The 72,089-nt window shown below is 27.4% G+C and overlaps 1 protein-coding gene across 4 annotated transcripts; it reads left to right on the top strand.

The window, feature by feature from the left end:
- The first annotated feature begins 9,580 nt into the window (after window positions 1-9,580).
- Window positions 9,581-47,966, top strand: LOC122498659 (zinc finger protein 768). Of its 4 annotated transcripts, none has more exons than XM_043606504.1 (4): window positions 9,581-9,714; window positions 39,915-40,084; window positions 40,752-41,843; window positions 44,747-47,966. In XM_043606504.1, exons 2-4 carry the CDS (start codon window positions 39,997-39,999, stop codon window positions 45,751-45,753), a joined length of 2,187 nt encoding a protein of 728 aa, XP_043462439.1. In that variant the 5' UTR covers window positions 9,581-9,714; window positions 39,915-39,996; the 3' UTR covers window positions 45,754-47,966. The 4 variants fall into 4 exon arrangements, with proteins under 4 accessions (XP_043462439.1, XP_043462441.1, XP_043462438.1 ...); XM_043606506.1 differs by having other exon boundaries at window positions 40,752-41,759; XM_043606503.1 differs by lacking the exon at window positions 39,915-40,084 and having other exon boundaries at window positions 9,582-9,714.
- Window positions 47,967-72,089: the final 24,123 nt, after the last annotated feature.

Genomic DNA, 72,089 nt, shown 5'->3' on the forward strand with positions numbered 1-72,089 from the left:
ATATTTTTTAAAATTAACTATTTTTTGATTGTCAATAACTTTTCATTCGATTACTCTAAAATATCTGTTAATAGGTCAAAAGAAGCGTCTAAAAGGTCTGTTTAAGAGTGAAAAAATCTTTTTTTATTTTATCCTGTTTTGTAAATAAAATGATTAAAAAACTTTTTTTGAAAGAAATTAAAATCTCGAAAAAAATGTAATTTTGATGTTGAAAGTAAAATGATACATTTTAAAATCCTATATGTTTTAGTATTACTATTATATGTATAAGATAAAAATAAATAAATCGAATTTTTTATATTATAAATACAAAAAATTCATATTTTTCAAAATTCACGATTTTATGATTGCCAATAACTTTTTATACGTTTATTCTAAAATATATGTTAATAGGTCAAAATAAGTATCTAAATGGACTGTTTCAAAGGAAATAAAACTTCTTTGATTTTATCCTGCTTTTTTTTAAAAAGTAAAGGCAAAAAATTTTTTGAATAAAATGAAAAAGTCAAGAAATGGAATGAGACTTAGTCGATTCAATTTAAAATTAGCTAATATTATACGTATTTCTTTAAGAGCAAAAATTAAAGCTAATTTGTTTGAATTTCCTCAATAATAAAGCTGAAAATATTCATATTTTTCAAAGTTTGAAATTTTTTAAACGTTAATAACTTTAGGTAAATTTACGCTAAAATGTTTGCTAACTGTTGAAAGGAAGCGTCTACAAAGAGTGTTCAATATAAAAAAATTGTTTTATTTTCCCCTATTACTTTTCAAAATATTGACAAAAATCTTTTTCGGAAAAACATTAAAATCTAAAAATAAATTGTCAACATTGGTGAAAATTGATAAAAACTATAAAAAATCCGTTTATATTATTCCAGGCTATGAAAGCTGGATGTGAAAGAGAATTTAATTGAATTCTACAAATTGTAAATGAAAAAATTCATATTTTTCAAAATTCTAGATTTTTTTTGAAATGCTGATAACTTCTGATTGACTGACAATTGAATGCTTGCAGATAGAGGAAAAAAATTTATGAAGAAGTACACTTTTATATAGAGAAACATATTTTTGATATAAACTTGCTTTTTAGAAAATACGAACCAAAAACTTTTTTTTGAAAAAAATTAAAATTACGAAAAGAAGTATAATGAACATAAAAAATTTACGAAATGAAATTAAAATGTTTTATTCTTATATATTTCTATAGAAGATATAATTTAAAAAAAATAATCAAATCACTGAAATACTATAAACAGAAAAAATTGATATTCTTTTAAATTTGATATTTTGTAGAATGAGAATAACTTCTGTTAGGTTTACGCTAAAATGTTTATCAATCACTGAAAATATAAATTTATAAATGTCTAAAAACACACTTTAGAAGGTGAAAAAAACAATTATTGATTTTAGCTTTTTATGTAAATAAGACAAAATTTTTTTTTTGAAAAAAATTAAAATAGAAAGAAAAATAAATTCAGAAATGTTTAAACTTTATGAAAGTAAACAAAATTTTTTTATTATTATGGATTTCTCTGAAAGCTACAATATAAAGAATAATTCATCAAATTTTATAAATACAACAAAAAAAAAATTTATATTTTTTAAAAATTCTCGATTTTTTTAATAAAACTCCCGGATAGTCTACAGTGCAGTGTTTACTTTATTGGTAAAAAAAATATCATCGGAAAATGTTGTTTCGAATAAACAAATAATTAAAATACATTTCTTTTTTTAGGAATATTGATAGAAAATCTTTTTTAAAAAAGTAAAAAGATAAAATGAATAAAAAGTAACCAGTTATATTTCGAGAAAATAAAAAAAAAATTTCCTTTGCAGAAAAGTGATTATTTTATCTTTTTTTTCCTCTTGAAAATTCTATATACACGAAGATATATCTAATATATTTATATTTAAGTGTCCTATATATGGAGCTCGATCTTGAAAACTAGAAACATTTTCAGTCGCTCTAATGCATTTCCGTTCACCATCATACTGAGAAATTTACCTCCCATCCATTTTCATATATACCTATCCATCCTCATGCTATTCCTCACTTTCTTCCTTATCCCCCGTAATCCACTATGATCGAACTAAATTCACTTTATTTTACTTCAACTCACTCTACTCCTCCTGTATCAACATTTCTCCATGGTACCTTTAAATTTTATCTTTTCTTTTTTATTATTCCTCCCACTTTGGCAAATAATTATTCTCTCAAGTCTCGAATCGTTAAAAAAATAATGTATTAATTTTAGAAAAATAAAGAAAAATTTCAATTTCAATAATTCAGTTACAAATTCTAAAAAATAATTTTGTCATAAATTTGAAATTTGAAATTATTATCGAAATTATAGAATAAGGAGTTAAAAATATATGCAATTTCGATTTAATTGAATTTTTTTTTTGTAAAACTGGAAATAATTGTGAATTTTTTTTGGTTAAAAATAGAGTCTAACAATAGATAAACGACAATCCATTATTTCGACATCATTGGTTCCATCTACTGAGAAGAGAGTCGAGACCGTGTCTTGAAATGACGGTCCGGGAAACAAGCGAACCGCAATGCATTCGTAGTTTAGATATAAATACGCCACAGAGGGCAAGGAACCACAACTTCTTATTAGCTACTTCTTAAGCTGTTAACTTAAGAACACATCATGATCTTTCGTGTCATTTAAATTGCTCTTTTTTCAAATTTTCAACAATTAAAATTTTTCTTAATTTCAAAAATTGTCGATAATTCAGAAATTAAAATAATTTTCCATCAAAATACAGTAAAAATACCAGTGGCACTTATTTTCGATTATTAGTAAATGAACCGTAAAAAAGTATTCAAAAAATCTTTTTTAATTTTCCTACAAGTTGAATAAATTTGGACAGAATTTCACCATGAGTAAAATAATTTCATTATCGATCGTCGGTAATTTAGAAATCAATTAAAAAAATTTTGCAATTCAAGAAAACGAAGAGTAGAGGCACTTTATTTATCCACTAAATAAACGAATGCTGAAAGAATTTTCAAAAAATCTTACTTTACAATTCAGTAAAATTAGTGTAAAAATAATTTTCCATCAAATGCAATAAAACTACCAGTGGCACTTACCTTGGATTATTAGTAAATGAACCGTTTTTTTATTTTCCTACAAGACGACTGAATTTGGTCCGAATTTCGCTTAAAGTAAAATGATTTCATTATCGATCGTCGGTAATTTAGAAATCAATTTAAAAAATTTTACAATTCAAGAAAATAAAGAGTAGAGGCACTTAATGTTTTCACCAAACGAAATGAATGCTGAAAAATTTTTAGAAAAACCTTGTTGCAAAATTTAGTAAAATTAGTTTAAAAATAATTTTCCATCAAATGTAATAAAAATACAAGTTGCACTTACTTTAGATAACGCGTAAATGAACAGTAAAAAATATTCAAGAAAGATGTTTTAATTTTCCTACAAGAAGACCGAATTTTTGACCGATTTTTACCTACAGTAAAATAATTTCATTATCGATCGTCGGTAATTTAGAAATCTATTCAAAAAATTTTACAATTTAGGAAAACGATGAGTAGCGGCACTATTTGTTCCGACTAAATGAACGAATGCTTAAAATTTTTTAGAAAAACCTTCTTCTGAAATTCAGTAAAATAAGCGTAATTGATTTTTCACGAAGGAAAAGTAGAACTAGAGGAAAAATTGTAAAACAAAACTCTGTTTCTTTAAGAATTATTTATTAATTTCAGTAAAAATAAATCAGTCAGTGAAAAATGTATATACATATTCACAAGAAATAGGAGAAAAAAAATGCGAGTTGCATTTTTAACAAATTTCGCCGAGTTTAATTAAAGCATTAATTAAAAGGTAAAAATTTATACTTTTTATCTCTCAAAGAACTGTTGGTACGGTCAATATTTTTACTTTTGTCGAATTCTCCGTACGATCGTCGATATAACAAAAACGAATAAATTTAGACCAACGTACGTATCAGGATCATGAGGATCTGTACAAGGACGAGAGGAAGAGGAGTACGACGTGAATAGGATTCGGGGGAGAATAGGCAGGAGCCAGAGGTGGAAGGGTTTCCAATGAGCGGCCATTTATCTTCTGGAAAATTCACCGACGTTTTTCTCCAGCACACGGTATCGATTTTAGGTTTGGACGATAATGCAGGGCTGCAAGCGTCCACTTTTACGGCACTAAAATCTGCTTACGTTTTACAAAAAAAAAGAAAAAAGAAGAAAAAGGAAAGAATTGAGACATCTAAATTCATCAAATTGACGATAAACCTTAGAAGTATCAATGAAAGTAAAATAAGAGGAAATATTTTAATTCTGTGTTACAATTTAGCAATATGGACAAATTTATTTATCCACCATATCTATCAATTATAATTACCAATTTTTTTAATGGTGAGAAAAGTTTCTTTCATTTCCCTACTTTCTTCAATTAACATTAATGATAAAAATGATGTAACTTTTTTCTCCTTAAAAAAAATTTATAATTAAAATACATTATTCTCTAAATGGTCACAGAGTTGCCTGATGCTAGAGAGGTTTTTCAAAATAGAACAAGAAATGCCATCCTCTTCGAAATGTAGTAATTGGAAAGTTCGGATTCATTGGTCGAAAAATCCAGTTCACTTAAATGCAAATAAATTCGGAGAATTTTAATTGAAACTCGAGAGAAAATACCATTTAACGAATTGAACGATTGTCTTTGTTATAGAGCTCGCAAATTTTTTATCTAATTCATAAGATATAAATTGTAAAATGTACCAAAAGATTTAAAAATTAGATAATAAAATTATGAGAAATTGAAAAAAAAGTTCAGGAAAAATTGATTCTAATTTGAAATAAATTTTGTTGTTATATAAAATTCGTAAATGACATTTGTAATTACAAATAATGTTAAAATTGATCTTGATATGCTTCTGTATACTTAACGAATTAGAATTTATGAAATGCCTTCATTTGCAATAATATCTCTTAAACTGCTATCGCCAGTGAACGGTTGCACTTAAAGACAGGAAGTGTGACTGAAATCTGCCGTTAGATTTGCATCTTGAGCATCATCCGTGCCGCTAGATTAAGCTTCTACTGCGTCCTTATCTGGTTACGCTTTTTGCATTACTCTGCAATAAATACCTTGCAAAACATTTAACATTCGAGTTCAAGCGTTACAGTACGTGTCTGATCAAAGGGTTTAATGATTTCTTGGAAATGACCCCTTTTTCAAAGGTGGAAAATATCTAACATCAAAATTTAAAAAAACAACACTTCTTTCAAATAGAATTAAAAAATAAAAACCTCTTTTTAAATTTTACAGTATTTTTTGAAAAATACGATCGAAAGTATTATTCTGAAAAAAATTGAAATCTACAGAAAATTTGTCTGGGAGGTTAAAAACTAATGAAAACAACTTTTATATTTTTATTATTACCTTTTACTATAAAGGAAATAAGTTAAATGTATATTAATCAAAATTTTTTAATAGTAAACTTGAAAAAATTCATATTTTTAAAAATTCCCGATTATTTAAACGTCAATAACTTTTGATAGACTTAAGCTAGAATGACCGACAATAGATCAAAAGAAGCGTACCACAGGATTGTTTAAAATAGAGGAAAACATTTTCAATTCCATCCTATTTCTTAAAAAATAATGAAAGAAACTTTTTTTTCGAAAAAATTAAAATCTCAAAAAAATGTAATTTTGACGTTAAACATAAATGGAATCAATTCAGAATACTTCACATATTACCTATTACTATAAATCTTCAAAATAAAATTAAAATAATTGAAATTTTTTTAAAATAAACACAAAAAATTAAAAATTTTCAAAACTAATAATTTTTTTGAATTTCAATAACTTTTGTTAACTTTACTCTAGAATGTTCGTCAATAGATCAAAATAAGCGTCTTAAAGAACTGTCTGAAAGGGAAGAAAAGTTTTTTGATTTTATCAATTTTTTAAAAAATGATAATAAAAAAACTAATTTAAAAAAAAATTAAAATTTCAAAAAAAAGTAATTTTAATGTTAAAAGTGAATGGAATCATTTTAAAATCCTATATTTTTAAATATTACTATAAAATATGTAAGGTGAAATTAAATTAAACTAATTTTTTAAACGATAACTTAAAAAAATTTTATATATTACAAAAATTATAATTTTTTGAATTTCAATAACTTTTGTTAAGTTGAATCTAAAATGTTCGTCAATAGATCAAACTAAGCGACTTAAAGAACTATTTAAAAGGAAAGAAAACTTTTTTGATTTTACCAGTTTTTAAAAAAAATATGATAAAAAAACAAATTTGAAAAAAAATTGAAATTTCAAAAAAAGGTAATTTTAATGTTAAAAGTAAATGGAATCATTTTAAAATCCTATATTTTTAAATATTACTATAAAATATATAAGGTGAGATTAAATTAAACTAATTTTTTAAACGATAAATTCAAAAAATTTTATATATTACAAAATTTATATTTTTTTGAATTTCAATAACTTTTGTGAAATTCACTTTAGAATGTTCATCAATAGATTAAAATAAGCGTCTTAAAGGACTGTTTATAAGGAAGAAAAACTTTTTCGATTTTACCAGTTTTTAAAAAAAATATGATAAAAAAACAAATTTGAAAAAAGTTTAAAATCTCAAAAAAATGTAATTTTAATGTTAAAAGTAAATGGAATCATTTTAAAATCCTATATTTTTAAAAATTACTATAAAATATATAAGGTGAGATTAAATTAAACTAATTTTTTAAACGATAAATTCAAAAAATTTTATATATTACAAAAATTATATTTTTTTGAATTTCAATAACTTTTGTTAAATTTACTCTAGAATGTTCATCAATAGATTAAAATAAGCGTCTTAAAGGACTGTTTATAAGGAAGAAAAACTTTTTTGATTTTACCAGTTTTTAGAAAGAAGATGATAAAAAAACTTTTTTGACAAAAAATTAAAATCTCAAAAAAATGTAATTTTGATGTTAAAAATAGATGGAATTATTTTAAAATTCTATATTTTCTAGTATTACTATAAAATATATAAGTTAAGATTAAGCTAAACGAATTTTTTAAATGATAAACTCAAAAAAATTCGTATTTTTAAAAAAATGCGATCATTTGAATACTAATTACTTTTTATAGATTTTTGATAAAATGTTCATCAATAGATCAAAAGAAGCGTTTTAGAGAACTGTTTAATATGAAGAAAAACTTTTTTAATTCCATTCTGCTTTTCTTAGAAAAAATAGTAAGCAAACTATTTTCAAAAAAATTCAATTCTCAAAAAAATGTAATTTTGACTTTAAAAATGAATAGAATCAATTCAGAATACTATATTATTACTTAATCAGTATAAATTTTCGAGATTAAATTAAAATAATTGAAATGTTTAAATACTAAACCCCAAAAATCAAAATTTTTCAAAATTCTTAATTTTTTTGAATTTTAATAACTTTTGCTAAGTTTACTCTAGAATGTTCGTCAATAGATCAAAATAAGCGTCTTAAAGGACTGTTTAAAAGGGAAGAAAACTTTTTTGATTTTATCAATTTTAAAAAAAAAGACGATAAAAAAACTTTTTCAAAAAAAATTTAATTTTTTAAAAAAATGCAATTTTGATATTAAAAATAGAAGGAATAATTAAAAAATCTTATATTTTTGAGTACTACTTTAAAATTTATAAGTTAACATTAAATTAAGAGAATTTTTTGCATTATAAATAGAAAAAAATTCATATTTTTCAAAATTCGTTATTTTTTAAATGTCAATATCTTTTGTTAGATTTATGCTAGAATGTTCGTGAATGAATCAAAAGAAGCGTCAAAAATTATGGTTGGAAAAAGAAAAATACTTTTTTGATTTTATCCTGTTTTGCAAAAAGGATGGTCAAAAAACTGTAGTGAAAGAAATTGAAATTTAAAAAAAAAATTTAATCTTTTTTAAATTAGTAAATTTTTATTGAGTAGTAGTAATCTATTGAACGGATAAAAATAGATAGGAAGACATTTTGTATATAAATTTTCTAGATTGTCTTAATCCTGCAAGACGTTGGTCACAACATATCTAATTTATAATACAGACACGTGTTTATAGGCACCTAAGTATATAGACAGTGCCTTGACTTCGCATGAAATTCGATTATCTAAATTCTTCTATCGCACATAAACATACAAAACATGTATGTTTGTATGAAAATCAAAGTTTGTTCAAATATAAAAAAAAATTTATTTTCAGATAAGTTTTAAGCACTCTGATTAACTGTTATATAATGACTATAAATTGAAACTAGTCAAAACGGTGAAAATCTATATTTGAATTGAAAAAATGTTTAATAGTGAAACTTGTAAAGTTTTGACTATAACAATTTTTTTTCTGTTTTTTATTTGAAAATTAGAAACACATGGGAATCATTAAACAATGGTGGGAGGTGCGCAATGATTTTTGGCGGGAAACGCAGAGTGCGTCGTTCTAATCAACCTAACAAGTCTAGACCAACCTGACCTGAGTCAACAAGAGGACGCGGTTGGGTAGCAGCGGACTGGCCGGGGGGGTGGGAGGAAGGGAGGAAGGTAGGGGGGGGGGTGGTCGTATATACAATACAAAAAGGAGAAACGGTTGAGTCGCGAAATTCCGGAAGTTCGGAAGTGCGATTACAGGTGCTGCTTTTTTAGACGAGTGATATTGATTTGGGAGAGGCTTCGTACTCGTGGCACGAGCATTCCGTGTGACTCGGAGGTAGTCGTGCTCGTGGCACGATGCATCGGCGCAGCGCGCATCGAGGGGTATTACCGCGTTGGTAGAATAAACTGGGGAATCCCTCTTTCTCTCTCCCTCCCCCCAAGTGTCATCCCCACCATTGCGTCCCGCCGGCTCCAATCGTCTCCCCCCTCCCTTCGCCCCCCGCCGTTACCGGCGTCGTCGCTCCGCGGGTAAAGAGGGAAGCACCTCCACCACCCGTCCCGTCGCGACGAGCCATCAAAACCCCTCCCCACTGCCCCAGGTCCGACGAACATAACTTTTTCACCCTGGCCGTACCCTTTCCCTTCACCACTCCCCCCACCTCCCTCTCCAAACCGTTGGTCCGTTTCCTCGACCTCCACCTCTTCTTCTTCTTCTCCTCCACCTCCGCGGCCTCTGCCTCTGCCGCCGCCGTCGTTTCTCGCTCCACACGGACCTTCTCCACTCGTCCTCTCTCACCCAACTCGTTCTCTTCTCCATATTCCACCCAAACCCAATCCAGTTCAGAAATCCCCTCTCCAGTTCATGCCGGCGACGGAAGCGTGGCAACACTGCGACGTCTCGGTCTTGGCGAGTACTCGGGGCCAGCCGAGTCTACCGAGTTTGTCTACCGGCGCGGTTTACCAAAAGAGAACCGGAGATTACAAGTTTCGTCGTTGCTTGCCGCGGATCGGCACACAAATCGGCATGTGAAATAAATTAAATAAATCCTTGTGTCACACTATTACAAAACCTCGTGTTTTTGTTTCCCAACAAAAAAAAAAAAAAAAAACCTCTCGCGCACGCACGCGGACAAGTGTCGCAAACTAGAAAAAAAAAAATACTTTCAAAAAAAAAAGAAAAGAAAAAAATAAAAAACGGTGTAAATGGCGCTCTCCGCACGAAATCAGTCGACGTCGTACGTGAACTTATATTATTCGATTGTTCAACGCGCAGCGTCACACTACTTTAAGGAATACTACAATTCCGGTGAGTACATATCACCGTCGGCGAATGCCATTTCTCTCTCTCTCTTTCTCTCTCTCTCTCTTTTACTCTCTCTCTCTCTTTCTCTCTTTTTTTCTCTCTGAAAAAAATAAAATTCCGTTTCGTTTTTTGGACACAACACAGGACCCTCCGGCCACACCGACGTTTGGCCGCTATTGCCACCCGCAGCCCATTCAAACGTTTTTAACCCCCCTTCTGCTGCTGCCGTCTCTCTGTTCCTCCCGCTCGTCAACCCCCACCCACCCAGCTTGATTCGTTTTGCAAAACAACCCCAACGATATCGGGCCAAGCAACGCACACCGCTATTCATCTCACGGCGGTGTGATAAACTTTAAATTTTCCCGCCTTCGTCAACGCCGCTCTCTATATCCAAGGTGCAACTTTTGCCCCAGCCTAGTGCACGCAACCACATGCAATATACCATTGTTAAATTAACAAACGCCTATGTGCCAACGTACTCTAGACACGTGTCAATTATTATTCTCGTTCCAAAGTACAGCGAAAATCAGTTTTTCGCGATAAAACTTTTCCTTAAATCTTCTTTTATTTCTTCAAATTCAAAAAAAAAAGTGAAACAAAAAGTGTGCCAAAAATTATATTTTCCATTCTGTTTAAAAATCATCTTTTTCTAATTATTATCAACGCGTGTGTCTGTCTGTGTCCGCTTCTCTCTCTCTCTCTCTCTCTCTCTGTGTGTGTGAGTGTGTGCGATTGGTTACTCAGCAAGTCTGGACTTGCCATAACTTTTCTACTCACAGTGCCTTCCATTTATTCCTACCCTAGTAATTATTAACTCCAAGGCCGTAATATTTGGTTGAAATAAATTTTTTTTCTCTCTTCGTCGTAGCACTTGCAAAAAAAAAGAAAGAAGGCCACAAAAAAATTCGATTTTCAAGAAAAATTCAAAAATTTAGAGAAAAATGAATTTCTCTAGACATTTGCGGCCACTGTTTTCATTTGGGTTTAATATTTTTAATTTGGTTTTAAAACATTGTCGAAATTATTAACCGATTATTAACTAACTTAATTTATGCAAAAATTACATGAGAATTGAAAAAAAATTTCATTCGTTTCTTGATTTTTATTCAAATTTTACTTCCTGAGAAAATTAGAGTCTTCAGTTTAGTGCTTTTTCAGGAGAAAAAAAGGAAATAAAATAAAAACAAAGTGCTTACCAACGAAGAGTAACAAAGAACAAGAGTTTATACAAACAATTAGTATCAAAAACAAGAGTTTATATACAAACAATTATTAACAAAAACAAAGTTTATATACAAACAAATGGTGACAAAAACAAAAATTCATACAAACGAATAGAAACAAAAACAAGAGTTTATAAAAAACGAATGTTGACAAAAACACGAATTTATAAAAACAAATAGTAACAAAACAAGAATTTATACAAACGAATAGTAACAAAACAAGAATCTATACAAACGAATATTAACAAAAAACAAGAGTAAAAAATAAATTAATACAAGTAAAGAAATTGTGGAAAAAGAAGACAAAATTATTTAGGAAAAAATGGTGAAAAAATAAAACAAAATTATTCAGGAGCAAACAGTGAAAAAATGAAACAAAATTAATTTAGTAGCAAATAGTGAAAAATAAAACAAAATTATTTAGGAACAAATAGTAACAAAAGTCTATACAAATAGTGACAAAAGAAAAAAAAAAAAAGTTTGTAAAGACTTTACAAACAAAAAAAGACTATACAAAAACAGAAGTAACAAAAAACAGTAAAAACAGTAAACAGTAGAAACAAAAACAGAAGACTATTCAACCAAATATTATAAGAAAAAAAAGTGTTTACAATAGACGAATAGTAACAAAAATAAGAGTTTATAATTTATATATACAAACAAATATTTTCAAAAAAAGTGACACAAAAGTTAACATAAAACAAATGGAAACAATAACAAAAGTATATACAAACAAATAGTGCAAAAACAAGAGTTACAAACAAATAGTAAAAAAAAAGTGTATACGCATCAAATATTAAAAAAAAACAAAAGTGAACACAGACGAATAGAAACAAAAAAAAATACAAAAATTAGAAAGAAACAAATTACTAATATTAACCAAAACAAATATTAACAAAAATGAGAGAATACACAAACAAATAGTAACAATAACAAGAAATTATACAAAGAAATAGTAGAGAAAAAAGTGTATACAAATACATAGTAAAAAGAAAAGAGTGTACAAACAAATAGTAAAAAAAAATAAAACAAATGTGCGTATACTAAATAGTAGTTATACTAAATTGTAGAAACTACTTTCAAGGAGAAAATAAAACAAAAAAATTTCCATACGCAAAAAAATAATAGAAACAATATAATCAGTGTAGAAAGTAATAAAATAAACAAAAAAAGTGTGTCTACCGATAAATAAAAACCAAATGAATAAATAGTGTCTAGAGATAAACAAAACAAACATGTACAAACATGTATTAACATATTGTGTACAATTAAATATAAAGTAAAATAAATAAATAATACAAATTAATAGAGCAAAGCAAATCGACATAGTGTTTACAAAAAACAAACAAATAAATAGTGAATACAAAAAAAATGGTCCAAACAAATAAATAGTGAATACAAAAAAATAGTCCAAATAAATAAATAATAGTGAATACAAAAAATAGTGGAATAAATAGTAGAATAAATAGCAGACACAAAGGAATATAAGTAACAAATAAATTGTGCCTACAATTAAATAGTGGACACAATAAAATAGTGTTTAAATAAAAATAGTGGTGACAAATAAGTAGTAAATAGAATTCAAAAGTGAATGCAGTAAAAATTTTTAAAAGTTTTTTAAAATTTTATTTTAAAACTTTCTAACAGTGCCTACAATTAAATAGTGCATACAATTGAATAGTGAATACAATTGAATAGTGAATACAATTAAATAGTACATACAATTAAATAGTACATACAATTGAATAGTGAATACAATTGAATAGTGAATACAATTAAATAGTGAATACAATTGAATAGTGAATACAATTAAATAGTGAATACAATTAAATAGTGAATACAATTAAATAGTGAATACAATCAAATAATGAATAAAAATAAATGATAGAGTCAAATAAATAGTAGAAACAAATAATAACGAAAACAAACAAATAAATAGTGAATACAATAAAATAGTGTATAAAAATATACCCTTAAGTTAAAATAAATAGTAAATACAATAAAATAGTAGAATTCAAAAATTACTCTAACAAATATTAAACGTAATATAGTACAATTAAAAAAATAGTGAATACAGTAAAATACTGTATAAAAATAAATAGTCGAATTAAAAATAGCAAAGAAAAATACGGCAAACAATATTAAACATACAAAAACATAGTGTATAAAAATAGTCTTTTTAATTGAAAAACTATTGCAAAAATATGAAAAATGAAAAAAATGAGATATCTATAGTATCAATTAATGGAGAGAATATCAAATGTGTAAATATAAAGAGATAAAAAATTTTATGAAAGCAAATTTTATTCATTCACCTATATAATGTAAAATGAATTTCTTTAATGGAAAAAATGATGAGAATTATTTATCCAAAGGAAAAAAAGAAATTTACTCATTTTTCTCTCTCATCAGAACAAAATTTTTATTTACGTATGCAATGAAAACAAAAAAAAATTACTTGTCTCTGAATGATATTAATAATTGAATATTTTGAAAATTATACATTTGCTCAAAAATATTTTATTATTTTACTCTTTTTTTTTTTAAAAAAAAAGAGAAATTGACACTATCAATATTCAGAAAATTTACAAAATATCAAAATTATTCAAAAAAATAAATGCAGTGTCATGTTTAAAATTGAAAAAAGTTGCTGCAAAAGCGCAAAAATACAAAAAGAAAAACGTTTAAGAAATATTAATTTCTCTATTAAAATTTTCCATATTAATAATTAATAAGCAATGAAGAAAAGTAGAGCAAAACTTGAGTACAAAAATAATTTCTCTATATCAATGGAACTGAAAATAATCTTTTTCTTTTTCTTCTTCTTTATACATTTATTAATATATATATATATATATATATATATAAACTTTTGAATAAGAAATATGCTATTAATGCATCACTAGAAATACAATATCGTATGAAGATATTAGCATATCGCATATATACATACTGTCATTTATAAATGACTCACCATGTGGACGTAAAATATCTTCAATAGAATAAATAAAACATTCAGCAATGATGATTTAAAAATTTTTAAATATAAATTTTTCAGAAAAAAAAATTATCAAAAAATAAAATTTAGAAATAAAATGTATATTTTATATAAATAAATAAAATAAACAAATATATACAATATATAATATATATATATAATACATTTCCTTCGAGAAAAAATTTATTTCAATTTTTGGCACGCTTTTCACTTGCGAAACATTATTTTCCTATAAAAATTTTTCTCTTCATTAATTTTTTTTTCAGTTACTTTTTTTCTTGAATATAGGTACTTTTTTTTTATTTAGTATCCTTTTTTTATAGAAGTTGGAAAAAATCCCTCCTTCCCCCCCCCTCTCTCTCTCTCTCTCTTTTTCTCTTTGAAAAAAAAATAATTTTTAATTTCAGAAAAAAAAATTTCTCTCAATTTTTTTTTTTTATTTAAAAGAAAAAAAAATTCTTTCACTAGTTTCACGTATTTTATTTTTTCTCTTTTTTCCTTTATTTTTCTATATATACATATATAGAGAAGAATGTGTTTTCAACCATTAACGAGTGTTTTTCTTCTTGTGAATTTTTCCATCGTTAAGAGGACATAAAACAGAAAAGTGCAAAAAAAAGAAGTGCAGAGAATTTTCTCTTCTCAAAAATTCGTCAGAAAAAATACGGAAGATAAAAATTTTTTCGTAAATAAACAAAAATTATATTTTACATTTGCAGAGAGAGATTTTTCTTCTTTAAAAAAAATTTTTTTTTTTTTCTATTTACATAGGGGAAAAAAATGTTTCTGAAAAAAGTAAATACATTTTTTAACTGCGAACAATTTTTTTTTACTTTTAAAATTTATCCAAGTTTTAAAATCTAGTCAAAATGAAAATACTTTTTTGGCAATTTATAATATTTTATAAATATTCTATGTTAAATAAATAAATTTTCGATGAAATAAATTATTCAGTGGGGAAAATAAAAAAAAAAAAATTCTCTTTCTCTTTGCAAATGTAAAATAAATTTTTGAAATTTAGATTAAAAATTAAATAAAATGAAGAATTCGACTTATAAAAAAATGACGGCAAATTTTTGAACAATTTAATAGACAATTATTAATTAAGTGAATATAGAAACATTGTTTAATCAAACTTAAGAAAAATGTTCGATTATTTTCGAAATACAATCACAGCATTTAATCAAATTGGAGTATTTTCCCGGATTCGGGCTCCTAGTATTCACCTTTTTCATAAAGGTAAGTTTTTAGGCGTTTAATGACAAAATTTTTAATTTTTCTTTTTAAACACATTTTTTTAAACACTAATAAATTAACATATCAAACAAATTTTTTAAACTTCATTAACGACACTGAAAGTGGAAAAATAATTAAACTTACACTCATTGAAAAGATTGCAAAAAACATTTTTTATACAATTAAATTTTCAAACTTTTACTTATGTCTAGAGGAATTAAAAATATTTTTTTTTCATTTTCTTTCATCAGCAAATTTCTCTATAGAAAAATTATTTAAAAAAAGATTTAATTTTCTTTCTTAAAAAAATTTCTCTGTAAAAGAATTATTTGAAAAAAAATAATTGTAAAAAGAAATTTCAATTTTGAGAAAAAAAAAGTTGTGATGGTGATTTGTTAAAATTTTGTAGGTACGTTTATATAGTGAAGAGAAGGTTTTTTTTTTCATTGTTTTTTTTTTTATTTTATTTTTTTATTGTCGCTCGTACAGCATTCGGTCGCGTAGGTTAAATTCTAGTCATTCAATGTCACCTGCTTGCGCCTAAAAACAAGTGGCTACCTGGTGAACGCAAGACACGAATCAAGATCCAATCGTAGTCCGGCGCCGTACCTACAACAACTTTTTTCCCCTTCTATCGTTCATCTCTCGCATCAACATCGCTTTTTTTTTCTCTCCCCGTACTTTTTTTTCGTCCAGAAATATCGCATGCAATTATTGCCCAAGCTGGTTCGTAATGAATCGTCATTCTCAATACCAAAAAAAAAAGAAGTTAATGACGCACTTTTCAAGGCCAATCTCACTTTTATTTTCACATAATCAAAAAAGAAAAAAAAAACCCGCAAATTTCTCATTATTCATTAATTATTGAAAAAAAAATTTATTTTCCATTTTTTTTCATGAAAAAAATTCCATTTTGCAAAATTGGAAAATTTCTTAATTTATATTTGGAGAAATATTAGAAGAAAAAGCAAAAAATTTTCGTCAATAGTCACAAATAATGAAAATAATATTACATCGAAGGGAAATTTTCAAGACGATCGAGCTTGGTCATTGTACTCTACTTCTATTCTTAGCTTACAGTCACTTTGAAGTGCTCGCCACGACGCGCGTAAGTCGCTTGATTGCTTCAAGACCGCGTCTACTATCCTACCATTGCCAACATTGCACGCATTTACATCTCAGCGTATCCTGATACTTTGAATGGAAACTGACGCATTAAAACGAAGTTTATTTCAAATTGTACAGTGATTTTTGTTTTACAGAGAAAAAAACAATTTTCAATTCTATTTTCAATTTTTCTAATTGCAAAAATTAGTTGGAACTTGAATAATTTCCTTTTTTTTCAAAATAGATTTCTGTTTCTTGGGAAAGAGAATTTTAAAAAAGAATAAAAAATTTTTGAGTACAATTGACGCTAATTACAATAAACGCTACTTACAATTAGCGTTATTTTTACAATTGTGTAGTGACACTACTTGACGCTACTTACAATTGACGCTTCCTTCAATTATCACTACTTACAATTAGCGTTATTTTTACAATTGTAGTGACACTACTTGACGCTACTTACAATTGACGCTTCCTTCAATTATCACTACTTACAATTAGCGTTATTTTTACAATTGTAGTGACACTACTTGACGCTACTTACAATTGACGCTTCCTTCAATTATCACTACTTACAATTAGCGTTATTTTTACAATTGTAGTGACACTACTTGACGCTACTTACAATTGACGCTTCCTTCAATTATCACTACTTACAATTAGCGTTATTTTTACAATTGTAGTGACACTACTTGACGCTACTTACAATTGACGCTTCCTTCAATTATCACTACTTACAATTAGCGTTATTTTTACAATTGTAGTGACACTACTTGACGCTACTTACAATTGACGCTTCCTTCAATTATCACTACTTACAATTAGCGTTATTTTTACAATTGTAGTGACACTACTTGACGCTACTTACAATTGACGCTTCCTTCAATTATCACTACTTACAATTAGCGTTATTTTAACAATTGTAGTGACACTACTTGACGCTACTTACAATTGACGCTTCCTTCAATTATCACTACTTACAATTGGCACAGCTAAGTGATGCTACTTGCCAATTGCGCAAACTGTAATGAAAACTAGTTGCAATTGGCGGTAGTTACAATGTTCGTTAATTACAGACGACGCTACTTACAATTAGCGCTAATTGTTATGAACGCTGCTTACAATTAATGCTATACTTACAATGGACACTGCTAACGTTTGACACTCCTCACGATTGACAATACTTACGATTGACCCTACGTACAATTGACACTACTTACAATTTATACTACTTACAATTAAGTCACGTTACAATTGACGCTACTTACAATCACAATTGGCTACAATTAGCTTTTCTTACAATTGGCTCTAATTCCAGACGTCGCTACTTACAATCAGCTCAAACTGTTATCGACACTACTTACAATCTGCATTATCGCTACTTACAATCATTGCAACTGCCAATCGACGCTACTTACAATTAGCACTAATTACCATCAACGCTGGTAATTAATACTTAGAATTATCGCTTACTTACAAAATTGTTATTAACTGTAAATTATCTCTACTTACAATCAGCGTTACTTTCAAAATTGTCTTTACTTACAATCAGCGTTACTTTCAATTATCCCTAATTAAAAAATTGTAAGTAGAGATAATTTGCAGTTAATAACAATTTTGTAAGTAGCGATAATTCTAAACTTTAATTAACAGCGTTGATGGTAATTAGTACCAATTGTAAGTAGCGTCGATTGTCAGTAGCAAAAATTGTAAGTAGCGATGATTGTGAGTACTTATGGCGCTAACTTACAATTAACTTTACTTACAAATTACTATTTACTTTACTTACAATCAGTTTTTATAACAGTTGGCTCTAAGTGCAGACGATGCTAATACTTACCATTCGTATACAAACTATCCTCGACGCTACTTACAATTGGCACAAACTTCCATCGATATTACTTACAATCAGTTCCAATTTGAATTAACATTAATAACACTCGATGTTTTTTACAAATTACAAATTTATTTCCTTTTCTCACTAGTTGCAATTTTAAATCCATTTTATCTGCTAACAATTTTAATAAAATTGAAAAAAAACACATTCAAATGGTCAGAAATTAAAAGAAAAAAATTTTTAATTACATACAGTTCTTTGATTATTTTTTATTCATCAGAAAATAAAAAAAAAAAATTGAATTTAAAACAGAACGAATTTCTTTGACTGTTGAATGAGAAATCTTATCGCGAATTAGAAACGTTCCCTAACTTCTTCATCTTGTTTTTTTTCTCTTTTGCTTTCATTTCTTTCATTTCTTTTTTTCTCATCGAATAATTTGGAAGTCGGCCATCTCTGAACCCATTAAGAACAACTGTTTTAGAAGCACGCTGCTGTAGTATTTCCTACTTTATTTTTATTAGCAATCGAGACTTTACACCTCTCTCGAAGATCATCAATTCAATTACAATTGAGATGTTATAACCATTGTTAGAAAATGAAAATTATATAATATATGGAAGAAAAAATGATTTTTTTCTATTCCACGATAATAATTTTCCATAGCTTAATATTTAAACTATAAATATAGTTAAATATAAGTTTGAAAATAATTATTAAATTTTTTGAGTATTCGAAAATTGCAAAATGCTCTTCTTCAAGTGCAGTGACTCGAGAATATTTGTCATGGAGTTCTTTTTTTGCGCACAAAGACCCTTCTACAAAAATAACTTTACCAGCGTATACATCCAATTTAACGTGGTGCATCAAATATATATGTATATATTCTTATGTATCTACTTTTGTACGAAATACACTTTTCAGTTGTAAATTGTAATTTACAAAATAATTTTCCATCGAATTAATTTCGTTCGTAGAAATATAGTATTATATGTTTATAATTTATTATCTAAATAAATACATTCGAAATATAGTCCTGTGTCAAATTCAATCTCTAATTTTTGTATAGTTGGAGAAAAAGGGATTTTTTTAAAATAGAGTCGAGGAGATTAATAGGAATTGCGCTTAAAATCGGTGTTAGGTTCAATTGTCACTAATTGACAACGACGCTACTTACGATTGGCGTTACTTACAATTGGTTTAAACTATTATCGACGTTGTTGTACTTACAATTATCACTTGCTTCCATCAATGCTACTTACAATTATCGCTTGCTGCCATCGACGCTACTTACAATTACCACTTTCTTCCATTGACGCTACTTACAATTATCACTTGCTTCCATCGACGCTACTTACAATTATCACTTGCTTCCATCAATGCTACTTACAATTATCGCTTGCTGCCATCGACGCTACTTACAATTACCACTTTCTTCCATTGACGCTACTTACAATTATCACTTGCTTCCATCGACGCTACTTACAATTACCACTTTCTTCCATTGACGCTACTTACAATTATCACTTGCTTCCATCGACGCTACCTACAATCATCACTTTCTTCTATTGACGCTACTTACAATTACCACTTTCTTCCATTGACGCTACTTACAATTATCACTTGCTTCCATCGACGCTACTTACAATTACCACTTTCTTCCATTGACGCTACTTACAATTATCACTTGCTTCCATCGACGCTACCTACAATCATCACTTTCTTCTATTGACGCTACTTACAATTACCACTTTCTTCCATTGACGCTACTTACAATTATCACTTGCTTCCATCGACGCTACTTACAATTACCACTTTCTTCCATTGACGCTACTTACAATTATCACTTGCTTCCATCGACGCTACCTACAATCATCACTTTCTTCTATTGACGCTACTTACAATTATCACTTGCTTCCATCGACGCTACCTACAATCATCACTTTCTTCTATTGACGCTACTTACAATTACCACTTTCTTCCATTGACGCTACTTACAATTATCACTTGCTTCCATCGACGCTACTTACAATTACCACTTTCTTCCATTGACGCTACTTACAATTATCACTTGCTTCCATCGACGCTACCTACAATCATCACTTTCTTCTATTGACGCTACTTACAATTATCACTTGCTTCCATCGACGCTACTTACAATTATCCCTTGCTTCCATCAATGATACTTACAATTTGCGTTAACTGTAGTCGACGCTTCTTACAATTATTGCTGCTAATCAACGTTACTTATACAATTAGCAATAACTGCAATCGACGCTACTTACAATCAGCGTTACTTACAATTAATAATAACTGTCATTGACGCTGCTTACAATTATAATTGTAACTAGTTGCGATCGACGCTTCTTACAATTGGCAGTATAACTAAAGACGACAATCTTCGTTACTTACAATTTGTTTTAACTATCATCGCTACTTACAATTATCACTTATTTCCGTCGACGTTACTTACAATTGGCGCTAATTTCAGTCGAAGCTACTTACAATCGGCTTTATAGTTACAATTGGTACTAATTACCATCGACGCTACTTACAATCGGCTTTATAGTTACAATTGGTACTAATTACCATCGTCGCTACTTACAATTGGTTTTAACTGTCATTACATATATACTTACAATCGGCTTTATTTACAATTGGTTATAACTGTTATCGACGCCCTATCACCACTACTTACAATTATCACTTGTTTCCGTCGGCGTTATTTACAATTAGAGCTAATTTCAGTCGAAGCTGCTTACAATCGGCTATGGTTGCAATTGGTACTATTTACCATCGACGCTACTTACAATCGGCTTTACTTAAATTTGCTTCTACTATCATCGACTCCATATCATCGCTACTTACAATTATTATATGTTTCCATCAAAACTACTTACAATGGGCAATAATTTCTGTCGACGCTACTTACAATTTTTCTTATCCTATCATCAACGCTATTTACAATCGGATTTACTTACCATTGGTATTAATTACCATCGACGCTACTTACAATCGCCTTTACTTACAATTGGTTTTAACTATTATCGACGCTCTATCATCACTACTTACAATTACTATACTTGTTCCCATCGGCGCTACTTACAATTGGCACTAATTTCTATCGACGCTACTTACAATTTTACTTACCCTATTATCGACGCTACTTACAATCGGTTTTAGTTACAATTGGTACTAATTACCATCGACGCTACTTATAATCGACTTTACTTACAACTGATACTAATTACCATCGACGCTACTTACAATTTTTTTTAATTACAAATGGCACCAATGACTATCGACAACACAACATACAATCTGAGTTGCTTACAACTGACACTAATTACTGTTGTCGCTAACTACAATCGTTCCAATTTTTTTCGACACTTAGTGAATTACGCTGTTTATCATTGTCTCTACTTACAATTAGATATCAGGTAGACACTACTTACTATTAACTCCATCCACAATTAATGTTTAAAGGCTTGAATTAATTTCTCAAAGAATGTCCTTCAGATTAAAAACAAAAGTACACTTTCTTTTTCTTTTAAAGCAGAAAATTGAAAATCATTTAAAAATAAAAATTAAAAAAATGTTTTACAAAAGTAATTTGTTAGTTGTCGATAATATTCTTTAAATTTTTTCTGATCTACTAAATTTCGCAGTTATAATCGCATATAATAGGATAAGAAATTTTTGAAACAAAAAAAAAAAAAAAATTGCATTGTAGTTGTTGCAGTGGGCAGTCAGACAGAATCATGAGTTTAAAGAAGGTGGGACCCTTTCGATTCGACGAAAAACAGGTTTCTTTGCTCAGACACGCAACAGAAAACCCGCATCGAATGTTAAGTACAGACAGAGTCAAAAGTTATTCCGATATATATATATACATAAGACGCATTAAAATATAATATACGCGCAGAATTGTAGCATATTATAAAGCAAAGATATTAAAACGTTCAATAAATTAACCCTTTCGATCTTCGCTTTTTCCGCGTATAGGTCTATTTTTTTAAAGCGCTCCGTTGAACAATCCGGAACAATCCTTTAGTTCCATGAAGGTGCACTTGGCAAAAAGCAGATACATTCACGGATAAGCGAGCGCGCAATCTATGAAGGGTAGATTCTTTATGGATAAGATCGTATCTCAAACATTGAGAGTGCAAATGACGCTCAGGGAGACGCGCTAAAACAGTAGTAAATGAAATCTTAAATTATAAAATTCATAAAATTTATCAAATTTATGCTCACAAAATTTCTGTTCATCTGAATATTCAGTTCTTGAAATTTTAAATTATATTTATATATATATATAGAGAAAGAGGGAGAAAGATATGGATGGTTAAGTGTTGAGACTCAAAGAGGTGATAATGGTTTTTACACCTCTACTCTCACTTTCTCACATGCAACCTATTTTTTTTATTATTCAATACATTTTCTTTCGACATACATTTTTAATGAAAATGGGAAGTTTAAGGCCTGATTTACAATAATTGGAGAAGTAGGAAATTAAATTATTATTATTTATCCAACTGTTGACCAAAAAAAGGGGTCTTTTTTTAGCCAGTAGTGTTTATTTTAAACATTATTATTTTGCCAATTGTCTTCTAATCTCGCACATTTTTCACCTGAAAATCTTTTTTGTTAACTTGAATTCAAATTCTGATTTCTTAACCACTAATGACAAAAAAATAATTAGAATTCTTTAATCACTTCTTCACAAAAAATGCAAATTAGGATTTTTTTAACTACTTATAAAATACGATTTGGTATTTTTTTTAAGCAAATTGGTGCTTATTACAGATTGAATTTTGCTAATTTATTGCAAAATGTTTCTGAAAATTTTGTCATGTATTAAAAACATTGACATCTGAAAATTAAATTATGGCTTCTAACCGCACTTTTAGCAAAAAATGAATATTCTTCAATTATTTTTTAATAAAATTGCAATTTAATATTTCTTAACAACTGGTGATAATTGCAAATTGTGTTTTGCAAATTATTTGAAAAATTTGCCAAAGTTCCGCACTGCTTTAATTGTTAACTAAATGTAAAATTAGGATTCTTTAGCAACTTTTAACCAAATATAGAAATTAGGATTCCTTTGAAATAAAAAAAATATAATTTTGTTATTTTTTATCAACTGGGGTTTTGTTGTTAATTAATTTTTATCTAATATCTGCTTAATTTTGCGCAAAATATTTATCATTCAAAACTTTTTAAATAAATTATTATTTCTTAAGGACTTTTAATCAAAAAAATTGCAAATTAGGATTCTTCGACTACTGTTAAAATATAATTTGGCACTTTTTGGGAAATTGATGTTCAAATGACTTTGAAAATTTATTGCAAAATTCTAGCAAAAATTTTGCCTTGAATTAAAAACAAATTAAAATTAAATTATGTTTTTCTTAACCATATTTAGCCAAAAAATGAATATTCTTCAACTATTATTTAATAAAATTTGCAATTTGTTATTTCTTATCATCCGGTGATAATTGCAAATTGCGTTTTGCAAATTAATTGCGAACTTTGTTACAAAATTTTCCCACCTCTAATAAAAAAAAAAAAAATTAGGATTCTTTAGCAACTTTTAAACAAAAATAAAAATTAGTATTGTTGTCAATTAATTTTGGCCTAATATCTGCGTAAAATTTTACAAAATCTTTAAAAGTCAAAACTTCTTTTATTACGCAAAAAAATTAGGATTTCTTAACGAATTTTACCAAAAAAATTGCAAATTAAATTAGGATTCTTCAACTACTGTTAAAATACAAATTGGTTCTTTTTGACAAATTTGTGTTTATTACATGTTGCATTTTGAAAATTTATTGCAAAATTGTTTCCAAAAATTTGCCCTGATGCTTCATATTCATTGAGGACTGAAAATAATATTAGGATTCTTAAAATATTTCTTACCAAAAATATACAATTTGCTATCAAAAATACAATTTGCTATTTTTTATCAACTAGAATTCATTATTAAATTAACATTTGAACAATATCCTGCAAATTTCTGCCAAATTTAGAGCAATCATAAATTTCTTTTTGGAATTAAACTACAAATTAAAATTCTTTAACTAAATTTAACTGAAAATGCAAATTGGGTTTCGAAAATTATTTTTTACCATAAATACAATTTGCTCCTCTTTAGCAACTGGTGTAAAGATTTCATTTTGCAAATTACTTCCAAAATTTTACAAAATTTTGCCCTGAATTAAATCTGAATTAAATTAACGACTGAAATTAAAATTCGGATTCTTTAACCACTTTAAAAAATTTTTTTCAAAATTACATTTTTCCTTACCCGCAACATTTTTTTTTTTTTTGTTTTGTTAAATTACGAAATTCATTCAGACTTTTTTTTGAGCTTCAAATGTCAATGTATTTATCAAAGTCTTCATGACATTTATATAGAGGCGTTGTCACGCACAAAATCCCACCTCCTTGTTACGTACCTCATTTCGTTCAATTTTTTTCCTGTTTTTTTTTTTTTTTTTTTTTTTTTTTTTTTTTTTTTTTTTTTGAAAAAAACTTTTAGAAGAATTTTTAATAAATGTTTAATAACTTTTCAGCTACTTTATAAATATTAAAGGAAATAAAAAAAATAGATAAAGACAAGTCAAAATATCGTTAACAGCCATTAAAACTAAAAAAAAAATTTTTTTTATTGTCTTTAAATACAGAAAGCAGCAAAACGAGTCAATTATATTAATTTTTCCATAACTCAATGCTCTCTTACAATCATAATATACATTAAAGATACAAAGGGTAAGGCAGCAGATGTTAAATGTACGATAATTTACGATTTTGTTATCGTAATGATATGCTATGAAGTAAATTTACTTTTTTTTTCTCTTGAAGTATTTTCTATATACTTTTTTCTAAATATTTATATATATATATATATATACATGCTAATTAGTTAAATATAATTTATTATTATATTTTTTATTATTTATTAATTATTTATTTATTCATTCATTTGTTTACTTATTTATATTTATATTTATATTTATAAAATATTATTTATAAAATTATTTATTTTATTTATTTATTATATTTATTTATTTTCTGCCGTTAGCGCAAAAAAAATTTCTTTTTTACAAATTTATTTATAAATAATAAAAATATTTCAAATTAGGAAAATTAGGTAATTTTAATTTCCGAAAATGAAATAGATTTTTTTTATTGCAAGTATGATACAATGCCTTTTGTTTACACTCAACGATATGTTATCGTTATATTTGACATTGCACAATGCTGTAATAAAGATAATAATGTATACACGAAAAAAGGAAAAAAAATTCTCTTTTCTTTTTTTTCTTTTTTTTTTTTTGCAAAAACACACAATTGTCGAGTAATATTATAAGAAAGTAAAGAAAGTAGTTTAAATTCATGGTGGGTTAATCGAAGTTTTCCAACGAACCCATTGAATTCGTTTTGCCTTGTATAAACTTTGAAAAGTAAGAATTAAAACACTTGTCTTCTTAAATAAACTTACGTAAATCGCATTAAACAATTTTCTAAGTGATTTGACATTTTTCAAATTTCTTTCCCTCTCTTTCACTTTTTTTTCCTCTTTTTTTTCTAAAATAATATTTTATTACTGCATTAAATTTTTTTGTAAAATTTTGTTGTAATAAGTCATAAATTTAGAGAAAATAATTAAAAATTATACCTTAATAGTTATAATAATGATAATAAAAATAATTATTATTATTAATAATAATTAAAAATAATATTTTCAAAAATTTTAATAAAATTCCTTCAAAAAAATTCAATTTTTTTCTCAAATTTTAATAAATTCTTCAAAAAAATTCAACTATTTTTATAAATATACTAAAATTCTTTGCGGGAATTAAATAATTATTAATCAAATTTTCAAAAATTTCCATAAAATTCAATTTCAAGAAGAATTGAAAATTCTCTAAAAATAATTCAATTATTCACAAAATATTATTAAAAAATTCTTTATAAAATTTAAATGACTTTCAATGCAATTTTTAAATATATTCGTTAAAAAAAATTGAAAGAATTCAATTATTTCCAAAAAATAATAAAATTCTTGTGATGAATTTAATTATTTTGAATATATATACTTAATTTTAATAAAATTCTTTAAAGAAATTCCATTATTTTTGTAACAACTATTTAATTGTATTTCTCGAAAGAAATTCATTATTTTCAAATATTTCTATAAAATTCTTCATTACAATTTAATTATTTCTTAAAATTTTAATAAATTCTTCGAAACATTTCAATTATTTATTTATTTTTATAAATAGTTAAATTCTTCGCGAGAATTCAGTTATTTTCCTAAATAATAAAATTCTTTGCAACAATTCGATAATTTTCAATACATTAATTTTAAAATTGAAAATATTTGAAAAGAAAAATTATAAAAAAGTTAAGAAACAAAAAAGCAAAGAACAACTAACTTCAAACTGCGAACAGATTACCGGAACATGTACTTTATTATTATTAATAATTATTCGTATAATTGTAATAATAATTATTATTATTATTGTTAATTTAGTCCATTTGCAAATTTGACACCCAGAGTAAAAATTAACATCCCTATAAATTTGACTCCAATTATTCTAATTTTCAAATAGTTTTTACATTTTATCTGGAAAAGAAAAAAATTCTATATTGAAATTTTTATTTAAATAAATTAAGAAATTAAATTTTGTACTTTCAGTATTAAAAATTCACTCGACAGAATAAAAATTTAGCTCCTGGAATTAAATATCCCGGAAATTGTTGGTGAACATTAAATAAAATTTTAGTTAAAATTGAAAAAAATCAAAAAAATATTAACACAAAATCAAAGAATAAAAAAGAGTTAAAATAAAAATAAAGTTACGTATTCAATTTTTCTTTTTGAATTTATATATTTATTTTATAAAATAAATAAAAAAAAAATTTTTTTTCTTTTTGCAAAATTATTTTTGTGCGAAAATAAATGAATATATTGGGAAAGAGATGGTTGAAGGGAAATTGGAGGAAAGTTGGTGAATTTAATTTCAACGAGAAACGCGAATGGTTCTCGAGTTCGACCCGCCCGTTTAAACCTATAGCGACCACGGAAAGGAAAATCTTTAAAAATACTGTTCGACGAAAAAGCTGCGTCTGCGCAAGATACACTGCGTGTCTGTCCTTGCTGCGCTTGAGCCGCCAAAACAAATCGTAAAGACGTCTTCCCGTTCCGAGCCGCATTTCCTGAAAAATCAACGTAAAAAGAGAATCCAGCCAGTAACCGAGACCTCCGTCAACTTCCTTACGATGGCGCGAGAAACCTTTTATAATATTTCTTTCAAGTATATATATATATATATATACAGGCAAACTAAAAGAGGGCATACAATTTTTAAACTATTTAAGATTTTAAGTATCGCGTTATTTACTGTATTTTATTACAGAACCTTTTTTCTTTTTTTAACAAAAATTTTAAAAATTTCATTTTCGCGAATTTATTCATATATATACATGAATAGTAATTAAATGATTACAAAAATTTTTTTATTTTAAAAACTGGAATGAAAATTCGAATTTTCAAATCGCTTTTAATCAAAAACAAAAATTGGGATTTTTCGGAAAAATTAGGATTTTTCAGCAATTAGTGTTAACTACGATTTGCAATCTGCAAACTGATTGCAAAATTTTCCCCTGAAAGAATAAATATCTATTTTAGGAAACTAAAAATTAAAATTCAGATTCTGTAACAAAAAATAAAAATTAGGATTTTTCAAACACTATTTTCGAAAAAATTAGGATTTTTCATCAATTAGTGTTACTATGATTTGCAATCTGCAAACGGATTGCAAAATTTTGCCTGAAAGAACATAAAAAAATTCAAAAACTGAAAATCAAATTCGGATTCTGCGATAATTATTAACAAAAAATAGAAATTAGGATTTTTCAAACACTATTTTCGAAAAAATTAGGATTTTTCAACAATTAGTGTTATACTATGATTTTCAATCTGCAAATTGATATCAAAACTTCGCCTGAAAGCATAAACAAAAATGAAAAAACTGAAATTAAAATTAGGATTCATTAACCACTTTTGACCAAAAGATAAAAATTGGGATTTTTCAAATACTATTTTCGAAAAAATTAGGATTTTTTAGCAAATAGTGTTACTATGATTTGCAATCTCCAAACTGATTGCAAAAATTTCCCTCAAAGAACATAAAAAAATAAAAATTCGGATTCCATAGTCATTGAATTAAAATTGGGTTTTTGAAACACTATATTAACCAAAAAATTCAGGTTTTTGAGCAATTAGTGATTATGATTTTTATTCGGCGAACAAATTGAAAATTTTGCCTAAAGAAACATAAAGCTTTTAAAAAAATGAAATTCGGATTTGAAAAAATAAAAAAAAATTAAGATTTTTTTTCACTACAGAAAAATTTGGATTCTTCAACAATTTAGTTCTATGATTTGCAATCTGCAAACTAATTGCAAAATTTTGCCTAAAGAAACATATATAAAGCTCATAAAAGACTAAAATTAAGATTCGGATTTTTTAACCAAAAATAAAAATTAGGATTTTTTGTGCACTATTTACAAAAAACTTATGATTCTCTAGGAATTACTGTTATACTATATGATTGGCATTCTGCAAACAGACTGCAATTAAAAATTGAATTTTTTAACTACTTTTGTCCAAAAGATAAAAATTGGGATTTTTTAAACACTATTTTCAAAAAAATTAGGATTTTTCAGCAATATAGTGGTTAACTACAAATTTCTATCTATACCAATTGGCTGCAAAAATTTTCGCCTGATAGAGCAAAAAATCTATTCGAAAACTAAAAATTAAAATTCGGATTCTGTAACAAAAAATAGAAAATAAGGATTTTTCAAACACTATTTTCGAAAAGATTAGGATTTTTCATCAATTAGTGTTACTATGATTCTCAATCATCAAACTGATTGCAAAATTTTTCCTTAAAGAACATAAAATAATTAAGAAACTAAAATTTAAACTTGGATTTCTGTAACCATTATTAACAAATAGTAAAAATTAGGATTTTTCAAACACTATTTTCGAAAAAATTAGGATTTTTCATCAATTAGTGTTACTATGATTTTCAATCTGCAAAATGTTTGAAAAAATTTTCCTGAATGAAGAAAAAACTATTAGAAAAATAATAAATAAAATTCGTATTCCTTAGTCATTATTAACAATAAATAAAAATTGGGATTTTTTAAATACTATTTTCGAAAAAATAAAGATTTTTGACCAGTTAGTGATTATGATTTGCATTCTGAAAGCAAATTGCAAATTTTTTCTAAAGAAAAATAAAGCTCTTTAAAAAATGAAATTCAAATTCGGATTTCTTAACCACTGTGGACTAAAAATAAAATTTAGGATTTTTTATTCACTACCCAAAAATTTGGATTCTTCAGCAATTGATTCTATGATTTGCAGTCTGCGAACTAATTGCAAAATTCTGCCTAAACGAACACGTATAAAACTCGTAGGAAAATAAAATTAAAATTCGTATTTCTTAACTAAAAATAAAAATTGGGATTTTTGAAATATTTTTTCACTAACAAAATTCGTATTTTTCAGCAATTAGTGTTTATAATGATTTCTATTCTGTAAACACACTGCAAATATTTACTTAAGGAACTAAAGCGGTAAATCACTTTAAAAATTGAAATTCAAATTCGGATTTCCTCACTTTTACTCATAAATAAAAATTGGGATTTTCGAAAACAGAAAATTCAGATTGTTTAGCTATTTTCAACTATTTGCATTTGCCAATATTTCTAACACGTATATAATTCCTTTTTGAAAAGTGAAATTTAAATTAGGATTTTCCACCCAAAAACCAAAATTAGAATTTTTCAAAAAAAAATTAGGATTTTTTAATCACTATAGACATTATAATAAACTGTATTTTATTTTGCTTATTGGTTGTAAAATTTTTTCTGCTATCTATGCCAATGTTTTCAGACCATAAATCTCGTTTAAAAATTGAAATTCAAAATTTGGATTTTCTAACGATTTTTAAACAAAATTAGGATTTCCATCCACTATTAACAAAAAAATTGGAATTTTTTAAACACCTATAGTTTATTGTCAACTATTTATTTTGACGACGTTTCGAATAAGTAAGAACAATAAACAATATTTCTCTCTGCGAATAATTTTTTTAATTGGCTATAAAATTTAGACATTTTTTTCTAAAATAACTGTCGATAAGGGCAGAAAGTAATGAAACCTAAACTATGAATAAACTGCGTTACTATGTATTAACTCTTCTCTCACTCATACAATAAGAAGAGGTCAAACTCCCGATAAACCTTTCGACTGGCATTAAATGTTAACGTCTAGCTGAATTCGTGAATTTTTTTTACAGTTCTCTAATTTTATATCAAGAAGTACATTCTAACTTCTCTGTATACTAAAATCAACGCATTATATTTATAATAAAAATTTTTATTTCTCTTTTGAATAACGAAATTTCTTGAAATTAGAAAACTGTAAAAAAATTCACGAATAAATATTGTTAAAAAAAAAAAATTAAAACCCTTGACATTGAATTATCTTCAAGTCTAACAATTTTTTTAATTTAAAAATTTTTATTTAATAAATAATTGTTTAAGAAAAATTTATCTTAAAAAAAATTTCTTCATAATAAAAAATTCCCTGCAAAATAATTCTTTTTCAATAAAAAAAATTCTATGCAGAAAACTTATTTTTTAATAACGAAAGTTTTGCAATATATTTCATACAAAAAATGTTTCTAATAGAATTCTTCTTCAGTGAAGAATTTTTATCAATAAAATAGGTACAAAATTTCTTTTATTGAAATTCATTTAAAAAAAAAGAACTCTGTAATAAAATAATTACTTTTAAAATCAAATTTTTGAGATAAAATTCTTTTTTAATAAAAAATAACTTAAATATTAATAAATTTTGCTGGTAAAAAAAAAATTTCATCAAAAATATATTTTTCTTGGGTGAAAATTTAAAATCGACTTAACAAAAAGTCTTGTCTGTCTAGGATAACAATAAATGATTTTTCCAATAGAGAATGATTTATATGATACTTTAGATCTATACAAATTTTTTCTTAAGTTGCAATTTGCTTTATACGATCCAAAACTTTCCAATACACATTTTTTTTTAAATAATTTTTTTTTTATAATTGTTCATACAGTTGGTAATAAATCTTTTTTTTTCCAATTCGAGCTCATTCACCTTCGTTAACATCAACAGGTTGTATTTAAATTTCTGTTTTATAAGTCTATGTTCACAATAATTTTTCACATTCCAATTTAACAAGTTTCATTCCAAAAGTAATTTGTTAATATTATGACATTTACTGCGTTTGGGGAAAATTTTCTAAAATTAAATTTAAAATAGAATTTTCTATTAAAAATATAATTCTTGACAATTTTTTTGTCTACTAAAATTAAATTTAAAATAGAATTTTCTATTAAAAATAGAATTTTTGACAATTTTTTTCTCTTTCTGTTTATTTATTTATTCAAACACCAAATAAATGGTTTTGTTTTGTAAAAAAAAGAGTGAATCGTGCCAAAATTATGAATCTAAAATTCGTAAGTTCATCATTTTTATCTTATCACAAAAATGTTACCGCCTTCTTCAACGCTGACCTTAAACATCTTGAGAAAAATTATTTATTTAGGGAAGAAAAAAAGAAAAAATATTTTCTCAAAATAAAAGTAATTTTTTGATTTTTATAAATAAAAATTAGAAATTATTTTTATTCTGAAAATTTTCAATTACATTTTTTTTGCCTTCTGCGATTTTTATATATGTAATATTCTTCATTACCGTAAAGAACACATTTACGGAATACAAACAAAACATTTTTTTAAATGATGAAAAAAAAACCGGTTACATTTATTCGTTTTGGTGCAAAACAGAGAAGATGCTGTTGTCACTTAACAATTCGAATGACGACAAGAAAGTGAAGTGACGCATTTCGCAGATAAACTAAACCGGTCGACAGACTATTTTCTTTATAATTTATTCCTATCTCGGATATTAATAGACAAAAGAGAAAAAATACCACCGTCAAAAAAAAAAAAAAAAAAAATCAGGAAAACGATTATCTCATTATCTGTAAACTATTCTATTCATTTAACGCATAAATCCAACAATTAAAAATTTTAATTTAAATTCTAAATTTCGAATATTATAATTTAATCCTTCAACGTTCGAAATTTTGAATTTTATTAAAAATTCTAATACATGTTTTTGCATCAGCAAAAAAATGGATTTTTATAATTTTTGAAAAAAATCTTTACTTTTAGGCTCAAAATGCTAAAAAAATACCATTATTATTCATTTTTTTTTACATAAAAATTCATTTGTTTATTTTTCTAACTAATTTCAAATAATAATTTTTATAAAAAATAAAATAATATATTAAAAAATTATGATCTTAAATTAGTTATAGAAAAATGGTTAAATAAACTTCAAAATAAAGAAATTTATCAATAATAGTATTTTTTAAAATATTTTCAGTCTGAAAGTAAAGATTTTTTGCTTTAAAAATTATAAAAATAAATTTTTTCATTTACCAATTTTTTTGTGAATTGAAAAAAAGTATTTTCTACAAAATTACGCATGGAATTTAAAATTTATCAATTTTTTGGTAGATTTAGTAGAAAAATAAAAGTTCAAAAAGAGTCAAAATATTTTCTGACTGACTTTATTTGATTTATTTCATTATTTATTTTATTTATTTATTTTAATTATTAACTAATTTACTATAATTAATTATTCTTGTTTATTAATTTAAAAATTTTTAATAAATTTCTTAACGAGAATTCAATTATTTTTATAAATAATAACATTCTTCGTGAGAATTCAATTATATTATTAAAAATAGTAAAATTCTTTGCGAAAATTCAATTATTATTAAAAAAAAATTTCACAAAAGAATTCAATTATTTTCAAAAATTTTAATAAATCCTTCGAAACAATTCAATTTTATTTATAAATAGTAAAATTCTTTTTAAAAAAATTCAATTATTTTTTATACAATTTTAATAACATTTCATAAAAGAATTCAATTTAAAAAAAATTTTTAATAATATTTTTCGAAAAAATTTAATTTTTTTCTAAAATTTTATTAAATTCTTCGAATAATTGAATTATATTTGGAAATAGCAAAATTCTTATCAAAAATTCAATTATATTAAAAACAATTTCACTAAAGAATTCAATTTTAAAAAAATATTTATTAATATTTTTCGAAAAAATCCAATTATATTTAAAAATAGTGAAATTCTTTACAAAAATTTAATTTTTTTAAAGAAAATTTCACAAAAGAATTACAGTTTCTTCTTAATTCGTTATACCTAAAGTTTTTCAAAAGAATTCAATTACTTTGAAAAATTTTAATAAATTTTTCGAATCAATTCAATTTTATTTATAAATAGTGAAATTCTTTGCAAAAATTAAATTATTTTTAATACAATTTTAATAACATTTCATAAAAGAATTCAATTTAAAAAATTTTTTTAATATTTTTCGAAAAAATTCAATTACTTTCAAAAATTTTAATAAATTCTTTGAAAAAATTCAATTATTTTTAATACAATTTTAATAAAATTTGATGAAGGAATTTAGTTTAAAAAAAATTTTTAATAATATTTTTCGAAAAAATTTAATTATTTTCTAAAATTTTATTAAATCCTACGAATAATTCAATTACTTTCTAAAATTTTATTAAAATTCAATAATTAAATGGTTAATTTTAATTTTCGACAAACACGATTATTTTCAAAATTTGAAAGAAATTTTTTATAAAATTCAATTATTTTCAAAAATTTTTTATTTATATTTATTTATTTATTTGGTAAATATTTCATTATTATTATTATTAGTATAGAGAATTTTTATTACAATAATTGCAAATAATTCATACGTGAATAAAAAATTCCAAATATTCATAATTTTCATGTGTCGTTGAATAATATTTTTTATTGAATTCTTCATTCGGCTGGAAATATTGCTTTATAGGAGAATTTTTCCACTAAATTATATTATTATCGTATTTTATTTATTTCTCAGTTCAAATCTAAATTTGCAAAATTTTTCTGCTAAAATTTTTTTGCTAAAAGAATATAAAAAAAAATAATTATTAAATATTTATTTAAAAATGAAGTTACTGATGATTTCGAATAATTTTCGTTTGAAAAACCTGGAAAAATTTCGTTTTTTAACCTGGAAAAGTCAGGGAATTTAAAAAGAGCAAAAGCGTGGTAACTCTGTGTATTTATTTATTTTTTTGCATTTTTTTCAGTAATTTCTTGAGAAATTAGATTAAAAAAAAATTTTTTTTTCGAAACTAATTCAATTTCTTGTGAGCGTTTCTAAAAAAAGAAATCGAGCGAATTTGCCAATATTAGAAGCAAACATGTCTTGGGAGATGCAAATCAGTATATGTCAAGTAGAAAGTTGATCTTTTGATATAGAAATTAGAAGGTACGTGCACAAAACGCTGTTATATTGAACGTTAGGAAATATTCTGTACACAACAAAATTCGATTATATATTTAACTAGATGGAAAATTAAAAAATTTCACCAACAACTATTTAGCTGCTTATTTTCTAAATTAAATTGCTAAAAAAAAATTGTCACAAATGGTAATATTCTTTTCTGGTCAATTTAAAAGAAAGGAAAAAAAAACTTTGAGACTAAAATTTAAATTGAAAATTTGAATTGTAATTAAATTGTTCAAAGGAAATTAAAAATTGAAATATATTTATATTAATTGTCAAAAATTAAATGTCTAAACAAATAATTATCTCGATTAATAAATAATTATAGAATTACGAATATTGACAAACAATTTGAGAATCAAAAAATGGAGATTCTATTCTCCACCTGAGAACGCCAAGGTCATCGTTAGATGGCAGATCAATTGACAAAAAACCAGTTTCTACGCCATCTGGTGACTCTCTTGGCGTTCTCAAGTGGAGAGATTAAACTCAAAAACTATTTTATCATTAAAACATTATGATAAAAAAAATAAAAAATAGTTTAATTTAAATTTTAAATTAAACAATAAACTGTTTTTATTTAGTTCTTTTGTAAGTGGGATTAATTATCTGATTTTTCAATTGTATTCAGTTTTTTCTCTAAATTTTAATCGAGCAGGAAAAAAAAATACTTTGCCAACTTTTATCAGCAACAAAATAGAAGTTCCATATTCGATGTCATCATTAACGAGGACAAGTTTTCGAGAACCTTTTAACCTACCTTTAGTAACGTAGACGAGTTTACTTACATTCTTATCAAGGTCGGCAATATTCCCCACTCCTTAAACATCTTTCCCTGTCTACTTTTCCTCCTCTATTTATTTCTAGTACTATACGAACGTCCTTCGCTAGGCTTCCATTCATTAAACATTTATGTACGGTAACATGTTAATTTTCTTTTTCTTCTTCAAATTTCCATTCAATTAATCTTCGACTAATTCAATTTTCAATAGTGAAAGAAAGTTTTTTTTTATTCAAATAAATCGGTTATTTTTCTATTATCAAATTAATATTTACTTGATTCAAATAAATATATATTTGATTTAAATAAATATTTACTTGATTCAAATAAATATTTACTTGAGTCAAATTAATATTTACTTCAATCAAATAAATATTTACTTGACTCAAATTAATATTTACTTGACTCAAATTAATATTTACTTGAATCAAATAAATATTTACTTGAATCAAATTAATATTTACTTGAACCAAATAAATATTTACTTGACTCATAAATAGTTACTTCAACCAAATAAATATTTACTTGAATCAAACAAATGTTTACTTGAGTCAAATGAATATGTACTTAAACCAAACAAATATTTCCTTGAACTAAATAAATATTTACTTGAATCAAAGAGATGTTAACTTGTGTCAAATGAATATTTACTTGAACCGAATAAATATTTATTTGTTGAAAATAAATATTTGATCGAATCTAATAAATATTTACTTGAACCAAAAAAACATTTACTTCAATTAAATAAATACTTACTTGAATCAAATATTTACTTGATTCAAATAAATATTTACTTGAATCAAATAAATATTTACTAGAGTCAAATTAATATTTACTTCAATCAAATAAATATTTATTTGAGTCAAATTAATATTTACTTGAACCAAATAAATATTTACTTCAACGAAATTTATATTTACTTGAATCAAAGAGATGTTTACATTAGTAAAATAAATATTTACTTGATGAAAATCAAATAAATATTTGCTTGAAACAAAAAATATTTACTTAAATCAAATAAATATTTACTTGAATCAAAGAGATGTTTCGTTTAGTCGAATAAATATTTACTTGATGAAAATAAATTTTTACTTTAACCAAATAAATATTTATTTGATGAAAAGAAATATTTACTTGAACCAAATAAATATTAACTTGAATCAAATAAATGTTTACTTGAGTCTAATGAATATTTACACGAACCAAATAAATATTTACTTAAATCAAATAAATTTCATTCAAGTCAAATAAATTGCATTTGAATGAATAATTTGAGCATTTACAGCAAATACCCTTTAGAATTGACTGAAGTAAAAATTATTTGATTCAAGTAAATATTTATTTGATAATAGATTGATCGCTTATTCGAATCAAATAAATTTTTGCTTAATGAATGTTTATATTGAATATATCCGTAATAGGAATGAATTATATAATTTTTAAAAAGAAGGAAAGAAAACGTGAAATTTTTTTTTCCTGGATCATTATAAACATATTGTGTGTGTAATATTTACTTTTCCTTTCAAATTTTGCGCGAGCAGTTTATCGCTTAATACTTAACCCTAAGTGGTACCCATTATTCAATCCGGTCAAGTTCAAGAGTTCTTTCTGGCTGAAGACGCACTGTTACGCTCGTAAATAATAACGAAAATATTTCACTTTCTCTCTTTTTTTTTTGAAAAAGAAATAAATTATTTTGAAATATATTACTTGTTTATCTGATATAATAATAATAAGTCGTGAAATTTAGGAGTTCTTTTTAATTGTTTACACTGTAAATATTACTATACAGTTTTTTTTATTTCAACCAAAAAAAAAATACTGAGTCTCGTTTATTTTGAGTTGCATTCTGCGAAATGACTCCATTTGCCTAAATTCAATCCGGATTTTTTGTTTTTGAAAACTGAAATTCAAATTTGGATTTTTTCATCACTCTGAAAATTGGGATTTATTTTTCAAACGCTACTATTAAACGAAAAAAATTAGAATTTTTCATCAATTATTTTTTATTATGATTTGTATTTTGCAAAATAATTGAAAATTTTACATAAATGAACTAAAGTCGTAAAGCTTTTTAAAAATTGAAATTCAGATTTTCTCACTCTTATAAAGAAATAGCTTTTTTTTGTTGCACTTTTTTACCAAAATTTTTTTTTTTTTAATATTTGCTGCAAAAATATTCACGAAAAAAATAAAAACTAAAATATTAAAAAAAATACAATTTAGCTTTCTCTAATCACACTATTAAAACAAAAATGACAAATTAGAATTTGAATTATAATTTTAAATTGGATTTTGCATAGTTACTGTATTTTTTTTAACCAATTTTTTCTCTATTTAGAAAAATATTTCGAAAAGTAAAATTCAAAATAAAATAAAATAAAATAGCGCTTGATCAATTTATTAGAAAGTTCGTCTTGTCTGAACTAAGTTAGAGAAGAGAGAAATAAATCATATAATATTTTTTTTTATGAATAACATGAATAATTCTCGTTTAAAAAGTTTTTTTTCCTTTCAAACTGGATATGTCAATCTTCTTCTTAATAAATTAAGATAAAGCTAAATGAAAGGATTAAAGATCAGTCCAAGGTGGTTCTTCTCTCTGTCCCTTTCAAGGTCGAATACATCACTTCTTCTTTTTTTCTCTCTCTCTCTCTCTCTCTTTCTCTCCCTTTTTTCTTCTATCTCACTCTCTATGTAAAAATACGTGATATCTCTATTTTATAAATATAGAGATAAAAAAAATATATATATATACGTAGAAATTAAGAAAAAAAAAGTGTATAGAAAAATAAAAGGAACTCCAGTCTCTTTAGATATCGTGGAGATGATCGAACTGACCACAAAAAGTTCAACCTTATCCAGCTTGAGATATTGATGATCAAAGTTGAAGGCTTTTCAAAACGTATGGGCTATTTAAGGTAGTGGTCACTGATCTGCGCGCACGATCCCCTCTCGTCTCAAATACTCTATACTCGCACCCTACACTCCAGACCCCTGACAACTTCTCTTTAATTCCATCACATCTTTCATAGCGTGTAGGAATAAACAAATCTTTTTTCCTTTCGTTCTCGCAAAACTAACTTTTTTTTTGCCACAATTTCACTAATATCGTTTTTATTCTAAAACAATATCCAATTTCGTAGCAACAAAAATCTACAATATTAATTTATTTTGATTTTGTAGTCTCACCAATTGTCAAAGAAAGTCTAAGTCTAAGTCTAAGTCTAAGTCTAAGTCTTTGACTATGACTTTGACTAAGTCTTAGTCTTAGTGTTAATCTTTGACTATGACTTTAACTAAGTCTAAGTCTTAGTGTTATTTTTTGACTATGACTTTGACTAAGTCTAGGTCTCAGTCCTAGTCTTTGACTATGACTTTGACTAAGTCATAGTGTTAGTCTTTGACTAAGTCTAAGTCTTTGACTAAGTTTAGGTCTTAGTGTTAGTCTTTGACTAAGTCTAGGTCTTAGTCTTAGTGTTAGTCTTTGACTATGACTTTGACTAAGTCTTAGTGTTAGTCTTTGACTTAGTCTAAGTCTTTGACTAAGTCTAGGTCTTAGTCTTTGACTAAGTCTAAGTCTTTGACTAAGTTTAGGTCTTAGTGTTAGTCTTTGACTAAGTCTAAGTCTTTGACTAAGTCTACGTCTTTGACTAAGTCTAGGTCTTAGTCTTAGTGTTAGTCTTTGACTAAGTCTAAGTCTTTGACAAAGTCTAGGTCTTAGTCTTAGTGTTTGTCTTTGACTATGACTTTGACTAAGTCTAAGTCTTTGACTAAGTCTAGGTCTTAGTCTTTGACCAAGTCTAAGTCTTTGACTAAGTCTAGGTCTTAGTCTTAGTGTTAGTCTTTGACTAAGTCTAAGTCTTTGACAAAGTCTAGGTCTTAGTCTTTGACTAAGTCTAAGTCATTGACCAAGTCTAAGTCTTTGACTAAGTCTAGGTCTTAGTGTTAGTCTTTGACTAAGTCTAAGTCTCAGTCTTAGTGTTAGTTTTTGACTAAGTCATAGTCTTAGTCTTTAACTAAGCCTCGGTCTTAGTCTAAGAATTAGTCTAAGTCTTAGTGTTAGTCTTTGACTAAGTCTAAGTCTTTGACTAAGTCTAGGTCTTAGTCTTAGTGTTAGTCCTTGACTATGACTTTGTCTAAGTCTAAATCTTAAACTTAGTCTTTGACTTTGACTAAACAAATTGTTGCAGTCATCAGTAAAATTTCAAAAACAGACTAATCTAAAATCTGCTTAAAATTTAAAAAAGATTCAAAAATATCTAAAGTAAAATTTCAGAATCTATAAAAAAATTATTGCCCAGTTGAGAAATTTAATAGACGATAAGATCCCTTTTTATGCAAAAAATAAAAAAAATTTTCTCGATTGTCCTGGAGAGTGTCCAAATATCAATGAAGGGAAACTGTTGGTGGCAGTAGGTCGGTCGTATTATCCTGTGCTTTCTTTTGTAAAATTTTTTTTCTTTTTTTTGGTGAAGGATTGTTGACAGTGTGATGTTTTTCCGCAGGCTAGGTCAATTGGGGCGGGCGGGGGTAGCTAGTGATAGTGGTGGAAAGAAGAGCCACGGATGAGGGGGACCGATTGCAAAGATGGCTATAAACTTCTCCGCCTCTTTCGCGGCTTGCCTCGCGGCAGGGCTCAAGGTGCCTCGACAATTCATGTACTGCATCTCACAGGGTAAGCTCATAATAACGTAAAAAAAAAATTAACATGATTGGGAAAAAAAATTAAAAACAATAAAAAATGGGCATCTTTATTAAAAAGCACTTTTCGTCTCAAATAAATCTTAAATCTCTCCTTAGAGATTTTTTTTTAGAAAGAAAACAAAAATAAAATTTCCGTGTATGATATTAAAAAAAAAAAAAAAACGTCACGCTGTCTGATGGAAATGTTGTATTAACGGTTCGTTATATTAAGAGCACATATACCGGGAGCAACGTGTATTTTGCTTCAACAGAATCTCTACACAGTACATCGTTCACTCTACGATTAGCTCGTGGAATAGCAATGTCTTAATTAGAGAGAAAGCACTGTACGCATGTTCTTCATCATGGAGCTAAAAAGCGAGCTAAAGAAAAACAAAACTAAAAGCAATTACTGTATATCCTCTAGGCAATGGAAAATTATTTGCTTTTATTTATGAACACACATTCTTTTGTTTCTTTCTATGATTTTTGAGATTTATTTGGGACCTACACTGTTTTTTTTTCTTGGGAAAATTTTGATATTTTAATCCTTCAGTAGATGTTTTAATTTCAATTTAATATTCAGATGATTCTTGGTTGTATTTAGAAATTTATCAATTTGATAAATTAATGAGGGGAATTTTTATTTCTGATTACAGATACTGGCGCGCCATACGTGTTGTACAAGGACAATATGGAGAGACCCCAGGGCCAATGGGGACCTGGGCCGGGATCTCTCCAAGATAGTGGTCTTTATCCCCAGCAACAGCCACAACAACAAGGTTCCTCTTCGTCTGGTAGTCCACAGCAGGCCTGTGGTCCTCCAGTTGAAGGTGAGAGTGGCCCACCACCATCTCTTGCATCGCCTGTTCCTTCGCCGTACCCTTCGGCGCCACCTGAGCCACAAACCATCACGCCATCCGATGAAGATATCCAATCCGGTCAGCAAACATCTCAACAACAGCAGCAGCAGCAACAACAACAACAGCAAGCTCAACAACAGGTACAACAGCAGCAGCAACAACAACAGCAGCAACAGCAACAACAACAGGTTCAGCAGCAGCAACCACAAACTCAGGATCATTCACCTCAACAGCAGATAACGGCACACGAAGTCGATCGCACCGATTGTTTCCCTGGTACAGGAGAATTGCAACAATATCCACAGCATTATTTCAAAGAAACAAGGCCACATCCCTCACCATCCGTACCACCGCACATGTTAACACCCGGTGGTTTTTCGGCACTACATTATCTAAAGCAACCAGGCGTTATGCTCACATCATTAGGACAAGGCGACGGTGGGCCCGGTCTCGATCCACATCAATACGCAAGTCCAGGCGCACCAAATATGGGCACAGGTCTACCAGACATTGTTCAACAAAATGGCAAATCTGGCAAGGGTGCAAATAGCGATTTACGTCTATTTAAATGTTTAACATGTGGCAAGGATTTCAAACAAAAATCAACTCTATTGCAACACGAAAGAATTCACACGGATAGTCGGCCGTATGGATGTCCTGAATGTGGAAAACGATTTCGTCAACAGTCCCATCTAACTCAACATCTACGCATACACGCTAATGAGAAGCCATACGCGTGTGCATATTGCGAGCGTACATTTCGACAACGCGCCATCCTCAATCAGCATCTCCGCATCCACTCGGGTGAGAAGCCATACCAATGTCCGGAGTGCGGAAAACACTTCCGTCAGAAGGCGATCCTGAATCAGCACGTCCGCACACACCAAGGCGAGCATTTCTCTCTGCCTCCCAGACTCCCAGAGGGCGTCCACCACAACCACACTGACCCACCCACAGCTTCTACTGCTCTAACAGCAAGTGTCTTGCTAACATTTACCTAGATTCAATCCTTCGTTATCCATTCTTCCTCTATTTTTGAACAAACAAGAAAAAAAAACCTGCATTTTCGTTTTTTCAATTCGATAATTATTTCGTGACACAGAAAAAACTCGAAAATTCTCATGTGTTTTTGTAGTTTTAATGATAGGAACGCTTCTCTTCAGTTTTCCGTAGTTTTTGCAGTAATATTTATTTGTGTTCGTATTTTGAAAAGTTTAGCTTAATATTCCTTCTGAGTAATTCTTCTTCTCAAGGAGTTATTTCCAAATTTTTTTCAACTTCTTTGCTAGTTATTCTAGGGGCAAAGAAAGTAGGGATAGAGTCCAGAAAACCGATTCCATTAAAGTACGGACAGAAACCATAGAAGGGGACTTTATGATTATTTCCACACTTCTGAATAAACAAGTTCCATAAATTTTCTAAACCTTTGATAAAGTCCTTTACAAGATCGAAAAAAGACGTTAGGACATCAATCAAGGAAAAAATTATTAACGATAAATTAATTGAGAAAAGCTAGTAACTAAAATATCTTTACGGTTCCGATCCCTTTGATCTGAATTTTGCGCCTACAGAACGACTTGAAAATTAGGAGTTCTCGCATTTTCCTGAACCACCCGTCTAATTGGTTTTCTCGCCAGTGGAGAGGGAAACTGTAGAAATCCTCTCCGAGTACAACCGGTTTTATCGACAGTCGAGTTCTAATGGTGTGTACTGGACAATAAGCGACAGTGCACATCATTATACCTCGACGTCAAACATCCCGCTCAGATTATCTCACATGCCAGGAAAATTCCAGGCTAATGGGCGCAAACCAAGTACCCTTGGTCCTACAACGTCCGCAGAACGAGGTACTTATCCAATCGAGCTAATCTGTCGGTTTATTGAGATAATATTTCTAGTCTGGAAATTGCACCTGAAGTTACGCTATGATGCTTGTAAGCTTTATAATACTAAGACAATGTTGTCAATAATGCCTGCAAGCTTTATAATGCTAAGGCAATGTTGTCAATGATGGTCTGCAAGTATCATAATGTTGGGGCAATTTTTTAACGATGCTTGCAAGTTTTACAATTTTAGGGCAATGTTGTTAACGTTGCTTGCAAGTTTGACAATATTAGGTTAATGTTGTCAATGATGCTTGTAAGTTTCACAATATTAAAGTAGTATTGCGCCAATGTTGCCTAGAAGCAACCTTAGTCAGAAATACCACCCTAATTAACGCTCGATTCCTGTCAGTTCAAGATGCGCCTCAAGGCAGTTCTGAAGGCGAACTGAACGAAAAGAACAGTGCGAATGAAATATAAAGCCTCGGTTGGAGCAAGCGCAGTGAGAGCGAGTGGTGGGAGAAGTGACGCGGCGCGTCCAGCGTGCGCTGTCGTCATTCCCTCTCTGCCTGCCAGCTATACGCGAGTAGTTCTTTTGTCCACGATTTCAATCTGTCCGCAACTTTATCAAAATTTGACATTAAAACGCCGCAAAATTTGACAAAAGTGGTGATATTCTTTGTCCAGTGTCCAATCTGTACACTCTTTACGATTAGTTAAAACCATTGTCCATTTTTTTGCCGATCATTTGACAAACTTTAGCGGATGGGTAGAAAAATTATGGAACATGTTTATTCCGAAGTACGATCATAAACCAGTCTTGTGGTTTTTAACACGAATTTAATGGATTTAGCCCAGGGTTTGATGAACTTTGACCATATTATTTTTTCCACTCGGGAAATTCTTTCTTCGTCAGTTTGACACAAATGATAAAAAATTCAATCAGCTAGTTGGCCATATGGTGAAATATTAGATGTTAAATTTCTCTTTGATTATTAAATCGTCTATCGAAACTTGATGCTACCCATCAAGAAAATTATACTTCTTCTACAAGTAGATACAGTCTAGTATTTGTAGTTTATAGTTTATTGTTTCTAGCAGTGTATCAGAAGACTCTCATCAAAACTGCAATTGTCATCAATTATCAGTATTAGAATCGTAATTTTTTTTGTTTGGATACTTTTGAATTGTCCACTGTAAAACCCAAAATTAGCTACAGTTTAGATTCCTAATTATCTAGAAATCCTGGTATCATTAAAAAATCTGTTTTTTCTGTGTTAAATAAATCAGCCGAAGGGTGAGAAGGTTGGGCTGGACGCGAGGGCGCTGGTGAGCTGTGAGTTAGAGCTCCTTCTCCATTTTTTGATCCTTTTGAATACTTTCTCATTTCTTCAAATCCTTCACATTGTTCTACATTAATTTTGTCTATCAAGATCGAATCTCACTATTCCTTAAATGCAGTTTTAATCTTTCAAAAATAATCTAATTTGACACTATAGTTCATTGTTAATTCCATTTATTTCCAACTATGATCTCGAAAACTTGATTTTTATATTCAAGAGTATTAATTTCCAATGAGTAGAATTTAAATTTAAATTTTCAGTGAAAAGCTGAATATGACTCTTTCTCCTATCTAATTCTACAAATACTAATAATAACTCTTTTCTGAATTTTCTGTCTTCTCTTTCAGTCAGTATTATCTGAACGCGTGCCAACAATATCCCTTCATATTTGCAATAAAAAAAAAGGAAAATTCTTTTTTCTAAATATTTAGCCTTCTTTGATAATTTTCTCGAACATTAATTTCTGATGCACTTTTTTTTCCGGACAAAATTGAAAACGCCACTAAAAACAATTATTGAATGACAAACTAATATTGATTGTAAATTCCCTAAAAAAAAAATTATTTTAAGGGAATGATTGCAAAATGGTAATTTAATGTTTCCCTTTTTTTCTTATTATTTACAGACGTGAGTCCACATCTTATCTTCAAAAACGGAATGACACCGACATTATGGCCACAGGACGTTCCATTTCCACCAGAAGAAGGCAAGGAGGAAGTAGCATCAACATTTGGCGATAATGATACGCAATCGGGTGCATTTAGTCCAGCGCCTGATGCAAATTCAACACAATATCCAGCATATTTCAAGGATCCAAAAGGTGGTAATCATGCTGTTTTTGGTGCCGGTGGTGCTGGTAGTTTTGGTGCTCTTCAATATATCAAACAACAAAGCGGTGGAAAGGGTTGTTTACCGGATGTAATACAACATGGACGATCAGCGGGTATGCCATTATATGTTCGCTGTCCAATTTGTCAAAAGGAATTTAAACAAAAATCAACTCTTCTACAGCATGGTTGTATACACATCGAATCAAGACCCTATCCATGTCCAGAATGTGGCAAAAGATTTAGACAACAATCACATTTAACTCAACATTTACGTATTCATACTAATGAAAAGCCTTACGGTTGCGTGTACTGTGGTAGAAATTTCAGGCAACGAACCATTCTCAATCAACATTTACGTATTCATACCGGTGAGAAACCATACAAGTGTCAACAGTGCGGGAAGGACTTTAGGCAAAAGGCAATATTGGATCAACATACGCGAACACATCAAGGCGATCGTCCATTTTGTTGTCCAATGCCAAATTGTAGACGACGATTTGCGACAGAGCCTGAAGTGAAAAAACATATAGATAATCATATGAATCCTCATGCATCGAAAGTTAGGAGGAATTCAACTGGTGACACTAAATTACCATCAGGTGTTCCAAGTGGATTGGGTCCTGTATCAGTGTCACGTGGTTTAACGCCGGCTGTTGTTAAACCCGAACTCTATTTCCCTCAGTGTTATGCACCGTCATTTAATCATCAGCCACCCGTCTCAACGGCCCAATTTCCCGGGCAGACCAATGTTGTCGCCGTTTCTGGTGAATTTAAACCTCCAACGGGGCTGCCGCCACAGTGACTAACCGTCCATCCTGCCGCCTACTAGCAAGCAGGAATTCCGCTGAGATTTCAGCGTTGCTTCGGCCCCGATGTTGAGGCCGGATCGTTGTCGTCTTCGTCAGACCCGTCGCTCAGATGCCAGCCGCTCCAGCAACATTATCCGTGACATTTATCGTGCATTTACTAAAGAAAATCTTCTTTTCTTCGTTATTTTTTCACTAATGTTGTTAAAACTTTTTAGTTTTCTCTGCGTGCCGAGATATACAAAGGTAAGGCAATCATTAAATTACGATTGCCCCCACCCTCTTCCCCTATCTTCGAACATTCGTCATTTACCACTCGAATATAGGTGAGTAGACTCGACAAAGTAAACTTCGATAAATCATCAAAAGCCGAATTTGCAAAAAGAGGAAGCATTCCATGACATATCGGACTTTACAATACTAGGGCAATGTTGTCTATGATGGTTGTAAGCTTTAGAACACTATAGCAATGTTGCCAATAATGCTTGCAAGCTTTAGAATACTATGGCAATGTTGTCAATGATGCTTGCAAGTTTCACAATATTAAGACAATGTTGTTAATGTTGCATGCAATCTTTTCAATGTTGCATGCAGCTTTACAATATTGATACAATCTTTTTAATGTTGCATGCAAGCTTCACAACATTGAGGCAATGTTGTCTATGATGCTTGCAAGCTTTACAATACTAAGGCAATGTTGCCAATGATGCTTGCAAGCTTCACAACATTGAAGCAATGTTGTCTATGATGCTTGCAAGTTTCACAATTCAGAGGCAATATTATTAATGTTGCATGCAATTTTCACAATATTGAGACAATTTTTTTAATGTTTCAAACAATTTTAGCAAAAAGTAACAACTAAGCAAACCTGAAAAATAACTTAAAGTAATTGGATGTTTCTTCTTACAGCAATTGGGCACTTTATTACAAAATCACAATTTTCACTCATCACCAAAAGTTATATGACTTTTTTTTCTAATTTCTCAACTATTTGAAAGAAAAATTTCAAATCCAAATAATGTCCAGCAAGAACAGAAGATTTCTGATTGGGAGCAAATTTCATATTCCAATCGTTATTATAGATTCACTTTTGTCACATTCAGTGAGGGTGAATGACTCCCGCTTCTATTTTAAGTGTCATTTCTTGGCACTCATTCACATGCAATTCTCAAGTTTATTATGACAAAAACTATTTACGACAAGCTTCTCGAGTTGAGTTAAATTTAAAAATTACCCACAATTTCTGTAAAATCATCATCTTGTCTAGTTTAGGCAAAATTCGTCAACTTCCGGAAAAATTTTTGCAAAAATAAACAGAAAATCTGTAAAATCATTTGTTTAAAAAAAAAATATTCAATTTTCATCCATTTTTTTCATGCTCCTAATTGGAAACAAAAATGATTTGGGTTTTTTTTAAAAAAAAGTCTACTCATCTAATTCGAAAATTCCTTTTGTTTTTTTTTCTAAGTACGTACTTGAAGAGTTACAAAAGGTATAAAAAAAAATGTACCATCATACACATACACATTAAAAAAAAACACTCACACACAAAAACACACCGTTTCAATGTGTTTCTCTCGCCAAACGGGTTGAACATGTTCGATTTTCGACCAGACTGAAATGATTGTGATACAATATTTAACTTGCCTATGTTTTAAAAAAAGAGTTGAAAAGTCAAGTTGAGTATATGAATCTTTTTAAATGGAGAAGGATGAAGAAAGCGACGGAGGTAGGAGGACGCGCCTGTAAATATGTAAAACGTTATCTAATTGTTTTTGTTTGAATATGAGGGAATAAAGAAAGTGAGACAATGAAAAAAAAAGAAAAAAAATTCTCCGAGAGAAAAAGGAACGACTGAGAATGAAAGTGAAAAAAAGAGTAATGTGACTGAGTGCGTGAGTATATGCGGTAACGTCCGTAGAATCGAAACCGGGAAGGTATTATATAGAATGAGGGTCGTAAAGAACCGATGGCGCTCAAAAAAAAAAAAAAAAAAAAACCAAGTGCAAAATGAAAAGAGAAAAAAAGCCACCAGACCCCGCTCACATTTTATGACAGATTGAAGATGTTACAATTGAAAGCAAAAAAAAAAAGAACCGTATGACTCTTGTATACTAATATTCGAATGTATATTTATACAACTGATTAGTCTATCAACATGACGATATTTTGATTGGTTTACTAAAAAAAAAAATCAGATTGGTGCTGATATAGATAAGCAAAAAAAAAAACAAAAAACAAAAAAAAACGAATGAGGAGGGAATGTGGAAGAAGGCTGAGAAAATTTTTCTAGAGGTAGAAAATAGCATATATATAGTCGATAGAGTAGCTCAATTTGGAGGACCCTGACTGTCCGCTCATCAAATTTATTATCATCACCCGTACATTTCGTGGCAATACTTAAAAAAAAAAAAAATTTTACGTAAATAGAGATAGTCTTTTAAATTTCTACATTTAAGACGTGTGATCTCTCTAATTATTGTATATTATATATAATGATCTATTAAAAAAAAAAACTAGTAAACGAGATACAACTATATATTATAATTACTTATTAGGCAGTCTATATATAGTCTTTTTAATTTAGAAGACAGAAAATGATAATTGTGCGGCCATATTTACTATGGCCTGTTCGTAGTGCCTCGGAATTGCTGCTCGTGGCAGTGATTTGATCGTATTTTAGGAAGGTATATTATTATATATAAATATATAAAAATACTGCAATTATGGATACTCTGATACAGTACTAAAAAAAAATCATTTAAAATTATATAATTAATGAAGAAATAAACAAAATCGTGTCATTATTGTCACGTTAAACGACTCATATTAAATTATTATTGAAATTTATCGCGTATTATAATCTATATACATATATATATATTATACATATATATATATATATATGCGCCAAGAAGCAAAGTATAGCGCTTTGACAATGTGATCCTGGCTCTAAAAGTCTTTCTTCTCTAATATACAATATACACTTTATGGTTTTACGCTTCTCTTCTTATACTCAGGAGATTTCAATTCTATCTGGAATTGATTTTGAATTACCGTCTATTTCTATTTAAGTTAATTTTCAAATTAATTTCAATTCTATTTCAAATGACTTTTTTTTAATAATTTCAATTCTAATTAAATTAACTTTCAATTAATTTAAATTTAATTCAATTTTAATGAAATTCAATTTAATTTTAATTAAATTCAATTCAATTTTAATTAAATTCACATACAATTTTATTTAAATCAATTTTCAATGAATTTCAATTCTGTTTAAATTAATTTTTGAATTAATTTCAATTTTAATTCAAATGATTTTTAAATAATTTCAAATTACAATTAAATTAACTTTAAATTATATTTCAAATAAATTCAATTCTATTTCAAATAATTTAAAAATAATTTCAATTACAATTAAATTAACTTTCTATTAAATTTCCCATTCAATTCAAATTTCAATTTTATTTAAATCAATTTTCAATTCATTTCAATGAAATTTAAATCAATTTTCGAATTAATTTCAATATTCTATTTCAAATGATTTCTAAATAATTTCAATTACAATTAAATTCACTTTCAATTAATTTCCATTCAATTCAAATTTAAATTTTATTTAAATCAATTTTCAGTGAATTTCAATTATATTTTAATCAATTTTCAAATTAATTTCAATTTTTATTTCAAATAAATTCTATTTTTAAAAAAATTAACTTTCAAATTCTACTCAATGTTCAATTTTATTAAAATCAATTTTTAATGAATTTCAATTATATTTTAAATGATTTTTAAATAACTGCAATTTTATTTAAATTAACTTTCAATTAATTTTCATTCTATGTAAACCATATTCAAATATTATCAAATGTTTATAAATTTTCATTTAGTAATAGTCGATTCAGTTTAAATTAATATTCATTTAATTCATTTCCATTTTCATTTAATTTAATTTTCAATTAATTCAATTCTATTTAAATTGATCGATATTAAAATCAATTATATTTAAGTTTACTATCAATTAATTTCAATTCTATTTAAATTGATTTATAATTAATTCAATTATATTTAAATTTATTATCAATTAATTCAATTCTATTGAAATTGTTGTTTTATAAAATATAATATGATTACATTTATACTAATACTTAATTTCAATTCTGTTTAAATTGATTTTAATTATTTTTTATTAATTTAATTAATATTTTTGAATTAATTTAATTATTTGAATTAATTTTCAATTACTTTCAATTCTGATTAACTTAATGTTTAATTTATGTCAATTATATTTACATGATTTTTTCAATTAAATTTATGAAAAAAAAACTATTCTAATTAAATAATTTCCATTTAATTTCAATAATGTGAAGATTAGATTTTAATTAATTTCAATTATATTTAAACTAATTGTTAATTAGTGTCAATATTATTTAAATTTGCTTAAAATTAATTGCATATGCATTAAAATCAATTTGTCCATTAATCTTAATTTTTTAAAGTTGATTTACAAATTAATTCCAATTCTCTTTAGATTAATTTTAATGAAATTTATTTGAATTTTATGAAAATTTATTTTAATTTTATAAAAATTATTTTCAAGTCTATTGAAATTAATTTTTATTTAAATTAATTAACCAAAATCAATTGTCAATTAATTTCAGTTTCATGTAAATTTGTTTGCTATTAATTTCAATTCTATTTCAATTAATTTTAAATTATAGATTCCTACTTGAATTAATTCGAATTGTATTGAATTTAATGTTTAACGAATTTTCAATCTTTTGCAACAGATTTCTAATTTATTGGATTAAATACACTGGGTGGGGGAAAGCAATATTCAATTATTCAGAAATGGAAACTGTAATTCCCTTATTGTTCTTTTTAATTGTTTCAAAATTTTTTTAAAAAAATATTGTTCTTTTCAATTTTTTTTCTCATTATTCTTTTTTTATTTTTTGATAATTATTTCACGTTTGCCTATTTTTTCTAGTTAATTTATCTAGAAGGATCTTTTGTTTTTTTTTATTTAAATTTGCTGTTTTTATTTTTGTAAATTTCTTTTTAACCCCAAATGGTTTGGGGTTAATTTGGTTAAATGTTTCACTTTCTAGGAAATTAGAAACGAGCGCCGCGATTGGTTAAAGTGTCACGCATGCGCAATAACAGCCCGTGTATATAAGAGAGAGACAGGAAGGAATAAACGTCCATCTCTGTCTCTTTCCCACTTATACAAGATTTCGATCCTAAAATCTCGGAAAAGTTATATTTGAAAATATACGCAAACGAAAAAAGTACTAATGGAATTTTTTCTCTAATTTACGTATCTGATTGGAAAAATTTATAAAATTGAAAAAATTAATTTTGATTTAAATAAGAAATTCATGTTTAAAATACTATTTATAATTTTTTTTTCTCTATATTTCACAAAAAATAAAACATTTTGGGAATTACGAGTAAAAAATTAACTCCTGACTGCTATTTAGAGTGAGTTCGCGAATTTATAACATTTTCACACAGGATGCACCTCGCCCAATGTCTCTCTCTCACTCTTTTCCTCTCCTTCTCACTCTGTTGCATTTTAATATAAAACGAAGAGAGTGGGACGAAACCTCGGTAGCTGAATCCCGTCTAACTGGTTGGCCACTCGAGATGCATTTTGCTCGCGTTGGTAGCGCAAGGCCAAAGGGGGGAAAAAAGACTATATACATTAAAGAGCGATACTTTAAAAAAAAAAAAATTTTTTTTTTCCTTTTCATTAGGTAAACCCCTTGGTGTGATATGAGAAGTGTTGTTAACGTCGATTTAGTTATACAAATATATTGAATTTTATCGTTTTCATTTTTTTTTTATTATTTTTTTTTAATGCACAGTACCGCTGAAACGAATGCTCACTATTATAATCTAATTTCAAACTGTTATAACTAATAATGTTTGCCGATTTCCGTCATCTTTCAATATTATAGATAGTTATAGAATAACATCCTATTTAATATCAGTATAATTTTTTTTTTACATTTATTTTTTAGAATTTTTTCCTATTCTACTATTTTAAAAAAATCTCGTTTTTTTCTTTAATCCGAAAGTAATTTTTAGTAAAAATTTAAAATGTTAAAAATTTTATATATATGGAGTTATCAGAAATATATTTTTTTTCATTGTTTTACGGCAAAAAAAAGTATTTTTTTTGTTATTTTTGGAAATTTTTTGTGATAGGGGCGTGCAATAAATCAAAATTTAAAACAAGGCTGTCTAATTTCTGATCGCTCCATTATAGAATTAGAAAGTTTTTTCTTTTCGTTTAATGTCAAGTATTATAATTTCAAGATCAATATTTGATCTTTGACCTTTTCTTTTTGAAACAGAATATTCAATAGTCGTTAAATTTTCCTTGTCAATTATTACAGATATATAAATATATATATATATACACACACATATAGAACTATTTTCGCAGATTTTTTATTTTAAACGTTATTACCAGTGAATCAAGTTTTTAACCGCATTTACATTATTGTAAATATATTATAAAAAGAAAATGGTGTTACCTGTATTTTTCAAAATATATTTTTTACAATAGAAAATAATTTCTTTTTCTCCAAAGTTAGAAGGGAAAATATACGACATGCATAATTTTTATTTTCAATTATAAAAAAATAATTTTTTAAAATTGTTTCTTTTTTCGAATTTATTATTTATTGATATGTTTTCCTTTTTGAGAATAATTTCCAAATAACCTTTTTCTTTCTGTTAACAAACTGCGCGTACTTAAGTCTGCCATTTTTCATTCTACTTTTTTGTTGAGAAAACTATATTTTCTTAGCAGAACTGAGTGAATAAACTTTTTAACAGTAGATTATAAAAATAGTAGATTTAATAAATTTCATATAGATTTAATAAATTTCATAATAAATTTCAAAAATTTAATAAATTTAATAAATTTAATAAATTAAATAAATTAAATACTAAAGTGCGTTATTCTGTGTTTAATGTACGAGAGAGGCGGAACCGAGAGTCAGAGTGGGGGGAATGAGTGAGAAAGAAGCGACTCTCTGTTTCTCTCTCCCCCATTGTCCCCACACTCGGAGTGGGGGGTCTAAGTGAGAAAGCGTCTCTCTATTTCTTTCTCTCCCATTGCCTCTACTCACTGTTTTTAAAAAAAAGCTTCCAAATCTTTACAATTAACGCAAATTAGTTACATTTTAACCTCTTTTTAATGTCAAGAAGAATAAACTGCTTATTTTTGCTTCTCAAAAAAAAAAAATTGCAATAATCTTTCCTTCTGATAATATAGAACCTCCAGCATAATGTCGAGGGGGAATATACTTTGCACTCGGCTCTGATCGAATATAAATAAATTGAGAAGAAATGTTAGAAAAATTTATATTATCGTCTACTTAAATTTAAATAGGCGAAAAAAAAGTAATTTTTGTAGATATCGAAAAAAAAACATTGTTTTATTATTCCGATTACTATATTATATTCGTATAATTTGTATACTGTAGTTTTTTAATTTTTTTGATTACGATATTCTTATAGGTTTTCGTCAAGAGATTTTTTTTTTCCTGTTTATAAATATACAATATTTTGTAGAAATTAGTTTTCTATTGTAGAGTTTTTTTTTTGTTTTTATATATAATATATAAAATCCATATATATATATATATATATAAATATATATGTATACAAAAAAGGCAAAACTCGCAAAAAAAACTAAATGTATAGAAAGTTTTTTTAATGGCTAATTATTTCTCTCGCAGTCACAAAATCCTATTTTTCCACATATTGTTGCGGTTAAACTAGATATTTATCGCTAATTTTTAATTTTTTGTCTGTTATATTAGTAAAAAAAAATTTTAAGATTCTATTTTCCTCTCGTTTTTTATATTCGGAACGAGCTTGTTGTGAAATAAAAAAAAAATGGGAAAAAATGTGATACGAGAGCATCGCCATTTTTTTTTTTTTTTTTTTGCATGAAAACTTGTTAATATTGTTAATGTTAGACCTTACCCGTGCCATAAGTGTCTAGTATACCCACATGATTTTTTTTTTGTGAATTTTTTTTCTCTTTAAATCAATATAAATGATGCGAAAACTTAAAGGGTTGAATGGTCAAGTGATACAGTAAGTCTCTTGATAAAGTGAAATTTTCCAAAAAAAAAAAAAAAAAGTTTGGAGAACAACACTTATCAATTGTTTACATATAATTTTCATGTGTAAAATAATGAGAAATTGAGAAAAAAAAAGCTAACACACATTGATCTCAAAAATGCATCAATTTTACGGTGATGTTCTTTTATCGATATTATTGGAAATGTAAATTGTCGATTAAAATGATAAAAGTACATTTATTGAAGCTGGCCATTCAGTCTGCAGTAGACGCCATAGCCAGGAAGTGCATTTTTCTTACCCCCCCTTTTTTTATTGATGAATTTAATTGTCCGAAATGTCCCCAAAATAGAGGTCTGCGAGTTGAAGGCGTGAAATTTGGAGACGCGTCCCCCCACCATAGTAGAAGTGGTGGGGGGACGCTTCTCTTAGTTTCGTGATTTTACTTTTGGTGACCAGCGCCTAAATAGTAGAGAACAAAAGAAATGTTGTTCTCTCATTTTTTTAATTAACTATTTCGCGAATTATATTCGCCGAGTTCAACATCCCGCTCGCCCACTGAATGCTCAACAATACATTTAATTTTAAGACTAGATTATCTTCTATAATAATGTAAATTATTGTTTCCTTTTTATAAGACTCAAAAGTCAGAATCGTTTGAACTGACAAAAAATTGCGTATCCGATAAACGCGTAACGAATATCTTATTTTTAGTCTCTTATTTTCTAATTTAAAAAAAAACACTCAATACGTTCGCTGTCAACAAAAATTTATATTATTATTATTATATTTTTAACATTATGTCAAAAAAAAAGTGGTCTGTGATTTGTGAATAATGAGAAAATGTTTCAAAATTACTCGCAAAATTGTAAAAAGAAATAAATGTCTGATCCCTGCGATCAGTTAGAATTTTTTTTCGAAAGTGCTATATTTGAAAAAAATATAGCACTCTAATTACAGGAATTTTTTATTTTCAAAATAAAATTCCTACTTTTTTTATGTTATCGATAAGTAGTACGCATGTATTTTTGTTATTATAAAAAAAAAATTTCCGCTGAGAGCGAAATTACTTTCTTTATATACACAGGAAGAAAATGTTTCAAAAAAAGTCTTTTTGGGATTTCTTTTTCAGTGTTGTGATAAAATTATAATTTGTTAATTATTTCAACGTATGTTATATATATAATCGTCGGTAGTTTTAATTCCGAACTAAATTCTAAATGAGAAAAAAAATTAGCATGTTATTCGAGTGACAGCGAACGTTTTGACCAATTGTATACACAATCAAACAATTTTAAGGTCGCAAATTACTCGTTTAGGCAAAAATAATCAACAAAAAAAAAAGGATCTCGATTTCTAAACAATTTTTTAGAATAACAATTCTAAACAGGTGCAATAGTACACGCAGACATTTATACATAAAGAATGCATTTATTACTACGAGTAGATGTGTTGAATTTTTTTTTTCTTTTTGTTTTATTAGACACAAAAACTCGCACAATTTTTTGTAAATCGAAATGACCGTCATGCCAATATTATTGCATGTATAATTATTATCAAAAAAAAAAAAAAAAATGAAAGCAGTATGAAAAATTGGGATGAAGATTGATTAAAATTAAAAATTTAATGTTCGGCGAACAAGAGTTGCGCGCGCAGTATGTAAAGAGTGAGAACCAATCACTATTCGCGTTCCGCGCATGCGTCCCATTTTTCTTTGCTGCTTTCATGCGATAGTAAAAGGAACCGTATTTAGTTCCTAGTGTAGTGTTAGGGAGCGGGAAGAGTGAAAGATATTTTTTTTTTTTTAACTCATAGATATGTTTTGTGACTGACGAGTGTCTCGGCGATAAAAAGCGCGGGCCCTGACCTGACCGAATCGGCAGCTCCCAAAGATCACCAGGATATCATTATACTTTTCTAATCTTAAATAATATATAGCGTCACACTGCATCCGCGAATATCGGTCAGGACAATTTTTTTTTTTTTGGGGCCCGTGAAACATGCCTTGAGGGTGTTCTGTTTTCATTTTAACTTTTTTATACAAATAAAACATACAATAAAAAAAAAATACAAACTCAACTTTTTTTCTTATCCTTTTGTTTCCGTTCATTTTTATATTTTCTTTATTTTCAGGTCAAGATTATATTTTTTATTTCTTTTTCAAATTTTTTTTTTTTTTTTTTTTTTTGAATGTGTGGATTTAGAAAATTTTTTTTTTTTTGGCAAAAAAAAAGTCGATTTACGTGTGGCACAGCACTGCTCGTCGTCTGTCCCACCTTAACTCGTCGTTTCGTCGAATCCGGTTAGACCGGTTAAGCGGGATATGTTAGATTTTCGCGGGCTCGCACTTTCGGTTTCTGAATATTGTGTCCTTGGACATAAAAAGTCCCCCTCTCCCCCCACCTCTCTCTCTCTCTCTCTCTCTCTTCACCAGACTCCCCAATGGCCAGACAGAAATGGTTTCTTCACGCATATATGACTGATCCAAAAGACAAAAATCAATGCCACGATCGAGCGACACTAATTGACCCACTTACGAAACAGATACCTAATTATAGTTTAATTTATTCCTGTCAATTTCTTACACACTTATAAATAACATAGAAGCAAAACATTTAAATTCTTTTAAAAAAAAATTTTTTTCCTTACGTTTTAGAGCATTTTTCTTTTATTTCGTTGTAAAAAATTACAATTTTATTAAATTGAAGCAGTTTGTAAATTATATTGTTTCAAAAAAATTTCTTTTTGTTAATTTTTAAAATTCAAGATTTTGTTTTTTAAAAAGAGCTTCAATTTTATTGAAAATGAAACAAATTTTAATTATAATTGTCTTTTTTGATTAAAATTTTTTTTTCTTTTTAAAGTTAAATTATTTTTTGGGTACGATTTCTGGCACTTTTGAGGTACAATTGCAAAAAAAATAGTACCAAATGTGGTATCGAGAATGGTATCAAAATATTAATATTTTGGTACCATTTTTGGTATTATTTTTTGTTTAATCTCTCAAAAAGTTTTGTTTTGGAAAATTTTTCTCTGCATAATTTTTGGTATAATTTTTTATATTTTTAAGCTAGAATTTCCTATAGGAAAAATTCTGGTACAATTTTTGGTTCAATTTTCCAGCGTTATTTCCGATTCGTTTCAAATACAATTATTTTTCGTTTTGGGTAAAATTATTTTCACATCTTTGGTATGGTTTTTGGTACCGTTTCTCATACGTATAGAGTACAATTTTATTATGTTTCAAGTAAAAATTCTTTGGGATTTTTGGTACAGTTTCTGGCATAATCACTAGTAAAATTACTGATAGAATTTTTGGTATAAGCAAGGTACAAATTCTTTGGGATTTTTGGTACAGTTTCTAGTATAATCACTAGTAAAATTACTGGTAGAATTTCTGCTATAAGCTAGGTACAAATTCTTTGGGATTTTTGGTACAGTTTCTGGCATAATCACTAGTAAAATTACTGGTAGAATTTCTGTTATAAGCAAGGTACAAATACTTTGGGATTTTTAGTAAAGTTTCTAGTATAATCACTAGTAAAATTACTGGTAGAATTTCTGCTATAAGCAAGGTACAAATTCTTTGGGATTTTTAGTACATTTTCTGGTATAATCACTAGTAGAATTTATGGTATAAGTAAGGTAAAAATTCTTTGGCATTTTTGGTACAGTTTCTGGTATAATTACTAGTAAAATGACTGGTAAAATTTCTGGTATAAGCAAGATACAAACTCTTTGGGATTTTTGATACAGTTTCTGGTATAATTACTAGTAGAATTGCTGGTAGAGTTTCTGCTACAAGCAAGGTACAAGTGCTTTGGAATTTTTGGTACAGTTTCTGGTATAATCACTAGTAAAATTACTGGTAGAATTTCTGCTATAAGCAAGGTGCAAATTTTTTGGGATTTTTAGTACAGTTTCTGGTAGAATTACTAGTCGAATTTCTGGTATAGGTAAGGTAAAAATTCTTTGGGATTTCGGGTATAGTTTCTGGTATAATCACGACTAGAATTTCTGGTATAGGTAAGGTAAAAATTCTTTGGGATTTCGGGTATAGTTTCTGGTATAATCACTAGTAGAATTTCTGGTATAAGCAAGGTACAAATTCTTTGACATTTCTTGTATAGTTTAGTACAGTTTTGGTATAATTACTGGTACAGTTTCTGGTGGAATAACTGGTGTAATTATTAGTACTATTTTTCGGGTTCCTTTAACTGGCATAATTTCTGGATATCTGGTCAACAAGACGAGAAATGAAATTTTTTTTTTCTTTGTTGACAAAGACAACGGCAAAATCAGGGACTCATTGAGAATTGGTACTGCTGTCAGAAAACAAAGAGTCGCCAATCTCTTGTGTTGAGGAGAGTCTGTGCGTCTTGTGTTGTGTTTCGTCTTCGAACTTTGGTTAAAGAAAGGAGTGGAGAGCCTCGGAATGTCTGCGAGTTCTTGGGTGAGGAGAGTAGATAGAGTGAGTGAGAAAAAGCGAGTGAGAGAGAGAGAGAGAGAGGGGGGGGGATACAAGAGGCTAAAAGAGAGAATAAGGCAAGTGTGCAACAGAGATAAACAGAAGTTGCTAAGAGAGAGAAAGAGAGAGGGAGGGAGGGGGGGCGGGGAGTGAGCAAAGAGGAAAGAAGAGTAGTCTCTCAGAGGGAGAAATCTCTTTATTCAGCGACGTATCAGTGGCGTAACTTCATTTAAAAATCATTTTCTTCTACTAAAAATTATTATTATCATCATCAAACTATTATTTACTGACATACGAAACAAAAACTTAGTTAAATCATTTTGTCGTTAAGGTAGATTTTCGCCGAACCAGTTGTATGAATATCGCCCCTATCGATAAAATAAGCTTTTATTTCATAGCAGATTATTATTAATTAATCAAATTTTCCCATTTACTTATTTCTTTAAATTAAATAAAAGAGAAATTAAAAATTAACAAAAAAAAAAAAAAGTTGATCAATAATTATATTCCGGAAAAAGGGTGAAAAATCTTTTTTAGAGAGAAGGAATAGGAAACAAGAGATAGTGAAAGGGGGCCCCACAGAGTGGGACCAATTTTTTCCCCCTCTCTTGCCGCATTGAAGGCAATGAATTGCAAGCTGCAATGAGAGAACGCCCTTGACTCGAAGTCAGTTTTGTAGGAAAGGGGAGTGGGACCGTCGAGAGTGGCCTTGAGTCGGTTTGTCTCGGTCGACCTGCCGTTTAACAGAGTTTCTCAATCATTCTCTTATGTCCCAGAGAAATATCAGGGTGGGGGGGGGGTAGAGGGAGACTCCTCCCTCCCCTACTATTTCTCTGGGCACAATCAATTGCAAAAAAATCTTTTGTCCCCAAATTTTAGAATTCCATTATTCATTTTTTATTAGAATGGGGGGTTTTTGTTCCAAAAGGATAGGTTAGGAATCCATAAGACAGTCTGGGACGTTCTTTAGTGTCTTAAAAATGTCCTTTATACTTACAGTTTCTTAGGGACTTGTAAGAATCTCTAAAGACTTTTTTTTTGGAAAATTGTCTTTTCGCTAAAAAAGAAGTGTCTTTGGGAGATTCGAAGAATGTCTGCGGTCTGGACAGAAGCAATTTTACGATTTATCTTTATTAAAAACAACTCTTTTTTGTCAATTAGCGAAACTATAAGCACTGCTAAAGAAATACTAACTATTTATTAATTATTCATTCACATGAATAATAGTAATCAGAGTAATAAAAATTCTTCCTCTTTAATCTAATTGAGAATAACGAACCAAAAAACTACTGACGATCCTAGCAGAAGATCTATCGAATTTGGTAATCGATTCTTCGATTCCTGTGACCGCGCCTGCGTTAGACGAAATTGGCGCGCTAGACAAAATCACACACAGGCTAAAGTGACAAAAAAATGCAATAATTTTAAAGTTTATGATCAACTTTTTTTCAAAGAATTTTATTTCAAAGAATTAAATAACTAAAGAACTGAACAAAAATTAAGGACAATTTTCGCCCAATAATATTCAAAAGTAGAATTGTCGAGCTTTTACTTTCAATATAAGAAAGTAAGAGAAGAGAGAGAGAGAGAGAGAAGAAGAAAGAAAGAGAGAGAGCCTAGTGCATATATATAGATATTACAAGGATGGCAGGCAGATATATTTACCAGGAGATGTGTTTTGCGTCTGTAGTTGTAGTTCAGTCGGTAAAAACGGATGAAATCGGAGGCTCGCAAGTCACGAGCGATGGAGTCATTGACTCTCGAAACAAGTTGACGTGAACGAGTTCAAGGTTCACGAACTTGGCACGCCGACCGTCGCGGCGGACGCCAGCCTTTTACAATAGTTTCCAATGTCGTAGAGCCACAAAACACTTGAGATTACAACTTATAATGATTCGTTAGTCTACACACATCAGTGTCCTCCTAAAAATATTTTCAAAAACCATTTGCAAAATATTCAGAATTCGGACAAAAAAAAAAATAATTTTTCTTCTTTGCCTCCAGATTTTCAAAATTTTGAAATTAAAATTGGGTAGAAAAAAGGGTGTGGGAGGAAAAAGGACTGAAAAGAAAAGTATGGATATAATCTTTTAATTCTTCTCGCTTGATATTAAGAAAAAAAGGGAGGAGAATTTAAAAAAAAAAATTCTCATGCGAAATACCAGCTGACAGTTTCTCCGTTCGAGTGAAATAAGAAAAGAAAAGAAAAGAAAAAGCAGAGAAAAAAAAGAATCTCGGAAGCAGAGTGACTGTGTGTGCCGTGCGGAACATCCTTCTAGGCTTCCACTTGGCCTACTACTCCACTCCGCGAGCAAGCTCACAGGCTTTTCTTTTTACTGCGACCACTTCCTGCTGAAACTTTTTCTTTCTTGTCTTTTCACCGTTCCTTGACATTGCCTCGCGGTATATTCATCGAGTAAAAGAGAAAGAATATATAGATTACTCGTATAGAAGTTGACCGCCACATAAATAAAAAAACAGATATGCGCAGAACTAAAATTAGTGATAAACCTACTATTATACAGATTCTCACTATTTTTATTTGTATTTGTACTTTTTATTTCTAAGCATTTTTTATTTGTCTTTTAGTATTTTTCTTTTTTTTACTTTAAATTTTTTTTTTTTTTTGCTTTCCTTCTTTTTTCTACCTACAGTCGAACCTATTGGAATGCAACTTTATTTTCAAAAATTTTTTTTTATTCAAAGTTTGACAAAAATGATTTTCACTTAGTTCTGAAATGTTGTAAAAATATTACAAAACATTGAAACAATTTTTTAATGATTGTTTACTGCAATAAAATTTAAAAAAAAACTCGAGTTCCATTCCGACAGGTTCCACTGTATTTGTATTTTCATTTCTATTCTTTCCATTCTCTCGAAAATAACTATTTAAATTCTAGGCAAAATAATTTATTTCAATAATTATTATTCTTCTTGTAAACAATATAAATTCGTTCTATATTATTCACGCGATAATTGTAGTTACATTAATATTGTTTATTTAAAAAATTGTCTGTAATAAAGATAAATCGTTAACTAAAAACTGTTTTGGAGATAAGACTATTAGATATTCTCTAAATTTGAAACAATTATTTTTAACTGATTTAAGGAGCAAAAAGTCAGTGACTGACTTAAACAGTAATATTCCTATAAACTCGTCATTTAGTTAAAAATAACTGACTGTCAGTTAAAAATAAGTGATTGTCAATTAAAGAAAACTTATTATTAGTTAAAAAACTGATCATTTAGTTAAAAATAACTGACTGTCAGTTAAAATAAACAAATTATCAGTTAAAAAACTGATGATTAGTTAACTGATTTAAGAAGCAAAAAGTCAATTTTTGACCTAAATAATAATATTTCTATAAACTAATCATTTTGTTAAAAATAACTGATTGTCTGTGAAAAATAACTGAATAACAGTTAAAAAATTTTTTAAAAAACTGATTATTTAGTTAAAAATATTTCACTGGGAGTTAAAAACAACTGATTGTAAGTTAAAAATAACTGATTATCAGTTAAAGTAACTGATTATCAGTTAAAGTAACTGATTATACGATAAAAATAACTAATTATCAGTTAAAATAACTGATTGTAAGTTAAAATAAACGAATTATCAGTTGAAAACTGATTATTAGTTAAAAATAACTGATTAGCAGTTAAACAAACTGATCAATTTAGATAAAATTAACTTACTGTCAGTTAAAATAAACGTATTGTCAGTTAAAAAATCTGACTGATAGTTGAAATAACTGATTATCAGTTAAAATTAACTGATTAGCTATTAAAAAACTAATCAATTTAGTTAAAAATAACTTACTGTCAGTTAAAATAAACGAATTATTAGTTATAAAGCTGATTTTCAGTTAAAATAACTGATTATCAGTTAAAAACAAAGTATTTAGTTAAAAATAACTGACTGTCAGTTATTACTATTATTATAACTGATTATCACTTAAAAATAACTGAATTTTCAATAGATTTTTTAAAACTGATTTTATTAGTCAAGTTTATATTTTTTTTTAGTTATTTTTTGCTGAAAATCAGTCATTTTCTCCGCTGACAATCAGTTATTTTTTACTATTGTAAAAGCAAAAAAATAATCACTAATTGTCAGTAAGAACTATGATTTTCAACTGGTTCAAATTTAAAGTGTAAAAAGAAAGAAACTAACAGTCAGAGACTGACTTTTTGCTTCTGAATCAGTTAAAAATAACTGATTGTCGGTGAAATAATGACTGATTTTCAGTAAAAAAAAACTGAAAAAATAATTAAACTTGACTAATTGAATCAGTTAAAAAAATTTTCTGAAAATTCTGTTATTTTTAATTAAAAATCAATTACTTTTAACTGATAATCAGTTACTGTTAACTGATAATCAGTTTTTTTTAAACTGATAATCAGTTATTCTTAACTGATTAATATTTACTTTTAAGTGATAATCAGTTATTTTTTATTTAGAATCAGTCATTTTTAACTGAAAATCAGTTTTTTTAAGTGACAATCACTTATTTTAATTGCTTCTAAATCAGTTATTTTTAACTGATTTAAATTTAGAGAGTAACAAGCTTGTAATATAGTTACACAACTGTTTCATAATAGTTACATAACAGTTATATAAAAATTTTATAACAGGTTCAAAACTGTTGTATAACTGTTATATAATATGTATACATCATACAGTTATTTAATTGTTATGTAAACAGTTATTTAATAGGTATGTAACAGTTTAATAAATGGTTACAAAACAGTTTCACAATAGTTACATAACAGTAACATAATAGTTTGACTGACTGCAGTTTTTTCATAAAACAAAATTTCACAGAAATCTCAATATTAAATTTTTCTCTGAAATTTCTAATTTTTCGTATAAAACACTTTTTTTCAAATATTTATTTAAAAAAATGTTATTTTCTTTATAATTTTTATTTTTTTTCTAACACTCTTCTGTTTCTACAGTTTTCATTTAATATCGCAACTAAATACTTAATCTCCTATATTTTACTCCACTTTTTTTTTTTTTTTTTTTTTTTTTTGAAAACTTGAAATTGATTTTTAAAAAAATACATATACATATAATCTCTTAAATCTGGAGTTCTGCTGCTGAAAAATGAGAAAACCGGTAATTTATTTATCCTCTCTCTCTCTCACTGTGTTGATTTATCGACGTTACAGTCGATGCATAAAGTAAATTGCAACGAGATGCAGTCAATTTTCTTATGGCATATTATAGAAATAAATGCGAACAACCCAAAAAAAAAATGGTTGGTTTTTACTTTCCCTTTTTATAACGTGAAGTATTTTTTAATTTTTTTTTTTTAAATTCTTGACAAAAAAAATAAATATATAGTCCCGCATCTCAATTGCAAATGAGACAGATGACGCTTTGCCTACGCCACTGAAAACGACTGCTGACCTTCGAAACGGAGTATGACCGTTTTTGTGCCCCACCGTATAGACTATAAGAAAGGAGAGAGTCTTTTTAGTGTGAGTAGGAAAGAAGAAAACCGTACTCTGATATACCCCATATTCGCATATGTCCGTCACCTACAAACATTTATCACTGATAAAATATTGATAAATTTCTCCAAACACTTTTAAATTTTGCAAAAAAAGAAAAAAAAATTTTTTTGACAATTTTAATTTTTTTTTTCTTTTTACATATATTGAATCCTTTTTTCGCGGTTTTTTTTACTGGAAATTACAGGTTACACAGGAAATGACACTTTACCGCACATTAGTAGAAAATAGTTTCTGATTTGCAGTAAAATAAAAAAAAAAATCTTTTAGACCTTGGTTCACATAATAATTACATATATTTATATAATATACTGTAAATTATACAAAGTATATTTATTTAAACAAAGCCTAATACACACATATATATATATATGTATATTATATAGAAACAATAATTTGTTTTGAATAAAGCTCAACGATTTTTATCCAAACCGTCAATCAAAATCCATTTGCAGTATTACATTTTTACAAATAAAAAAAAAAACTGACTTTTAAATAAACAATATATTGTATACATTGTATACCTTTAAATACGTCTATAATTCCAACACCAAAATTTCCCTTTCTATTAAGCGCATGAATATTTTAATTATTCAACTTTAAAAATAAATAGCAAAAAAAAAGGAAAGAGAAAAAAAAATTGAAGAAATCAAGAATTCAAACATTAAAAAAATTATGCAAAAAATAATTTTAAAAATATGCAAGAAAATTGAGAATAATAAAAAAATATTGTCTTTCAAATATTGTATCGAAATTTTCCAGTAGAAAATAAATCTTTTCTTTTTTCTAATGGTCAAAAAATAATATTTGCCAAGTGGTTAATGCCATGTACCAAAAATACGTATTATACTGTGACTTATGCGAGAAAAGAATAAAGGGAGTTTGTATATAACACTGTAAAATGAATTTTAAAGAAGCAATTGTGTTTTGTGTTATTATTGCATTTAATCAAGTTAATTACAGTTGACGATATGATGACAGCGCAACGTGATAATGCTAATTGTGTATTATAGCTGCCTACTAAGTTACATTGCATTTTCGAAAAAAGAAATTAGGGGCAAAAAAGAGGAAAAATTAATATTTGAATAAATGTCGGAATTATTTTCACTGTGAGTGAATTTTTAATATTGAGCTTATTTACATTTGCTATGAATTTGTTTTAAGATCTAGAGTTTAAGTGCAAGAGTGGGGGTAATGAGTGCGAGAGAGAAATTGCAGTTTTTCTCTTTCGCTCCCATTGACCCCACTCCTTACGCTCTATATTCTTGTTTAGTCACAAACCAACGATGTAACCGCGCTCAATAAAAAAAAATTCACAATCTAAAATATTATTCTATTAATACAAAAATTTAATTCATTTGCAATTGAATTCAAAATAAATTCTTAGTTTAATTTTAATTTCAAATAAAAGACTATAATTTATTTAAAATTAAAATTAAATTAAAATTGTTTAAACAATGTCAATACTTTGATCTTAATTAATTTTAATTTTTCTGAATGAATTTGGCATTCGCTTTAAAATAAATTTTCCAAAAAAATTAAAAATAAATTTAATTATTAGTAAAATTCTAAAATTAATTTAAATTATTAGGATAAAAGAAATTTTGGCAGAGAATTTACAAATTGTTATGAGAAAAATTTTTATATGAAAAAAATGAAATTATTAGTAAAGCTTAGTTAAATTATCTCGTTTAGAAATAATGCGTATGTGTGGGGATTAAAATGTTTTCGAAAAAAAAAATATTCGTTACAATATTATTAGGAATCTTGAGGAACAAAATGTTTAAAAAAAAATACTTAAATTAAGAAATTTTTCTTTCGATGAACAATTTGTTTTCAATAAATGTCAATGTTTAAAAAAATAACGAAAGAAAAATTATTTTATTCTGACATATTTTTTTTTCTTCAGCTATACTGTAAATATAATGCTACGTTATTATAAAAAATTCTATACGTGTAGAATTTAAAAAAAAAAAATTACTTCTTCTAATTTTTCTAAAGGTACAAAAAAAATTCTGTCTATTAACATTATAAAAATTTAAGTTCGAAAAAAGAAATTAAAAATTCCACACAAATCGAACAGCTTTCGTTGTGTAAGAGGCAAAACAAAAATATTCAACTACTTTTTATAAATATTCACGTGTTCTCTATTCTTCAATAACTACAGCCTATTTGTCTAATGAAAAAAAAAATGAATAAACAAGATTTCAAGAAAATAATGAATATAAAAAATAATTTTTACGCAAATTAAAAAAATGTATGTTTAAACTCTTTTGACCAGCATGTAAAAAATTAATAATCGCCATGAAATTTATAAAATTCCGACATTCCGATTCTATAATGACAATCCAAATAGAGGATTCTTGATATAATTTTTTTTTTCAAAACAAAAAATAAAATCTAGCGTTGCTTTTTTTTCTTGCGCATATTAATCGCTCGCACTTGGGGGAAACGACGCTAGTCCGCTTATTTTTAATGATTATTATATTTTACAGGCAAAAAAAGGAATTTTTAAAAATCGATTGAATTTTAATGTGAATGACCCTGTAAGAGACTGACAATCCATATATTGCAGTAAAATTATTATCGTATTGTAAACAATTTTTGTTTTAATTATTAATAATTATTAAACTCCGTGTACTGAGCGTGTATATTTTACAGATGATTGCACAGACAAACAGAAAATAAAATGAATCAATCAATATATTTATTATACAGACATTTGTTATATGATTGTATGTTGTTATTACACCGGCTGCATTATAAAAGAGTGATGTAAAAAAAAGGAAAAATTAAAATAATAATAATATCTAGCGATGGTTTATCGAAATTTTATTTCGATTTATATATAAAATATTTCTGTAAATATATATCGAATTAATATTGAAAATTCCATCGTTAGCACGAAAATGATGTTCAGTCTGGGTCATTGTTTGAAACGAAACATTGCGAGAGGGTATTCCTTCGTGTAGGGTTGCTTCAGCACTTTTTAATTAGATAATTTGTTTTTCATTAATTTATTTTCGCTTTCCTTTTTTCATTTTTGAAAATTTGAAAATATAATATAAACCGTTTAGATTGTTCCCTGGAAATTTTTACAGTGCCTAAGTAGAACATTAATGTAATATTACCTAGAACACTAATGTAATATTACCTGGAACATTAACTGTAATATTACATGTAATATTATTGTTATGTTACCCGTAAAATTACCTTTAACATTAATGTAATACAACTTGTAACATTAACTATAATATTACCTGTAACATACACTGTAATATTACTTGTAGCATGAATGTAATATTCCCTGAAACATAAACTTAAATATTACATGTGACATTACTTGTAAAATTACCTGTAATATTTTCTGTAATATTACCTGGAGCGTTACTGTAATATTTTCTGGAATATTAACTGCAATATTACTTGTAATATTATAGTAAAATTACATGTAATATTAAAGTAATATTACCTGAAGAATTACTGTAATATTCCTTGAAACATGAACTTAAATATTACATGTAATATTACCTGGAGAATTACTGTAATATTACCTGTAACATTAACCGTAACATTAATTATAATATTGTTGTAATATTACTTTGAAAATTACCGGTATACCGGTAATAATACTTGTAATATCAATATAATATTCCCTGAAACATTAACTGAAATATTTTATGTAGTATTATTGCAGTATTATCGGTAATATTACCTTTAATATTACTTGTAACATTAATGTAATATTCCCTGAAACACTAACTGTAATATTATGGTAATTATGGTAATGTAATATTATCTGTAACATTAGCTGTAACATTACTGTAATATTACATGTAAAATTACCTGTAATATTACCTGTAACATTAACTGAAACATCAATGTAATATTACCTGGAGAATTACTGTAATATTACCAGTAACATTAACTGTAACATTACTTGAAATATTATTGTAATATAACATTTAAAATTACCAGTAATATTACTTGTAACATCAATGTAATATTCCCTGAAACATTATCTGAAATATTAATTGTAATATTATTGTACTATTGTAACATTAACAGTAACATTACTATAATATTACCTGCTATATTAGTGTAAAATTATCTCCTAAACTTACTGTAATATTACTGATTACATTACGTTTAAACGAAAGTTTTAATGGCATTATAATTTTACATTGTAATATTAATACAAGATTACATATAGTGTTACAGTAAAATTACTAATTAATTACTGACTATAAGTAATTACTAAATTTTTGAAATTATTTATATTACATGTAATATTAAAGTAATATGAAACCAATATTTTGTTCTACTTGGGCGGATATTCAAACATTTACGTAAAGATTAATTAATTGCAAAGGAGAAGTGAAACACAGTCAATAGAAAGGAATAAATGGTTTACGTACAGCAACCGTTACATAACAGTTATTTGCCAGTTATGTAATAGTTACAGAACTGTTACAGAACTGTTACAGAACTGTTACAGAACTATTACATAACTATTACATAACTATTATATTATATTTCTGTTATTAATAAATTTTTGTTAGATATATTACTAGAAAATAACTGTAACATTACTTACATAACTGTTACCTAAATGTAACACGTATGACAAAAGTAACATAACTAACATTACTGTTACATAATTAACATTACTGTTATATAACTAACATTACTGTTATATAGCTAACATTACTATTACATAACTAACATTACTGTTACTAACTATCAGTACCGTTACATAACTAACATTACTGTTACTAACTATCAGTACTGTTACATAACTAACATTACTGTTACTTAACTAAAATAACTAGTACCTAAGCGTGACATAACTGGTACAAAAATGTTACATAACTTACATAAATCGTACTTAAGTGTAACATAACTGCTCTCTAAATTTAAATTAGTAAATGACTTTCTGCTTGAAAGTTAGTAAATTTTACTAATAAATAGTAGGTAAGTTCGACTAATTTATTAGTAAAATCTACTAATTCAAAACCAAAAAGTTAGTCAATAATTTAAATTAGTAAACATTTTTAATAATTCAAATTTAGAGAGTAGTACATAACTTCTACATAACTAACGTAACTGGTACATAACTGTAAAATAACATACATAATTGGTATCTAAGTATAACCTAGCAGGCACATAACTTCTGCACAATTTACATAACTGCTACATAACTTACAGGACTCTAACATTACTGCTACAAAACTTACATAACTGTTATATAACTTACATGACTCTAACATTAATGTTACATAACTCACATAATTGTTACATAACGTACAAAACTTACATGACTCACATAACTGTTATATAACTTACATGTCTCTAACATTACTGTTACATAAGTTACATAACTGTTACATCACTTACATAACTTACATAACTGTTATATAACTTACATGACTATAACATTAATGTTACATAACTGTTATATAGCTTACATGACTCTAACATTAATGTTACATAACTTTTACATAATTTACATGACTCTGACATTAATGTTACATAATTTACATAACTGTTATATAACTTACATGACTATAACATTAATTTTACATAACTTTTACATAATTTACATGACTCTGACATTAATGTTACATAATTTACATAACTGTTATATAACTTACATGACTATAACATTAATTTTACATAACTTTTACATAATTTACATGACTCTGACATTAATGTTACATAACTTACATAACTGTTATATAACTTACATGACTATAACATTAATGTTACATAATTTACATAACTGTTATATAACTTACATGACTATAACATTAATGTTACATAACTTTTACATAATTTACATGACTCTGACATTAATGTTACATAACTTACATAACTGTTATATAACTTACATGACTATAACATTAATTTTACATAACTTATATAACTGTTATATAACTTACATGACTCTAACATTAATGTTACATAACTTACATGACTCTAACATGACTGTTACATAATTTACATGACTCTAACATTACTGTTAGATAACTTACATAAGTGTTACATAACTTACATGACTCTAACATTACTGTTACATAACTGTTATATAACTGATATATAACTCCTAAATTACTAACCCTCACAGAACAAGTTATCCCAGAATATCATAAAAACATCCCATGGATGTGATATTACAGTTTTATCATATTTAAAATTTTTACTTAATTTTTTGTGTTCACTTCTTTTTTTTGTCAATTAATTATCTTATAAGTATAAATTCATGGTGAAAGCTGTAGAGAATGAATTTTTCTTTTCAAAATAAGAAAAAAAAATGAAAATTACAAAAAGAAAAGGAAAAAAAAATTTGCAAAATTATATACATGAAAAAAAGAACAATCTAAAACTTGTTATAAAAATAATGAAAGATGATTGCTCTTGTATGTTTTGAATATTATAATAGAAAAGAAAAAGTCATATCAAGCAATTATCACAGGTAGGTATATGCATATTATGAGCAGGTATAATCAAAACGCGTGTTCGATGTCACGTGATATATATGAAATAGGGGAGTAATTTATACGGTGTTGGTGAAGCCGCAAATGCCATTTTTCAATAGAAATATCGCGCTTTACTTTATATATATATAGCTATACGTATATATGTATACATATATATGCATATATACATGTATACATATATATATACATTCATATATACTCATATATATGTATAGTGTGTATACGATTCATTATTTGCTTGAATGCGGGTGAACATTGGCGCAACCCTACATCAAGGAAACAGCACATGGAAGGTAACGTGGTCAAAGATATATTATTGCAATAGCTGCCGAATGCGACAATGGCAATATGTGCCCGCGTAACGCGTGCACAATCCATTAAAAAAAATATACAAATATACAATATATACATATACAGTTATACACAAGCATAAATGAAAGAAAGAAATAACAAAAAAAAAGTAAATAAAAATAAAAGAACAGTCAAAACTCGCGAACCCTCGTGCGTACGCGAGCTTTCTAATCGAAAATGTTTTATATTTTTGCACGGATAAGAAAAAAAAATCCACAGTATAATTAACGTACAATAATAATAATAATAATAATACTAATACTAATAATAATAATAATAATAATAATTATAATAATAAATAATAACATGTCCTTCCAAGCGCAACCTCAAAATACAAAATGTTACAATTTTTTATTTTTGCAATAATATTTCCCAATCATCAAATTTTTGATGTTCCAAAAAAACCAAAAAAAAAAAAAATGAATAAGAAAGAAAAGAAAGAATGAAATACAATTATATTGGAAACAGTGATAATATACATTATACATACAAATGAATCAACTATAAATAATTGTTTTTGCCGCTGATAAAACATTTTTTTGTTTTTTTATATATATATAGATAAATTATAAAACAAAATGAATGCATCATTCTCCGCATTTTTTACTTGATGACAAAACTGTCATAAAATTGTATCATATAAATGAAGAAAAAAAAGAAACCGAAAGAATATATATATAACAATTTATTATATTACACAATTGACTTTTCATTGTTACTTGATGCTATATAAATAAATATATATATATTATGTAATTATATAAATGAATATGCCCCTTGAGAATATGAAGTTTTGTATACGAAAAAGAAAAGAATGTTGCATTGAAAAAAAATATTCTTTATGTAACTGTAACGAAAAATGTATTTTTAATTTCGGTTGTGTATATGAATAAAATTATTATAAATTTCTTTGCGAACAAAATTTTCTTTTTTAAGGGATTAAAAAATTTTCAATTAGTATCACAATTAGAGTCGCACGAACTGTTAACAAGAGTGTTTAAAATATTTTAATGAACTGTTGACTGATAACTGATAACAGTTACATAACCGTTACATAACAGTTTAATAACCGTTACATAACAGTTAAATAACTGTTACATACATTTTACATAACTGTTAAATAACTGTTACATAACTGTTACATTACTATTACTTTTACTGTTACTTTCACTGATTTTTGTTACATTACAGCTCTATTTATTATATCCTTTACTATTATATTTTTTATTACTGTCTTGTATTTTCTGAATTTCAGTTTTGAAATTTTGACACAACTGTCGAATTATTATTACATTAATAACTGTCATCTAACTATTAATTAACTGTCGTGTAATTAACTGTCATGTAAGTGTTATATAACTGTTAGGTAACTGCTACAAAGGTTTTACAA

The sequence above is a fragment of the Leptopilina heterotoma genome, unplaced genomic scaffold, assembly GCF_015476425.1.
Source record: "Leptopilina heterotoma isolate Lh14 unplaced genomic scaffold, ASM1547642v1 Lhet_157, whole genome shotgun sequence".
NCBI lineage: Eukaryota > Metazoa > Arthropoda > Insecta > Hymenoptera > Figitidae > Leptopilina > Leptopilina heterotoma.

Excerpts from the sequence above, each read along its gene's own strand:
- LOC122498659 (XM_043606503.1), top strand. The coding sequence starts at position 9,612 with ATGGCGCTCTCCGCACGAAATCAGTCGACGTCGTACGTGAACTTATAT. Across the intron at positions 9,715-40,751 it reads TAAGGAATACTACAATTCCG|ATACTGGCGCGCCATACGTG; the intron begins GTGAGTACATAT and ends TTCTGATTACAG. Across the intron at positions 41,844-44,746 it reads GCACGTCCGCACACACCAAG|ACGTGAGTCCACATCTTATC; the intron begins GCGAGCATTTCT and ends TATTATTTACAG.